General features: G+C 33.2%; 7 protein-coding genes, 1 non-coding gene and 1 pseudogene across 22 annotated transcripts; 6 read left to right on the top strand and 3 right to left on the bottom strand.

The window, feature by feature from the left end:
- The first annotated feature begins 1,954 nt into the window (after window positions 1–1,954).
- On the top strand, window positions 1,955–4,715 carry LOC7467846 (pentatricopeptide repeat-containing protein At3g26540). Its single transcript, XM_002302171.4, has one exon. It carries the CDS (start codon window positions 2,054–2,056, stop codon window positions 4,181–4,183), a length of 2,130 nt encoding a protein of 709 aa, XP_002302207.1. The 5' UTR covers window positions 1,955–2,053; the 3' UTR covers window positions 4,184–4,715.
- Window positions 4,596–9,628, top strand: LOC7467845 (putative pentatricopeptide repeat-containing protein At1g77010, mitochondrial). Of its 5 annotated transcripts, XM_024596125.2 has the most exons (3): window positions 4,596–4,726; window positions 6,567–8,221; window positions 8,437–9,628. In XM_024596125.2, exons 2-3 carry the CDS (start codon window positions 6,587–6,589, stop codon window positions 8,605–8,607), a joined length of 1,806 nt encoding a protein of 601 aa, XP_024451893.2. In that variant the 5' UTR covers window positions 4,596–4,726; window positions 6,567–6,586; the 3' UTR covers window positions 8,608–9,628. The 5 variants fall into 5 exon arrangements, with proteins under 5 accessions (XP_024451893.2, XP_024451888.2, XP_024451889.2 ...); XM_024596120.2 differs by lacking the exon at window positions 4,596–4,726 and having other exon boundaries at window positions 5,811–8,221; XM_024596121.2 differs by lacking the exon at window positions 4,596–4,726 and having other exon boundaries at window positions 5,812–8,221; window positions 8,531–9,628.
- Window positions 9,629–9,998: 370 nt separating this feature from the next.
- Window positions 9,999–12,856, top strand: LOC7467844 (pentatricopeptide repeat-containing protein At1g43980, mitochondrial-like; annotated as a pseudogene).
- Window positions 12,857–16,786: 3,930 nt separating this feature from the next.
- LOC7467843 (2-oxoisovalerate dehydrogenase subunit alpha 1, mitochondrial) lies at window positions 16,787–22,123 on the top strand. Its single transcript, XM_002302168.4, has 9 exons — window positions 16,787–17,303; window positions 19,755–19,892; window positions 20,018–20,200; window positions 20,303–20,460; window positions 20,551–20,650; window positions 20,741–20,852; window positions 21,241–21,380; window positions 21,506–21,691; window positions 21,790–22,123. The coding sequence occupies exons 1-9, from the start codon at window positions 16,995–16,997 to the stop codon at window positions 21,955–21,957; spliced, it is 1,494 nt and encodes a 497-aa protein (XP_002302204.2). The 5' UTR covers window positions 16,787–16,994; the 3' UTR covers window positions 21,958–22,123.
- A 12,070-nt stretch (window positions 22,124–34,193) lies between these two features.
- On the top strand, window positions 34,194–40,810 carry LOC7467842 (ACT domain-containing protein ACR3). 6 transcript variants are annotated; one of them, XM_002302167.4, is made up of 9 exons: window positions 34,429–34,493; window positions 34,710–34,794; window positions 36,557–36,672; window positions 36,787–36,832; window positions 37,376–37,490; window positions 37,778–37,845; window positions 37,987–38,595; window positions 39,119–39,223; window positions 40,319–40,810. In XM_002302167.4, exons 3-9 carry the CDS (start codon window positions 36,602–36,604, stop codon window positions 40,637–40,639), a joined length of 1,335 nt encoding a protein of 444 aa, XP_002302203.1. In that variant the 5' UTR covers window positions 34,429–34,493; window positions 34,710–34,794; window positions 36,557–36,601; the 3' UTR covers window positions 40,640–40,810. The 6 variants fall into 6 exon arrangements, with proteins under 6 accessions (XP_052306620.1, XP_052306619.1, XP_024449864.1 ...); XM_024594093.2 differs by lacking the exon at window positions 34,429–34,493 and adding an exon at window positions 36,204–36,274 and having other exon boundaries at window positions 34,689–34,794; XM_024594096.2 differs by lacking the exon at window positions 34,710–34,794 and having other exon boundaries at window positions 34,196–34,493.
- Window positions 40,811–43,510: 2,700 nt separating this feature from the next.
- Window positions 43,511–46,461, top strand: LOC7466433 (F-box protein SKP2A). 4 transcript variants are annotated; one of them, XM_024596204.2, is made up of 5 exons: window positions 43,511–43,631; window positions 43,918–44,228; window positions 44,880–45,228; window positions 45,318–45,459; window positions 45,876–46,461. In XM_024596204.2, the coding sequence occupies exons 2-5, from the start codon at window positions 43,957–43,959 to the stop codon at window positions 46,244–46,246; spliced, it is 1,134 nt and encodes a 377-aa protein (XP_024451972.1). In that variant the 5' UTR covers window positions 43,511–43,631; window positions 43,918–43,956; the 3' UTR covers window positions 46,247–46,461. The 4 variants fall into 4 exon arrangements, with proteins under 4 accessions (XP_024451972.1, XP_024451973.1, XP_002302202.2 ...); XM_024596205.2 differs by having other exon boundaries at window positions 43,524–43,729; window positions 44,867–45,228; XM_002302166.4 differs by having other exon boundaries at window positions 43,526–43,724.
- Window positions 46,462–47,134: 673 nt separating this feature from the next.
- LOC7466432 (chaperone protein dnaJ 10) lies at window positions 47,135–51,135 on the bottom strand. Of its 3 annotated transcripts, none has more exons than XM_024596201.2 (10): window positions 50,837–51,135; window positions 50,390–50,449; window positions 49,987–50,069; window positions 49,452–49,605; window positions 48,860–48,989; window positions 48,582–48,746; window positions 48,292–48,470; window positions 47,925–48,005; window positions 47,679–47,810; window positions 47,135–47,477 (listed from the first exon to the last, which is right to left on the bottom strand). In XM_024596201.2, the coding sequence occupies exons 1-10, from the start codon at window positions 50,921–50,923 to the stop codon at window positions 47,397–47,399; spliced, it is 1,152 nt and encodes a 383-aa protein (XP_024451969.1). In that variant the 5' UTR covers window positions 50,924–51,135; the 3' UTR covers window positions 47,135–47,396. The 3 variants fall into 3 exon arrangements, with proteins under 3 accessions (XP_024451969.1, XP_024451968.1, XP_024451970.1); XM_024596200.2 differs by having other exon boundaries at window positions 47,679–47,813; window positions 50,837–51,134; XM_024596202.2 differs by having other exon boundaries at window positions 47,679–47,813; window positions 48,582–48,740; window positions 50,837–51,132.
- Window positions 51,136–51,923: 788 nt separating this feature from the next.
- Window positions 51,924–51,995, bottom strand: TRNAQ-UUG (transfer RNA glutamine (anticodon UUG)). The gene has a single exon. It is a non-coding gene; the product is annotated as a tRNA-Gln (tRNA).
- Window positions 51,996–53,804: 1,809 nt separating this feature from the next.
- LOC7466431 (probable protein phosphatase 2C 11) lies at window positions 53,805–65,386 on the bottom strand. The gene is made up of 15 exons (XM_052450908.1): window positions 65,213–65,386; window positions 64,943–65,085; window positions 64,646–64,714; window positions 64,345–64,410; window positions 63,915–64,036; window positions 63,438–63,566; window positions 62,827–62,934; window positions 57,469–57,749; window positions 57,153–57,295; window positions 56,963–57,061; window positions 56,735–56,893; window positions 56,317–56,403; window positions 55,611–55,702; window positions 55,345–55,416; window positions 53,805–54,378 (listed from the first exon to the last, which is right to left on the bottom strand). The coding sequence occupies exons 2-15, from the start codon at window positions 65,079–65,081 to the stop codon at window positions 54,169–54,171; spliced, it is 1,776 nt and encodes a 591-aa protein (XP_052306868.1). The 5' UTR covers window positions 65,082–65,085; window positions 65,213–65,386; the 3' UTR covers window positions 53,805–54,168.
- Between the last annotated feature and the right edge of the window lie 4,451 nt (window positions 65,387–69,837).

Below are 69,837 nucleotides of genomic sequence, written 5' to 3'. Positions count from 1 at the left end.
TATGCATTAATTCTTTTTTAATTTTTATATAAAATATTAAAATTTTAAATATTATTTTTAAAATTTTTCTGGTTTTACCTAAGTCAATTTGTGTAATCCAGGATCCAACCTCTTGGTCAGGTTAATCCTCGAGTCAGGTTTAATAACTATGATTGTTGTCCACAGTGAAAATAATCTATAACTACAATGTCGTCCATAATGTAATAAATATTATTATTTTTCTTATAATTCAAAGTATTCACATAAAAAATATTATTATTTGTGTTATAAATATTCTTTGGTTTCTAAATATAATTATTTGCGTTATAAATATTATTATTTTTATTATAATTCAAAGTATTAAAAATAATTTTTATTATTATTTGTGCTATAACTGTTATTATTTTTCTTATAATTCAAAGTATTCATATAAAAAATATTATTATTTGTGCTATAAATATTATTATTTTTATCACAATTTCAGGTATTAATATAAAAAATATTATAATTTGTGTTATAAATATTATTGGGTTTCTTAATATAATTATTGATGTTATTAATATTATTATTTGTATTATAATTTCAAATATTCATATTCAAAATATAATTATTTGTGTTATAAATATTCTTGTGTTTTTAAATATAATTATTCGTGTTATAAATATTATTATTTGTATTATAATTAATTCTATTAATATTAAAAATATTATTATTTGTATTAAAAATATTATTATTTTTATTATAATTAATATTATTTATAAAATAGTTGATAAATTTGAAAATAAAAATTATTATAAATATTAAAAAACAACCTTACATTTGATTTGAAGGGTAAAATTAAAAATTATTATCATCATTAATAAATTTTTAAAATATTATTATTACTATCAAAGAAAGATCAATTTTTAAAAAAAAATTAAAAAATTAAGAATTTAAACAGAAAAATTAAATAGACTCAAAGTTTTTGAATCTAACGTTGCAGCTAGACCTAACATTTTTTATCTTATATTTTTTATAAAAATAAAAAATTGGTCCGTGATGTAGTGCAGACCACCTAAATAATGATCTAACTAAAAAAAGCTCTCATGCTTAATGCACTAGGAATTTCTACCCTTTTTCATATGAGTATTTTTTAGTTATGATTATTTTTAAATATTTTTATTTAAAATATATATAAATAATTTTTAATTTTTTTAAAATTTATTTTTAATTGTAATATATAAAAACAATCTAAAAAATATTTTTTTTTTTAAAATTAAATTTATAAAATAAGATTTATACTACAAAAACAAACAGTTACTTGGTAGCCCGACTCTCTCAAAGCCCATCACATGACAACAGCTTTAATTATTTTTCAAGTTAAGAAAAGTCTTTGGATGATCTTATTCATAACATATTTTTATTGCTTACATAGAATACGATACCTTCATTATTATTATTATTATATTTTTCACAAATAATAATATTAAAGGTTGATATTACATTTATATCTATGAAATAATCAAGATAATGTTTTTAGCTAGGATATTCAAATTTTTTATTTTTTTTTGCCAAATTTAATTTCTTTGAAAAAGAAAAATTTTCACATGATTTTTTTTTCTTGTTAAAAATATTGTTTTTTGTTTGGATTAACTAAAGTTTGAAAACTTCGTTTCTATATATTTTTTGTTTCTATTTGGATTATTTATTTGAATTTTATATTTCAAAAATAACATTCCTACGAAATTTGATTTTATGAAAAATAAGATACTCCATAATTATATTAAGATAAGGGACATGCAGTTTATTTATAAAACCTGTAATAAATGGCGAGTGAAATTAATAATTTATGGAACGAGAATATCACTACTCAAAGCTTTTGTTATATATATATATATATATATATATATTTCAAATGTGTTTATAAAATAATAAATATTGCCGAAGACATGACGGTTTAGACGACGACCACGCCGAAAACAAGAAGGAAGAAATGCTAACGTTTTATAGGATTCCAAAGGAAATATAGCTTATAAGGGTCAAATATGAATTTCCTACCAAAACCGGCCGTTACTTTTTTATTCTTTTCCTTCCGATGAGTGGCGCTTCTATTCTCAGCTCTCTTCTCTCCAACAAAACCCTCAACCTCCAAACCCGACCTGCAAATGTCAAAGCCTTAACCAAACAAATCCTCTCTCACCTCGAAGCCAATCGCCTTAAACAAGCCGTTTCTATTCTCTTTGCATCTCCTGATTGCTTCGCTTATTCCCTTTATGCCCATCTCTTCCAGGTTTGCTCTTCCAGTCTTGCTATCGTCGAGGCTCGAAAGGTTGAATCGCAGTTACTTGGTGCCTGTCCAACGCCTCCAACCTTCCTCTTAAATAGAGCCATAGATACTTATGGAAAATGCCGGTGTTTGGAGGATGCAAAGGAATTGTTTGATGAGATGCCTCAGAGAGATGGCGGATCTTGGAATGCGATGATTAGGGCTTGCTTGCAATGTGTGCGCCCGGAAAAAGCGTTGAGTTATTTTGGAGATATGCATAAACAAGGGGTTTATGCAAATGAGGTTACCTTTTCTAGTGCTTTGAGAGCATGCGGTGATGTTCTGGAACTTTGTCTTTCGAGGCAAATTCATGGGCTTATTGTGAAATATGGGTTTTGTGGGAATGTCATTGTTGGGAGTTCGCTTGTTGATGTGTATGGTAAGTGTGGAGCTATGAGTGAATCAAGGAGGATTTTTGATGAGATTGAGAATCCTAATAATGTTACTTGGAACATTATTGTTAGGCGGTATCTTGAGGTAGGTGATGAGAATGAGGCAGTGGTCATGTTTTTTAAGATGTTTCGTGCCAAACTTAGACCATTGAGTTATACCTTCTCTAATGCCCTTGTTGCATGTTCAGATATGCGCGCAGTCAAGGAGGGAATGCAGATCCATGGAGTTGCAACTAAGATTAACTTTGAGGAGGAAGAGGTAGTTTTGAGCTCACTTATTGATATGTACGTAAAGTGTGGTGAAATAGAAAGTGCTCGTAGGGTTTTTGACCTGCCTGGTTCGAGAGATTTAATCTCTTGGACTTCTATGGTGTCAGCTTATGCAATGAGTGGCAGAATGAGAGAGGCAAGGGAGCTTTTCGATGAGATGCCTGAACGGAACATGGTCTCATATAATGCATTACTGGCAGGGTACATCCGTTCCCTCCAATGGGAAGAGGCCTTAGATTTTGTTTATCTGATGTGCAGGACAACTGAAAACATTGATCACATCACTTTTCAATTGATGCTTAATGTATGTTCTGGCCTATCAGATGTTGACATGGGGAAGCAGGTACACGGCTTCATTTATCGTCATGGTTGGTTATCCAACACTGTTATTGGAAATGCCCTTCTTGACATGTACTGCAAATGTGGAAACTTGAGAAGTGCTGGAGTTTGGTTTCATCAAATGAAACAGTCACGAGATAGCGTTTCTTGGAATGTTTTGTTGACCAGCTATGCTCGTCGTCAAATGAGTGAACAAGCTATGTCGATTTTCCGGGAGATGCAATGGGAGACAAAACCGCATAAATTTATATTTGCTACTCTTTTGGCAGCTTGTGCAAATACTTTTGCACTTGACCAGGGGAAACAAATTCATGGGTTCATGATCAGAAATGGTTATGACATAGACACTGTGATCGCAGGAGCGTTGCTTGACATGTACTCTAAATGCCGGTGCCTTGAATATGCTCTCATTGTTTTTAGAGAAGCTGATAAACGGGACTTGGTTCTTTGGAACTCCATGATTTTGGGTTGTTGTCACCTCGGAAGGGGTAAATTGGCACTTCGATTATTTGGATTTATGGAGGAGGAAGGAACCAAGCCAGATAATGTCACCTTTCAAGGTATCTTGCTTGCTTGTGTATACGAGGGTCATGTTGATTTGGCTAGGCAGTATTTTAATTCAATGAGCAGTAAATACTGTATCATACCAAGGCTGGAGCACTATGAGTGTATTATTGAACTCTTAAGTCGGTATGGGTGCATGAAGGAGCTTGAGAATTTTATTAAGGATATGCCTTTTGATCCCACTGCTCCGATGTTGACAAGAGTAGTGGATGCATGTAAAGAGCATCAGTGTTGGAGATTGGGAGAATGGGCTGCTAAACGACTCGATGAATTGAGTCCTTCAGTTCCTTTGCCCTTTGAAATTGCGGACAGAACCAAATTCAGCCTGTTGTGATTGCCAAGGTACATATTGAAGGAGCCATGGTCCATATCTGCCCATCCAGGTCGGCAAAAATCTGCATTTGGAAGTCGTGAAGTCGTAACTGGATGAAGCAAAAATAGTAGTATTAGACTTCAGGTTAAGAATTCATCTAGATGTTCATGCCTCACGGTGAGACACCAAGCTTACGCAGGCTCCTCAAAAAGCATCAACGGGTGCGTTACGTTATCATCTGAAGTGATTTGAAGGAGCTCATACAGCGGGGGCTTACTGTTTCCACAGTTAGATGATTCGGGTATTTGATGATATTATAGGCTTGTCAGGTGGTGATTGGATTGGCTTTTGTACGCTGTAAGTGGACTCGGTTAGATAGCAAAGCCTGGTGATCGGTACACCGCCAAAGCTGAGCTGAATAAATCTGAGATATCTAGCATGCTCGCAGCGATTTCTCATGAAATCCAATAAGTAGTTATGTAACGGGGAAATTCCGCAACTGGGAACCATGCTGCCATTCACTCTTCACTCTGCAAAATTTTCATTTCTCTGATTTTTTTCCTGGTACGTACTTTTTTTCCCTCCCCGATCGTGTTTTAAAAACACCTTATTCTAGGAAATAAGTTACACTCTTAATTTGAGAATACTAAGGTTTTTAAAGGACATTAAAAAAACTGTCAAATATGATGATGCCATCGCAGCACACCCGTGAAGCCTGTCAGCATAAATTTAAATTTAAACTTGGCAAGCCAGACCAGTGTCTGATCCATTTTAAAAAGTCTCGTATACGGGCCCTATTTTCAAAAATTAAATTGGGGCATTATTTTTTTAAAAATAAAATTGCAAACAACCGTTGTCTCGTTTCCATTAAATTCTGACTGCTACACTAGCTAAAAAAATTATGTTTTATTGACCTAAAAATTTATTTTTAATTTATTTTATACTCAAAATATTAAGAAAAAAAATCCTTGATAAACCTATAAATTATTTAAAAAAATAAAAAAAACATGTAAAAATCCAAAATCAACCCGAAACAACAAATTTTCTTAAGCTTATATCTGATTTTTTAAGGTAATTTCAAGATGAAAAAATATTTAAGTGGAACTCCACTCAACAAATAAAACTCGTTGACACTAAGATCAATCATTTTAATGATTAAAATTGATGTCAACGCTGATTTTATCTCTTTACTATCAAAATCTAACAATCATCTTTCTCTTCTCTCAAATCAAGAACTAAAAGCAATAAAAATAAATTTTTGTATTGAAATTAATTTTTTAAAATTTAAAAGAATCTAAATTATATAAATTGTATTACTTTTAAAGATAGAGTATCTAAGTATATTTTTCACCAAAAATATGAAATGCCACCAATTTTTTATGTTATTTTTATTTCAGTCATTTTTGTTTTAATTCTACTACCATTACTTAAGAAATAGAAAGTACTTAACTTTTAAATAGGATTAAATTGTCCAAAATAAAACTCTAAAAATTAAAACAAATTAATAAAAAAAAATTGTGAATCCACAGTAATTCATGAGTACGTAAACAATGTTAATCTACAATAATAACGTCACACCTTTTGGTATTTTCTACAATGTAGTAGTATATTATAGTATTCAACAAGTAATTATCAAGATTCCAATAGCATAATAGAGAGAGAGATATTAGCTACACCTACACCTACATGTTTCATTTTATGTTAAAAAACTTTTGATTTGATCTATAGTGGAGCGCAGATGAAAGAACTAATGACGTCCTAAGCAGGTTATTAGTTTAAAATAAATAAATAAATCCCGAATTGTGAGCTTTCGAACAGATTAACAACCCCCGATGGAAACATCCTCTCAACCGGCATTTGGCTACCGGTTCAGGGTAGTTATGTTAGGTCTTCATATTTGCCGCCGCAAATAAATCTTACCATATGCCTGAAAAACCTTATTCTGCATCATCTTCAACTGTAAAACGCAACATAAAAAACCATACAAAATCCCGTTCTCCTTCATTCTTAACAAAATAAGATTACTGTTTTTATATACAAAAACCGAAAAATCATTCTCTATCAATAACCATGGATCTAGATCTCCAAAATTTGGCTCGCTTTCTCCAATCTCTTAACACTCCTCATTCAATACACCAAGGAAAGCAGCTCCATATTCTCTTCTTCAAAAAGGGTCTCATACAATCTACTCTTTCACTAGCAAACCGCCTTCTACAAATGTACACTAGATGTGGCAGCATGACCAATGCACACAAACTGTTCGACGAAATGCCTCACAGAAACTGTTTTTCATGGAATACCATGATAGAGGGCTACATGAAGTCCGGGAATAAAGAAAGATCAATTCGCTTGTTTGATATGATGTCAAATAAGAATGATTATTCATGGAACGTGGTCTTTTCAGGGTTTGCAAAAGCTGGTGAAATGGAAATTGCTCGGAGGTTATTTAACGAGATGCCTAACAGAAACGGGGTTGTATGGAATTCGATGATCCACAGTTATGCTCGAAATGGGTCACCAAGAGAAGCTGTTAGGCTATTCAAGGAATTGAATTTGGACCCTTTGGATAAATCATGTTGTGATACGTTTGTGTTGGCTACAGTTATTGGGGCCTGCACTGATTTGGGTGAAATTCAATGTGGCAAGCAAATACATGCCCGGATTTTGATTGATAATATGGAACTTGATTCGGTGTTAACTAGCTCGTTAATTAATTTGTATGGAAAGTGTGGTGATTTGGATAGTGCACATTGTGTTTTGAATACGATGGAGGAGCCAGATGACTTTTCCTTATCAGCATTGATCACAGGTTATGCGAATCATGGTAGAATGAATGATGCTCGAAGAGCATTTTATAGGAAAAGTAATTCGTGTGTTGTGGTATGGAATTCAATGATTTCAGGATATGTTACCAATAATGAGGAAATTGAAGCATTTTTACTCTTCAATGACATGCAGAAAAAGGGACTCAAAGTAGACTTCTCTACACTTGCAACCATTTTGAGTGCCTGCAGCAGCTTATGCAATTCTCAACATGGCAAACAAATGCATGCTTATGCTTGTAAAGTTGGATTGATTTGTGACAATGTTGTTGCTAGTGCTTTCATTGACGCATACTCCAAGTGTGGAAGCCTGAATGATGCTTGTAAATTATTTAGTGAGCTCAAAACCTATGACACGATTTTGCTCAACTCCATGATCACAGTGTATAGCAATTCTGGTAAAATTGAAGATGCTAAACAGATCTTCAATACAATGCCTAGTAAAAGCTTGATATCCTGGAATTCAATGATAGTGGGTCTTAGTCAAAACGGTTGTCCAGTTGACGCATTGGATCTTTTTTGCATGATGAATAAACTGGATTTGAGGATGAACAGGTTTAACCTTACTAGTGTCATCAGTGCTTGTGCTAGTATCTCTTCACTTGAACTTGGTGAACAGATTTTTGCTAGAGCAACAGTTGTTGGCCTTGATTCTGATGAGGTCATCTCTACTTCCCTAGTTGATTTTTATTGCAAGTGTGGATTTATTGAAATAGGAAGAAAACTATTTGACACAATGATGAAATCTGATGAGATTTCATGGAATTCAATGCTGATGGGGTATGCTACAAATGGTCATGGATTGGAAGCGCTAACATTGTTTAATGAAATGAGGCATGCTGGTGTCAGGCCAACTGAAATTACATTTACAGGGGTTCTATCTGCCTGTGATCATTGTGGATTGGTTGAAGAGGGATGGAGATGGTTTAATATAATGCAATATGACTACCATATTGATCCAGGGATTGAGCACTATTCTTGCATGGTCGATCTTTTTGCTCGTGCTGGTTACTTGGAAGAAGCAATGAATTTAATAAAACGTATGCCTTTTGAGGCAGATGCTAGCATGTGGTCATCAGTTCTGAGAGGTTGTATGGCTCATGGAGAAAAGGATCTTGGAGAAAAGGTGGCACAGCAGATCATTGAGCTCGATCCTGAGAACTCTGGTGCTTATGTGCAGCTATCTAGCATATTTGCCACTTCTGGAGACTGGGAAAGCTCAGCACTGGTTAGAAAGGTAATGCAGGAGAGGCAAGTACAAAAATATCCTGGTTACAGTTGGGCTAATTGTTGAATACATTATTCAGATGGTGGTACATAATCATAGGACTTTCATCTTCATGAGGTGAAACAACCTATCTTTTTTGCATGATCAACCACACTGATTTGGTGGTTTCTTTCTTTTTTCTTCTTTACTCATTTTGACAGCTCACTGAATATTATAAATTTTAGGGAAATTTTGTCGTTGTGGAGATGCCATGGTTTCACAATTACTACACATCAAGATTCTTCATTTGTATTGACAGGAGAATTGTTCATAAATCAGGTTTATCTATTGATGCTACAGTCTCTAAGGTTATTCAGAGTGGCGAATGGATTTGTCCTAGTGCAAGGACTGCTTAAATTGTTGAAGTGCAGAGTGCTACTTGTGTATTGTTCTCCCTAAAGCTGAACAGGAAGGTAAAGTTACTTGGAGGCCCTCTGCTAAAGGCATTTTCTCATCAAGAAGTGCTTGGTATCGTGTCAGGCTTCAAGAAGCAAGAGTTGATTGGCACAAGCTCATATAAGGGTCTTGGCATGTACCAAGATTTAGTATCATAACTTAGCTTGCAGTTCCTAAAAAAACAGCCTGCCTAGTGTAAGCGAGTTAGGATGGGGAGAGCTGTGAACACAGATTGTCTCCTGTGTTTTGGTATCGCTTTTGAAGACTGAGATCAATCGTTTTTGCTTGCGCCTTCTCTTAGACAATTTGGAAGTCTATTCTGCAGTTATGCTGCATCAATCAGAATGCTCAAGACTGGAGTAGTGAGTTTCAATGGGCTAGAGCAAATGTGCAGAAAAGAGCTTTTTAGCAATTTTGTTAAGACTGGCTTGGTGCTCCACAATTTATGGAGTTCGGAAGGAAAGGACCGGTAAGTTTCATAATGCTCCTCATAACTCTTGAGGATGACATCATGTGGATTGTACATATTGTCAAAAGCAGTTGAAGGCTGTAATAATTGGCAACTCTCGTAGGAGACTCTTAGTTTTAGACATGTTTGGTCTACAAGGAGAATTTTCCTTTTGGTTTGGTTACCTGCATTGGGCTCTGCCGTTTAGTTTTCTTCGATCAATGGAGCTTTCATTAAAAAAAAAGAACAAAAAAAAAAGATTCTTCATCTTTGAGGGAGGGTGACTTTCATGAAGCCACACAATGGATTCCTCACCGACAAGCGCCATTCTGAAAGGGAGCTTTCGGAAGTTGATTCCAATGACACCAACAAAGATTAAAGCTTGAAGAAAGCCACCATGTGCTACCCCAATGTTACAGGCTTCCTCACTTGCTAGTGCGTTGATTGCACAAACCAAACATTTTTAATTTGGTTCCTCATCATACTTTCTGATAACTCTTCAATTATTTAATTTGACTTATTAGTATTTGATAGCTTTTCAATTTAATTCTATATTTCATTCCACCAGAGCCAATTAAAAAGAAAAGAAAAGAAATTTAAAAGATATATAACCAAACCGAATAACCTTGTAGTCATGTTATAACCTAAAATACGAGTTTGAAATTGGAATGTTAACTTGAGTTAATTAAGATTTATCTAATATAATATTGTTTTTTGTTTTGGTCTCTAAATATTTTTTATATATATCTTTTAACAATTTATTTTTTATATTTAAAATGAAAAGGAAAAAAATTTATACACAATAAAATGAAAAGAAAAAAAATTCTCGCCGACTCTTTTAGATTTTTTTTAAATAGAAAAAAAAAGGACTTGAACCTCCGATAAGGTGACAAATTGAGATCCCGCACCAGCTTGCAGAGAAAATTAAAAATTCCCAAATACTTAGCACAACAATTCCGAGATTGACATGGCGAGTATGTATTGGTTAATTTGCCGAACCGAAGCCCATACAGGCATACACCGTAGACAAAAAAAAAAAAAAAATGCTTGCTTTGCTTGCAGTTAAATCGCGCAAAGCCTCATCATTATACCCATACTTCTCGAGGAGGAGTAGGAGAGAAGCAGTGCCATATAAGTTGATCTTTATACTTTCTCCAGTAGATTACATAACAGTAGAAAGAAACAAAGTGCACACTTGATGTTTCACTACAGCACCTGTATGTGCACTTTAATAAAGCAAAATCATAGAATTTCAAGAACCTCACTTTCTTATTACTCATACCTTATGGACCACTGTTTCTCATTAAACTCATTGAGCTTTGCAAGAATTACCCATGCCCATTTATTAAAAGTTGGGTTTGATAATTCTGGGTAATCGGTGCCTTGATTTATACTCTCGCACTTTGGCAATGTTAATGATGCTTTGAAATTGCCTGATGATATAAGTAGCAAGAAAATTGTATCTTGGAATATTTGCTTGCGGTGGTTGTCGAAACTTGGTCATTTGGGTCTGGCATGTTCGGTGTTTGATGAAATGCCTGAACGAGATGTTGTTGGTCAGAATTCGATGATTCCAGGCCATGCTTCATGTGGGTATTTTGATCATGCATTGGAAACTTTTCGGGAAATGCAAAATTTGGGTGTGAGACCAAGTGGGTTCACTTACTCAATTCTAATGTCTGTGGTGTTTGGTGTTCTGCATGGAAAGTAAACTCATGGTAGCATTATACGGGGTTTGGGTGCTTCGAGTGTGGTGCCTGGGAATTCTTTAATTGACGTGTATGGGAAGCTTGGCTTTTTAGATTACGCTCTAGGGTCTCTCAGAGGCAGAGTGAATGAATGATATGGGTTTATTAACAGCAAGATTCTTTAAATAATTAATTTTTTTATATATATTTTTCTTTATCAAAAGGTAAAAAAAATATATATACTAAAAATAGAAAACATAAAATAAAAAAAAAAACATCTATTTTTTTTTTAAGAGCTATTGCATCAATCTCACTATATTAAAATAAATTCATCCTCAATTTCAGTTTTTTGTTAAGGCTTCTCTACATCAAAAACATTTTTTTGTGTGTAGATCATCTCATTACAGATCTTTAATATCTTTATGTTGACTATCTCATCATGAATTCCTAACATAATATCTTTGTGTTGGAAGCTCCATTGTGTATCCCTAATACAACATTTTTATGTGAGTTGTCCCGTCATGGATTTCACTACCAAAATTTCGAATGACAATAACTGAAGTAGACGAAAACTACATACTAGTTTTTGAAAGATTTTTTATTGAGGGGAAACCTCCTCATCTCCTCCTATACAAGGACGCTCTATTATGTAACATTTTCTAGTTATGATTGTTCTCCAGCACACAACAAAGCAAAATAACCAACAAGAAGGATAAGAGGTTTGTTACAAGTCAAAACCTATAAAAACCAAGAACATTATAAATATAAGTTTTCCCTTCAAATACAAAAAAAATAAAATAGAAAAGCATCATAATAAAGAGTAAATAAAATAAAATAAGAAGGAAAAAAATATTTTTCTAAAAAAGCTCACGCATGAGTGTGTTCTTGACAATGGAAGAGCTGGATGTTATCTCTTGGATTTCATTGATTTCAGCATGCTGTAAATCGGGATATCCATAGAGTTGGCATTGGGTAAGTTTTGTTTGATGAGATCCTTGGGGGCATTCACCTAATGTTTTTTCAGTTTCTGTAGTGATTACTTCCTGTTCAAATTTGCGAAATTCGGAGAAGGGTGAGGGGATTTTTGCTCTGTGTCGAAGTGTGATTTCTTTATAATAGCATTATATCAAATGCCACTATTGACCTGTTTTCCAAATGCAACAGATTGGAGGATTCAGTTCGACTTTTTGAAGAGCAGGGTCGATGGGATTCTGCACCATGCAATTCCATGATTTCAAGCTATGTGTACTGCGGCTTGAGGGAGGATGGTCTCCGACTTTTTGTGCTCACCTTGAGGGAGGATATTAGGCCTACCGAGTTCACGTTAAGCAGTGTTCTACACTCTATTTCCTTTCTTCAGTTGGAGCAGGGAACACAAGTCCATTCCTTGGCAGTCAAATCAGGTTTGGAGTTGAATGCTATTGTTACCAGCTAGTTGGTGGAGAAGTACAGTAAATTTGGTTTCATTGACTGTGCTATGAGAATCTTTAATGAGATGATTCTAAGAGATTTGTTAGTTTGAGACTTGGGTTTGACTCACAATGGTAGGGTGTATGAGGTCCGGCAAACCTTTAAGGAACTACTCAGGAGAGGTCTGCCACCAGATCAAATAGCACTAGCTGAGATTCTGTTAGCCTGCAACTTTGGGGTTTCTATCAATGAAGGAATGTCCATATTCTTGTCCATGGAAGGAAGGTATGGGGTTACACCAAGCAATGAGCATTATGGTTGCCTTATGGACTCGTTGTGTCGAGATGGTAGACTCGATCAAGCATTGAATGTTGCAGAATCAATGCCTTGTGAGCCTGGTTCTTTAATCTGGGAATCAATACTTCATTCTTGTTTGATTCATGGAGACCTGAAACTCTCTGTAAGAGTAGCAGAGAGGTTGATGGAATCAGAACCAGAGTCATCCCTACCGTATTTGGTATTGGCTCGGATAAACGAAGGGGTCAATGGGAGGCTGTGGTTCGAATTATGAAAGCCGTGAAAAGGGAAAGGATGTATAAGGTGATTGGATGCAGATGGATTGGAGCAAAAACCATTCATTTAAAAGTATATTCTTTCTTTTAAAAATTAAAGTTTTAGCATAAAGTAAGTAATTTTATAGTGATTATGAAGTAAATATCTTATTTGTTATTTTATATATCCACTTAAAAAAATAAAAAGATATAATTAGAAAAGAAAAATTCTAGATGGAAATATTTTTTTCAATTACTTATATATATATATATATATTTTTTTTTTTGAAATAACTAACAGTAAAATTTTCTTTTATTAAAGTCTTTCTCATATCTCGTGTACTTAAAGCTAGAGTTTAGGCTTTGTACTACAGCACGTTGGGCTGTATCGAATTACCCTTCCTAGTGGACTCAAGTTGGGCCTGTGCCTGTAAAATGGGCTAAGGCCTTTTAATGAATCAAAACTCAAATGCGAAAAAAGAGAGCATCCCTTCAAATAGCTTTTGAGTTTTTCAGCGTATCTCAAAATCTTTTGTTTTTCTTTTCTCTAAAAGGTTGGGGAACTCCTTGAATTATTGAAAAAAATATCATTATTTTTTAAGGAAAATGATCTATTTTTTCCTTATGACTTTTTAGTCTATTCTTATATTTTTTAATTGTGCTTATTTAATTTTTAAATAACAAATCATATATTCTTTTATTCATAATTTCCATTTAAATTAACAGAATAATCGCACATGTTATATTTTGATGTAAAAAATATCCTTAACTCTAAATATAGTAAGTAGCTCATATGCTTTTATATCTTAAATAATGTCTCCAATAAATCTTTAGATGTATAGTTGTATCTTCTTTTTAGTTAGATCCCAAATAGGTCTTTTTGCCATAATTTACTATTCAAATTAATATATTTATGCATGTTAATTATACTTATATTATTATTATAATTTTTAAATTCAAACAATTCTTCTCTTAATAACTTAAAACAAAATATGAGACAAATATTTAATTTGTTCTTTTTGTATGTTTAATAAATATATGACAAATAAACATATTTAGAATACATCTTAAATCCTAATAAAACATATTTGTTTCATATTTTAAAGATATTGTAGGTAGTATTTTTTTATAAAAAATAATAATTGAAATTGTGATACATCATTTAAATTAACTGGGAATTTTCAAGTGAATTAATTGGATATGACTTGTAAGTCTAATTTTTATATGAATTACCCTCTCATGGATACTTTAACTAAAAATATATGATTTATTTATCTTCTCAAGAGTAAGGGGTATTTTTATATCAAGATACAAGTGTACGTGACGTGATGTTAGTTTGGATGAAAAATATTAATGAAAAAATATATTAGAAAAGGGATTTAAAAAAGTATGATTAGAGATTGGAAACTCACCTCATTACATAAAACCATTTCCCCTAGTTTTTAGACCAAAATTGCATGTTACTAAACTCTAAACAGATTATTAAATTTGATTTAGTCGATCATCAAATCAAATTAGTTTTTCATCCGATTACCCATCAAAGTATATCATATACAAATCAATTTTAATCTTAATAATTTATCCATCCAAACATAATTTAATAAATAAACTAGTTTATTTTCTACGTATAAAAAATCATCAAGAGTGTGGAGAATTTTTTGCAATGCTACAAACCTAAAAATAAATCTTTAAATCTCTTATCTTAGGATATGAGTTTCCAATAAAATATATAAGAGCTAACTCGTGAATTGATTTATTCAATATATTTAAAGGAAATTGGATGATTATTTTTTAATTTAAAAAATTAATATTGAACGGTAAAATCAGGAATAAAAAAGGATGTTGAGCCACGTAAACTTTTTAGACCAATAATCTAGGATATTAGATCGAAAACATCATACATGAAAAAAATAATAAAACTTAATTCTCAACAAGTCTAATATCTAATAATGGATTGTCATTACTACCACTACTACTATTCTTATTATTATTGCTATTATTATTACACTATCACTATCACAATTACTAATTAATAAAATATAAATGTAAATATAAAAAAATCCCAATTCCTACTCATAAATGGTTATGTCAATTTTAAATGGCAATTGAGCTCATATCACCTTGTGTGTGCAAAAAGAACCAAATTAACCTTACCGGTAAAATAACGGGGCATTAATTATATTTTCTTAAAATCATAAAATTTATAAGAACTACCCTTTTGGGCCCAAACACAACTGATGTGATAAAAAGGAGCACTAACGGGTGAAGAGAACGCTGCGTGGCTCACGCTCAGCCACGTGGTGCCCACCACATGCCGACGAATTCACCCTGACTTGGCGTCGGTTTGGAATCTGACTATCCTGACTCTGGTTATATATATATATATAGTTGGAAATATATTGCTATTAATTTCTCCTATATAATTAATTGAAGATTTTCTCAAGTAATATCAGGTATTAATTATGATTTTTAATAGTATTTGATAGTGTGTGTATGATATTAATATCATAACACACTAAAAAAATTCACGAAAGCTTCCTTTACAAATTAATAACTTTTGATATCTAAAGTGATATTGTGATAATTTTTATGATTGTACTCAAGAAAGATAATTTTTTAAAAAAATAGATTGAAAAAAAAAAGAATTTTGCATATAAAATAATAGTAAAAAATTTTATAAATAAAGAATATTTTATTTTATTTTCTATAAAATACGGTAAAAAAGAGTGAAGGAGTACTCCAAACTCAGTTTGTTTTTGTGTTTCAAAAGCGTTTTTGAAAAAAATTGAAATTTTTTTATTTTCTTTAAATTAATATTTTTTTAGTGTTTTTATTATCCAAAAAAAATATAAACTTATTTATATTTTATTCTGAAGGTCGAGAAAAATGTGAAAATATAAAATGATTTTAGAATTACCACTGAGATGTTATTACACTCAAATAACTGAAATTCTGATTTACTGTGCATACATGAAAAAGACTCCATCACATAAATACTCAACTTAAACCTCAGCAACCTCAGTAAATGGATATATCAACAACCTCGAGCTTCATGAAGCTCGAGGTTGTTGATATATCCATTTAATGAGGTTGTTGAGGTTTAAATTCAGCATTGATGTGGCATCAACAACCTTAAACCTCAACAACCTCACTCAATATATATATATATATATATATATATATATATATATATATATTTGGAAATATATTGCTATTTCTCCTATATAATTAATTAAAGATTTTCTCAAGTAATATCAGGTTTTAATTATGAGTTTTCAGCTGTTATTTAAAAATAAATATAGCCACGCAAACATTATTAACACTTCAAATCCATACACAACTGAACCGCTGTCTCTATTATAGTTGTAAGAAGATATTTGATAGTGCATGTATGATATTAATGTCATAATATACTAAAACAATTCATGAAAACTTCCTTTTAAAATTGATAACTTTTGATATCTTTATGACTAAAGTGATATTGTGAAATTTTTTATGGTTGTAGTTAAGAAAGATAAATTTTTAAAAAATATTTTTAACTGTAATTTAAAAAATAAGATTGAAAAAAGATGAATTTTGCATATAAAATAATAGTAAATAAGTTTATAAATAAAGAATATATTATTTTATTTTCTATAAAATACAATAAGAATAAGTGAAAGAATACTCCAAACTCAGCTCGAACCACATAATTCAAGATAAATTCGCTTGTTTGAAAATGTGGTTGTGGTTACTTTTTAAAGTGTTTTTTACTTGGAAATATATTAAAATAATATTTTTTTATTTTTTAAAAATTATTTTTGATATTAGTGTATCAAAATAATTTAAAAATATTAAAAAATTATTATTTTAAAGTAAAGAAAAAAATAAAAAAAATTTAAAAGTTTTTAAAATGTAAAATGAGAATAGGGAAAAAAGTACGATAGAGATGGCAGGGTACCACGACTTCACGTGGGATTGTAACAGGTGATCTGTCACATGCAGCGAATCATAAACGTTCACATCTTCCCATCCTAAAGGACTGACGATTATTAATCTCAGGGCAAATTCAAGTGACAGAGGCACACAAACACCTACTTCTCCACCCCCAGCATGATGATATATGTATCTCTCCAAATCATTATTCATTGCATTCCCTTCTTCAGTCCCTGTTCTTCTTACCAGCATTTTAATTAACCAGTAAAGAAACCGAAATAAATGAGAATAAATTGAACATACAGATTTCATCGGCCTGTCCGTTACGTTACAATATGGCTGTTTGGCTCGCAAAATCAAGAACCATCACCCATCACTTAAAGAGAAAGGTGGGGTTCATGGGGATTTTTCACCAAGATCTTTGGACTTCTTCTTCTTCTTCTTCTTGCATGCAACCAAGCCCTTTATCGTCAATATTTATCCCAGGGTTTCACGAGCATCAGTACTCAAGTACTCCACGTTTGTTTCCTTTCAACTCATCAATTTCCACCCGTTTCTCCCTTCATCGATTCAAATCCACCAAAGCTGCAAGCCAACTTGAACATCTGTACTCTACTGATGATGATGATCATGATAATAGTCAGGTAAATATTCTAATATTCAACTCTGCCTTTCTAGTGGATATTTTGTTTTGCTTTGTTTTCTTCTCTTTTGATCATGAATTGGTTCATTTTACCCACTTATGGAGTGTTGAGTACATAATACACTTCCGATTCACAAAAAGATGATGGCTCAATTGCTTGTGACTATATATGGCAAAAAAAATTGTCAGAGGGCATCTCTTACCATAATATTATGTTTTTTCCTTGTCATGAACCGAAGTGTTAACCTTAGATTCTAGCAGTTTACAAACATTGACTTGTTCTTTGCACACCTATTTAAAAAACCAAAATAACTTACGATTTGGGAAGATATCATTTTTGTTTATTTTCTCTTGTAGAGAGAATTCGACGACCCTCTCTCATGTAAAACATCTCCATATGCTTCTATCAATGGAATTCAATGATCTTCGAGGAATTACGATCATCATGTTTTTCAAATTTTTACACACCACGTGCTTCTTTATTTTAAACTGATCTCTGGCGAGTGTATACTGCCAAGGTGTTACCCTTTTTTATATGAGATCGATGTCCTTTTTCATAAGTAATCATGCGCAAATACATTTTACGGTAGTTTTGAAAAGAAAAGAAAGGTTTCTGTTATTATTTTTTATAAGATGAACAACAATCAAGCACAATGTGTTTTGTCACATTTTCGAGATTAGCTGCTTAGTAGGTGGCTACTTCCTTCTACCTTTCTGTTTTTCTGGAAGGAAAAGAAAAGGGAAGAAAGAAAAGTACCTAATCTCCGATTATCAAAGAATTAAGACAAAAACGATCTACCCTCTTCTGATTAGAAAACAAATCTATTCATCATCCTTCTTTTGGATAAGAGAAATGATAAAATAACATTTTCCTAATAAAGCAGAATAAGGATATATATGGACACGGATTTCGTATTTTTGATAAATGGGAATTTTCTCATTCATGGAAAAAAAAAAAACCCACTAATAAGTAAATTAAATGATGGGGACGACGACCTAGCTACTGCGGTATTGGCAGTCCAAGATTATCCCATAGCTTCATAAAAAGGGGTCATTGAAGGTATTACCTTTCCTAATAATTTTTACTCCAAAATATCTGTCTCGAGTAGGAAGGTATTACCTATCCTCCTTTATTAGAGGAGAAGGCAGCGGTACCATTCCTTTCCTTTTTGGACAATCGTCCGTTCCGGTTTTTACCTAATCCTTATCCTTCAAGCTTGTCCAATTATCATCATCAAGATATAACCTTGAGCTCTTCTACTATCTGAGTTCCAATAATCCCTATATTTCGGCTATCAAATTCACTGTCAGAATAGTGTTGTGCCGTATTTTCCAGAATACCCAGTGCTCATATACATATAAGGTGATGATGTTGCATTTTCTCGATGTAATGAGCACTGGCCAAGACATGATTTTCTGTCGTCGTAGTCGTCTTCATTTCAATTGAAGAGAATCACATGTTATATAAGGTCTTCTAATAAGAGATTATTCCTACATAGAACTAGTGCTATATTAAATTATAAAAACCTAGTTCTCTGCCTGATCACCTACAAGGTAGCAACCACCCCCATCTGTCTAGTTGTTGTAGTATTTAAGATAGCAGATCGGCCTTACACATCCAGTTGGCATAACGTCTGCAATTCTATATATTTTCACCAAACAAGGTGAGACAAGGAAGACCGGAAGAGTCCTTATGTTGCCAAAAAGAAGATATACCCCTTCTTTTTACATGTATTAGAAAACTAGCACTTTCTATAACTCGGACTGAGATAGATTCTAAGCTGTCATGGGTCCCCAAAGTGCTTCTCTTTCAAAAAAAATCTTGGTACCTTGTAGAGAAACTACGGCATAGTTCAGTTCGACTCTCCTATCGTTTTCCATCAGTCCATCACTTGATCCGAGCCTAGATGGCAGTACCCCTGTGTTGATTTCCGCTTCCTTTGACATTAACTGATCGGGACTTGACCTCTTAAGAGATTATTCCCTGGCTGAGCTCATTTCTAAGGTAACATCCACATATCGTTGTCAATAAATAAAGCCATCCTTTTGTAATTGGTAATCCTATTTGCTTGGACAAGTAGAAGAGAAACCAAAAGAGAACAAAAAATAGTGGTGCTGATTGTTGAAATTGGAGATCGAGTTCGAGCTTAAAATGGGAATTGAGTTCCAGCAAAATTAGGCCTGGGGCTTGTGGGAAGGGTCCCTAATAGAAGTTCATTTTCATCGTGTTGACCCTTTTAAGTCGTAATAACTTTGACCCTTCCAAGTCGTAATAGCTTTGATCCATTAATCAAAATTGTACTGAGGAATTACAGCTAGTAAACTCCTTACACTATAACCAAAACAAACTTGCAAAACTCTTCTTTTAGTCCATGTAGAACCACAATGGATTTTGAAAACTGAACTCGTGTTTCAATTATTACAAAATTGAATAGATATCTTGCTGTTTTAGGACCTGGATTTTCCTGGAGGGAAGGTCGCTTGCATATCTGAAATGAGATTCTTACCAGAGTCCGCTGGGAAGAGAATACCCTGTTACCGTGTTCTTGATGACAATGGAGAAATAATCGTGGGCAGCGATTATAAACAGGTATCTCTTTCCATCTAATGAAAGCAATCCACAGCCGTTGAATCTGGCCAAAAACTACATCATCTTGGTCGTAACAGCATAACGAGTTGTTTAATGTAGTTGCTTGTGTATGAAAATTTTGTCAGTTATGCGAGGAAATTGCAGTGAAGATGTATACGAACATGGTGTCCCTTCAAATGATGGATACCATGTTCTACGAGGCTCAGCGCCAAGGAAGAATTTCCTTCTACATGACCTCAACTGGTGAAGAAGCAATAAACATTGCATCAGCAGCTGCACTAAGTGCAGATGATATCATCTTGCCTCAGGTATAGCATTTGCACATTGGATGCTTAAATTTGCGGTTCCGGGCCAAATTGTCATGTCACTCGTATTAAAGCAAGAGTTTGATCCATCTGATGCAATTTCAGTACCGAGAGCCCGGGATTCTATTATGGCGTGGTTTCACAATTGAAGAATTTGCCAGCCAATGCTTTGGAAACAAGGATGATTGTGGGAAAGGGAGGCAGATGCCCATGCATTATGGGTCTAAGAAGCACAATTTTGTCACTATTTCATCACCTATAGCGTAATATATCCGTGTATTTCTTATTGTTAATCAATGTTACGTTTGTAATGTCATCAAATGTTCTTGATTACTATTTATGCTGCTTGTCAGAACTCAACTTTCTCAAGCAGTAGGCGTTGCTTATTCTCTTAAGATGGACAAAAAGGATGCTTGTGTTGTCACATATACTGGAGATGGTGGTACCAGTGAGGTAACAGTACAAAAAGCTCTCAAGCGTTTTTCCTTCTTTCTCTCGGATTTGTTTTTGTTTTTGTTATCTAATAGTTAACTAATTTTTCAGGGAGATTTTCATGCTGCTTTAAACTTTGCAGCAGTGACAGAAGCTCCTGTGGTCTTTATCTGTCGCAACAATGGCTGGGCCATTAGTACTAATATATCAGAGCAATTTCGAAGTGCTATTCTGATCACTTATCTTCTTACGCTTCCATTTTTATTCTCAAGTACAAGGTCACCGTATGTTGCAACTTACTAGCTAGTAACTGCTAGAGACTCAGTCCTCGTCCACGTGCACCTAACTAATCACATTATTTGGACCCGAGTACACTAACCATTCAATGTTTTATGGTATTTGTAATCTTGAGTTTGGGTAAAAGAGTCTTCTTTGTTTAAGTAGTTTACCTCTAATATCAACTGGAAATAGGTGTATAGTCATGGTCATGTCTTCCAATTGTTCTGAAAGGGAAAGTTGGAGCATCTTCTGATATTGTATTGTAAGCAGTAGATATGCTATATATCTGGTAAATGATTTTCATGCTTTTTTATATAGAATATGTTCCGCAGGCGATGGCATTGTTGTCAGGGGTCAAGCTTATGGAATCCGAAGCATACGAGTAGATGGAAATGATGCTCTTGCTGTTTACAGTGCAATTCACACAGCTCGCGAAATGGCCATAAGTGAGCAAAGGCCTGTATTAGTTGAGGTGAGATTGAACTTCCTCGTAGGATTTTCTTGCCAGCATCTGAGGCATTGATCCTTTCTAAACTTCACAGCAGCCAGAATACCTTTAATATCACCCTTGTAAATTAACAAGCAACAAATCTTCAGGCTCTTTCATATAGAGTAGGCCACCACTCCACATCTGATGACTCCACAAAGTATCGGTCAGTTGATGAAATTGAATACTGGAAAATGGTACGGAATCCTGTAAATAGATTCAGAAAATGGGTCGAAAGAAATGGCTGGTGGAGCGAGGAGGAAGAATCAGAGCTCAGAAGCAGCATGAAGAAGCAGGTAAAAGTTGACAGAACTTCCCGTATAAGCTTCTTCATTGTTCAACATGTTTTACTTGGCCAAAGTTTATATCAAGTTTTGTTTATTTCTTCTCGCAGCTTCTGCAAGTGATTCAAGTGGCAGAGAAAAAAGAAAAACCTCCACTCAAGGAGTTGTTCTCTGATGTCTATGATATTACACCACCAAATCTTCGAGAGCAAGAGAAACAACTCAGAGAAACCATCATTAGACATCCTCAGGACTATCCCTCTGATGTTCCATTGTAGAATATCTGAGATATGCTGAGAAGATAAGAGATAGTTTCGTCAACACTGACAGCAAAGAAGCTTTAAGCCCGTGAGAAGCAACATGTAATCAATAAAGGGATCCGAATACCACATCTGTAAAGATTCCAACTGTTATGCTCGTATAATAATGCAAATAATTTCTCTATTTTAACTCGTGTTTTTTCACAAGACAGAAATAAGAAGAATCTGACCACATTACAAGAAACGTAGTCTGATGGGTTGCTTAACTCGAAGTTGTACACGGAAGTCCTCCAATGACCTCGCAATGAAATTAAAAAATAATAATAATTAAAATGGTAGTAAAAATTTAGGCAAATCCTGAACGTTTTGTCAAACTTAAATTAATTACTGAATTTTAAAAAAACCAAATTATCGTTCTGAACCTCCCAAAATCTCTCAATTAGTATTTATGTGAAAAACATCTAACATATCATTGAAACATCTGAAGTATTATTTGACTTTCTAATTTAGCATGCACCTGAAGATGTTTTTAGCATCAATATCTAAACTTGAAAGAAAGGTGAATTTGAGTCAGATTTTGATTTTTAAAGCAACTTCCTTAGACTTTTAAGGGAATTTTAAGTTTTGAAGGAAACTTTTTGTGTTTTTGGAATGATCTTAACCTATTTTTGGCGGGGTTAGGAAGCATTAATAGGCTCATGGTCCTACCATTAAGGATGTGAATGCCATGGTCTCCTAACAAAAGGGCTAATTGAGAAATCTTTTACTTCAGGATAGCAAATTGAGAAATATTTTAGTTTCACCAATAGTTACTTCAGGTTTTAATTTAAAAATCTCATATCATGTTGATTTCACTTTATTAAAATAATGAGGAATTTGAGGAAAAACTAGCAAGGGTGTCCCATGCTTCTCTTGGCGCTGTAGCATCCTGAATATGCTCTAGCATATCTTCTTCAATTATGGTCTTCAAGACAAACATTGCTTTGCCAACTTTAATCTTTCACTTGCGCAAGATTCCATTTCGGCTGGTTATGTGTCTTCACTACCATTGACTACCTCCCCCGTGCCTTGCATGTAAGACATCATACATGTTAACCATATACTGTAATTTTAATTGTTAAGTTTCTTGATCCCTCCAACAATGTGAAGATCTCTCATGTCTGCTTCTATAAAATCAATTTAAAATACTGTTGTTGAACCTGTGATTGACAAGTGTTGTCACTTTTTTAAGCTGCTGCTGCTGGCACTTCTGCTTTCTAGTGAGGCTGCTCTTGCATAGAAGGATGCTGCTACTGGAACAATCTGGGAGGTCTGCTACTGACTCGTCCTGGAATTGATCAAAAACTTGTTGTCATGGAAAGGGTGGTATCTGCTATGCTGGTGTTGAAAAGGGGCGTCGTTGCTTTTGTTTTCTTTTTCCAAAAAACAAATTGTTGTTGCGTTTGTTTTACTGATGCTACGAGTTTTTGTTGCTGCAAAGGAGGATGATAATGCGTGGGGTTCTACTACAAGCTGCTGCTACTGCTCTTGTTTTTTTTTTTTTACTTCATTGGTCTTTTAATCAACCTAGGATACCAATTATTGAACAAAAACTTGAACAAAACTCACGTAAGTTTTTACTCTGAGAAAAAAAAAAAAAAAGTAGCTAATGTTTTTCTTTTGTTCTCGCTCTCATTGATCTGAATATTCAAGGTGGTTTTAAATAGCCTTACAAATCCTACTAAGCTAAGACTTCTATTTTTATTTAACTAAGAAAAATTAATCAACTATCTCTTAACTACACTAAAACTCTAATATACCATTGATCTTTTAGAATTTTAAAAATATTAGAATTCTTGTAAACTCTAAATTTCTATGAAGCTAAATTCTAGCTGATGCTAAATTCTAACAAAAGCAGACCTCGATCTAGATGTACTTCAATAATTATCATAGATTCAGGCTAAATTCAAGGTGAAAGTGGACAATTGCTCTGGAAAGAAAGAATATAATTCAACGGCTAATGGAATTCCAATGAAAATTTTGTTCTACTTTCTAAAAGCAGGTGCCTTGTATAATCATTTGTCAACTCTATGTTCATCTTTTTTTCTTGCTCCCCACTTCTTGGGTGCCTTTTGGTTCTTAGTCCACTAGCGTGTTTCTAGCAATTTCAAAGGTGATATTATGCTAACAAGAAAATGTGAAGAGCATATAAAGCCCGGAGACATAAATCAGCGTTGACTACACGGAAAAAGCTTGATAATCTGATTGTAATCAATACCCTTACTTGAGAAGATCTTCTTTCTTGGCGAGTATAGCGTAACAATCACATCCAATATCAATTTGTAATGAACTTTGAAAGAGAGACAGACATCAAATATCAATGCGGGAGAAGACACTTTAAATGGTTCCTGGGATGGATCCTTCCAAAACGAATTAAAAAAAAACCAGGGATTCCCTCAACAATCGACAGTCCATATACACCAACATTGTGGTAGGTACTGTTGTATAGTCTACCTTATAGTAGGTTTATCTTGACTGCTACCATGCATTGAGCTGGCGCCTAGCTTGGTAACTTGTTAAGGTTCGCAGTCAGGAGACATAACAGATATGCTTTGAGCAACTATTGGGATTGCATTGCCTGGCTGGAATCTTGATATTTTCGTAGTTGTCCGACCCTTATCCATTTATACCAAAGTGAGTACTTATGCCATGATATTCTCTGCAATATCCTCATAAAGGTTGGTGGACTTCTAAATGCGCTGGAAAAATGGAATGATTATTGTATGGGGATAGAGCAGGTTGTGCGCAACATCAAGATGAGAAACTAGCGTATGCTCGAGTTATGCAAATTATCATTTTAGCAGACAAATCAATTATGAATAGCTGTAATTAAAAAATAATCTCGGCATATAATATGTTTACACCATGATAAATGGTATCTCTCAAGTTAACATATCTGTATGACGAGCAGATTTTCAGTTCACTAGTTCCATTGGATAGGGTACACGAATATTGCATACTATATGAACCATATCAATCTTAATGTTGACATTTATTTGTGATGCAGGGTGGAAACCGAAAGTTTTGAATATTTGAGCAAGCATATAACACTATTAAATAGTGACATGATCCAAATAGATTATGTTAAATTACCTATTAGATATTTTTATGAACAAATGAGATAGATATAAATTCAAGAAGAAATCTAGTTAGACTAGATTAACATTTTAAAATTGAAATAACAAGAGATTTAATTATTGAATCGGACTCAAAAACACTGGAATTAGATCTAAAAGTTGTTGTTTGAATCAATTTTGTTGTTTTTCTAAGATTTTTTAGATTTATTATTTTTATTTTAAATTCTATTTTAATCTCCTTAATATTTTCAAACTTTAGATTATTTTCTAGTAGAGGTAGATTTTACTAACCTATTTAAAGGTGTTATAAACCTCTCGAAGAGAACAACTATTATATACTTAAATTTCAAAGAATAAAATTATGAATTTAAATCTACAATATTTTTTATTTATTAAAATTAATGTATTTTATGTGCTATTTTCTTCGTATTAGGTTTTGTTTGCATCAATCTGTATACCAAAACACCCATACAGGAGATACTGAATCATAGATAGTGAAAATAAGTGAACCATCATCATGCTTTATCGCTTTGCATAATGACTTGCAAATCGCTCCCCAAAGGCTGGACGTAGTAATCTCTTGCTTCAAGCAGGCGCACCACTTGTGGTAGGAGCGTCCATTCACAAATTAATTACTTGAATGCATTAATTAGAAAAATCGAGCAAGCTGTTTTAGCCATGAGGTCCAATTTATATGCAATAATATTATTTTTTTCCTTATTTTCAAAGATCCCATTTGCAAGCATATATGTCCTTCAATATTTATGTTCTTTTTCTCAAAGATTTATCACAAAAACATATCAGTACATAAATGATATGGATTTCTCTTCTCCTTTCTTACCACATCCAACATGTCATCAATCCAAGCGAAACATCTTCTGATACAGATATGGGTGAAGTCGCGTAGAGCTGCTTCTATCAATATATTTCTTGAAGCTGAGCATGCAGTTATGCAACCTATACTATTATATTTGGAGCCACATTTGTGATGCCAATCACGCCAAGCATGAACTGAGGGCGCCACACCAGTAACAAAGAAATCCATCCGTAATATCCAGGAAAAGTCATGGAGGATGAATTAAGCTTGTAAAACCAACAGAGTGGCATGCCCAGTTGAACCATCAACCTCATTAGCATCCTCTCCACTAGAATCAACATCCTGGGAGCAGCCACTCATGCTCAGACTAGATAAATCATCATCATTTTTATTTTCATCCTCAACATAAACATAATTAATTGTCAGAGAATAATATAAATTATATCCTGAAATTTCATCTAAAAGTTTAAGCTATTGCATTGAGAAGGTTCTTTAACTTGGTATCAGAGCCTTGATGATTAAGGGATCACGAGTTCGAATCTCACCATCCTTATTTATTTGATAAAAATTAAGTACGATATAAATTTTAAATTTAAAGAATTTTTAGAATAATATAAATTATATTTTAAAATATTATTTAAAAATTTAATATTTTTTTTACATCAATCAAAGTTATGACATCTTCACAGGTACCTACTGCTGTCAAATATTTTGTGACAAGCAAATCTTTATTATTTTTGGACTCGAGATTTCTTAGAAAAAGGAAGGATATTAATAGCAACTGTACTGTCGTGATGAATGAATTAGTTGCAGTCGCACGTATGACGTATACACAATTAAAGTGTAGCTATTTTCTGATTAAAAAAGTGGAGTACTGATTCCGGATTAATTTGAAATTATTGTGGCAAAATACCTAAACAACAAAACAAAATGCTGCGCGTGCGTTTAATATAATCTTCTTGGTGTTCTTCGTGGGGTTGATATCAAAGTTGTCAATTTTGTTTTGATAAGTATTTTATTTTTTTAATTGAAATTAAATGTTTTAATTTTGGAGTGTTTCGGTATGTCATTTCAGGGTTTTATTATATTTATATATATATTCAACAAACATAATTTAAATTCAAAATAAATTAGTTATAAATTATCCAATATAAACACAATGTCAAACAAATATAATTTTAAAATTTAAAATATTTTTAAATAGTCAAGATTAAATGAATCTTTAACTTAAAGCAATTCAACTTAAACAAAATATCAAAATATTATGAAAGTAAAATATTTTAACACAAATATTTTAAATATAAAGTTAAGTCAACGTTGTCAAGGCTAATAAAATCTAAAACATCTCTTCTTTTGCTCAAATTCCTACAAAGTATAAACATGAAAAAACAACAACATGAATATAAACCATATATATTAGTGATAAATCTAATTTTAAAAAATTAATATCATTGTTAATAAAAATAGTAATAATATTTTTCAATATTATTATTAATATCATTGTTATTGAAAATAGTAATAAAAAAAAGATTTTTATACTTGGATGGTTTAATTAATTAAATTGAATAAGGTTTAATTTGATTCAATGGCTTTTCAAGAGCGGAACGGAACATATATAATGGAACCGGAACGTTTCAGCTAAAATTTAGCCAAAAAATCCAGAACGGATCGAGATTTAAAATAAAATAAAAATTATTTCAATTTATTTCGTTTTTTAAATTAATATGAAATATTTTAAACGTTCCGAACAAAACATAACAGAATTAATAACGTTGGATGATACTTACAGATTTTGTGTCAGCTGAAATAATATTCCATGTGCCCATTTTTCCTTCAGTGGGATCGACTATCGAGGACAAGGACCTGAGAGAACGCGTTAAAATCTAGGTAAAGTCTAGAATGACGTTGCAGAATGTTTTGAAAATTTTATTTTTTATTTTAATATTAGTAACTAATAAAAAAATATTAATTTTAAATTTTTTAAAAATACAGTAGAACTGCCACTACATCGATTTATTTTATAATACTTGTCAAGACGCTAAATAGTAATATGTACATTCCTTCTTGGAATCATGTTGTCTCTGTAATTAAACATAACTTGTTGCGGGAAGATATTCTAAAACTAAAAAAAGAAATATATAAGAAAAAACAAGATGTATATTAAATTTAAATTCTTAGTTATTTTATATTTTTTAAGAGAAATATTTTTATGCCACTTCATTTTTTTATTAACAAAAAGATTTAATTAAAAAACAAGAAAGAATAAAAAAAATAAGCAATTGAACTCTTATACTATCAAAAAGCTTTGAACAACTTAAAGTGCTTTTATATTGATTGATCTAGCATAAAAGATTATCTTTTTACTTATTTTATTTTTGCATATTACTGTAAGATATTCAGCATACATATTAAATTATAGATTATAATATAAATTCCAACTGGTTTAAGTAAAAACAGTTTATGATAAATTTATCTTAAGAAATTATGATTCAAAAATATTTTTCTTATATTTTTTTCCACTCAATATCAATGTTTTATTTTTTTTTAATCTAAAGAAGGATCAAATGTGTATTTAATTCTTAAAATCTTATATTTTTTCTTATATTTGCTTTACCTAATCAAGCACTTTGGGAAAACCGAATTTTTTCTCCATTATCCCATTAATATATTTTTACTTAAAATATTTAAAAAGTAAAATTAATTAATTAATTAAATTTTGAAGTAAGAAAAATTTTGATTAGCCAAAAATAGGTATAAGAAAAACTAGTTACTCTTAAAAAAATACAAATAAAAAGGTAAAACAATATTATTTGAATAATTTGAATCATCCAAATTATTTTCTATATAATCTAAAAATTTTCCTAAAGAATGACCAGAATGATCCATCATAATATTTGATATCGAAATTGATTGAGTTTTTTGGTGTTCACTCTCGGAAGTAGTACCTCACGGCCAATGGAGAAAAATAAAAACATGAGGCTTAAGGGGATGGCAGGCAGGCAGTCACTGCATGCAGATGGTGAGCCTTGTTGTTATTATTATTATTACTACTGTGATAGTAATTATTTTTTAAAAAAATATATTAAAAATATTTTTTATTTATTTATAAAAATTAATTTTTAATATTAAAATAATCTAAAAACATTAAAAAAAAATTAAAACTGTCCCATGTTTGCATAAAACTGTGGTGAACGGTAATTGATTTTTAAAATATTTTTGAAATACAAAAAGGTAACATACTAGTGGTCCCATGTTCGCATAAAGTTGTGGTGGACGGCTAAGATCCAATAAATAGAGAAGGTCCAGAAGGATACGGAATCCTAGCAACTTGAGTACTTGACCCTTCTGTCTCGAGCCGTCGCTGTACCATACGGTCCCCACTCCTCCCTGTAACAAATTGAAGTAGCTAGTTCGCTAGCTGTCATCAGATTATTATTTTTTTAATCTAATTATATTAAATTATATGCTAATAAAAAATGTATATTATATAAGAAATAATGAATAAAATTAAAAAATATATTTTTTATTAAAACTATATACTTTTATTAGTTTATTTTTGTTACGCGAAAAAATTATGGAAACACAAAGAAAAAGAGATATTATATATATATTTTTTAAAAAAATAAATTTGAATATGGTAAAAATCAAACTGCGCATCAAGCAATTTATTATACACACGTCAACATCTTTGAACAACATCTGATAATGATTTATTTATTCTAGTTTGACTTTATAAATATTAAAAACCAATATTATCCAACAAACTCCCATGAAACAAAGAGATGCCATTGAAAATATACTGAAAATAATTATTGAATAAATACTGGTATACTGATTTTAAATAATGATCAGATTTTAAAACTGATTTTATATTAATTACAAAACAAGGAGATGCGAGATTTGTTAGGACCTGGTAGAAGAAGAAAAAAAGGCCGATTATATTCTTAAAATTATTTAGAAAGAAAATTGCATCAGTTAACATTAATAATTACTGAGGTGCAAGGAATCATAACAACGGCCGAGCTCCATTAACGAGATCTAAAGAATAGAATAGCCTCATGAGATCCCGAGAAGGATACGGGAAACAGACTGTAATGGACGTCACCGAGAATAAACATGCTTGGAATCCTCTTAGGTCAGCTGAAGGGCAAATTTCAAGAGGCCGCGGATGCTGAGAGACCGGATTCCGTATACCAGCGGATTCGAAAGCAGCGGAGCGGCCTTCTCCTACTCCTCGCCTTCCTTCTTCCCCACGTTGATTCCAATACCAATTCTCGTTGCCGGGGGGGAATGAATCAACAAACGCCACGATAAAACAAAGGAATGAAAGGCCGCTTTGCGTCGTCATTATTCTCTCAGACAAACGTGAGGCCATTAACCCGGATTCTTGCCTATAGTAAGATTCTGGTGGATTGTGATTTCATCAGGCCACAGTACCGAGCGAAATATATATTAATAGTTCTCTAGCTGCTTGATTCCATCTTTAAGAAATCTGATTCCCATCATGGATGGTTAACCACTGATTTATTAAATGCTGCTTTCGGTTAATAACGAGAGAGATCTCATTTGCTTTTCAGTTCAACCAAACAAGTGTTTGCTGGACTGTTGATTAACTATGCAAAGCACCACAGCAAACGCAGATTATTGATCAGGAGTAGAGCATGTGATCCGGAATCCTTTGAAAAGACGAAAGCTGACTTTGGAAACCTATAAAATCCACTAGCGTTTATATCTAATGGATTGCAAGCTTGGAATTTGAACCCACCTCTCTTTATATCTAATTATTTCTCCATTTCCTTTTGGTTTGATGTAATGGCACTCTTTTATAATGGTTTTAATTATATGTTAATTGAATATATCTCAATCATGGCATTACCTTCGCGACCAAAGGAATTGACATTTTTTTATGGTGATTCATTGTTTAATTATATGTTCAATGGTGAAGCGCCTTTCTCTCTCTTTTTTTCTTTCTCAGTTCCATCCCTATACTTTCTCTCCTTTTGATTTGATCCCTTTTTAGCCTAATTCCATTAAATAAAACTTTTAATTGAAATATTGGAATGACAAAATTTCCCTCCTTAAGTTTAATCTTTTATTTCCATGATATATATATTTATAAAAATAAATGTTATTTGTTCTTAGTTAAAGAAAAAAACCTTCAAGATAAGATAAATAAAAACATTAAGATTAAAAACCTTCAACACGTATACGTTTTTTTAATTAAAAAATATGATATTTAAAATAATCCATAATATCAATATATTCTCTTATATATTAACTTCTATCCACGTTGTAGACTTTAACGATTCACTTGATCTACCACTAAAATCATTACTTGTATCTATGTTTTTTTTCTTTATCGGTGAACCATCGCTTCTCTAACCCATCATATATAGCACTAATAAGTGCATTCCCGTCGAAACATTGTTTGCTGAAAATTTATTATTTTTATATTTTTTGAATTGTTTTGATATATTAATTAATAATCTAATATTTTTTCAAATAAAAAACAATTTAAAAAAATTACTACCACAGTATCACATCCTTAACTTTTAATATCTGAGCAACTTTGTGGACTAGTCATTCGATGTACTATTTAAAATCCTTAAACACGTGTTATATATTATAAGAATTCTTCCATTAAGATCGGGTTCATTGCAGCACCCACATTCGCATTTTCCTTCTTTTTTTTATATAAAAGAATTACTACCACAGTATATAAACATGAAAAAAATTAAGCAAATGAAAAAACAAAAGAAAGAAAATCCGATCCATGATTCTTGATCACACTCAAAGAAAATCTGATCCATGATTCTTGATCACACTCGGCGCATCCCACACTAACACAAAATGATAAAAAAAAACGAGCTATTGCCTAAGAAATATTCCAACTTGGTTTTGGCAAGGGATCATCATGTGATCTCCTGCCTAGTTATTTAGGTTAAGTTTGTAGTCCAACAAGTACCGTATCAAGGCTGTTAAAAATATTTTTTTAACACGATACAAAAAATATAATAAAAACTTGGATTGTAAAATTATAACTAATTTTTTAAAAACTAATTATATATTGATAATTCTAGTCAAGAAATTAAATTACATTAAAATTTGATAAAATGAGTCAACAATATTATAATCAATGAGTGATTTAAATAAAATGAGAGAGATAAATAGTATGAATCAATAAATTAATGACATGGAGAAATAAAAAGTCTCAAAATAAAATTTCTCAATACAGGAAAATCACTGAAAGGTAGGAAGCACACATAAACTTAGTGACAACCTGATTGTTCTCATCACAATAAGTCTTGATAGACCCTTTTTAGGCTGCAAGCTAATGAGTTTAAATTAGTAATTAACTAACATAAATTCAATAATGAAATAAACCCCTAAACAATGTCTAATGCGCTAGAAAAAAATAAAATTAAAAATAATTATTTAAAATTAAATAAATAACATAGAATAATAATAAAAAGTCTTCATGTTAAAATTCATTCATGTAGCCTGAATCTCCAATTTTTGCATATTCTTGGCAGATTTCAAACATGTCGTTCTCTCCTGATTTCAAACATGTTGTTCTCTCTCGTTTGGATGAATTATTGGGCCTATGATATATAGCTGGAAAATTTCAGATATCTAGTTTCTATCTCAACTTTAATCGAAGTAAAATTACACCGCTAACTCTAGATATGTCCCAAACAGTACACAATGGTCTTGCTTGACATATTTGACAATATTAGGTTACTAACTTTGACCCTCTAAAATATTATGTTCCCTAACTTTATTTGACCTGAAAATTTACCACAATATATGTTTATATATCTAATATCTCTCTGTAAAATTTTAGCTTTATCCAATATACAGTTTGAAAGATATGTTCAATCTCGCAAAACTAGTCAGCAAATATTTTAAAGCCAGATTTGGACATGACTTGGTTCGTATCACAAATTTAGTAAACTCGTAAAATCAGACTGCATTTACCGATTTTACCAATTTTGCAAGTCAGTAGACATTTTAAGGCCAGATTTGAACATGACTTGGTTCGTATCACAAATTTAGTAAACTAGTAAAATCGGACCGAGTTTAGCGATTTTACTGATTTTGCACGAGTTAAATTTGATTTTACTGGTTTCGAGTTTTTAGTCCAATTAACATCTTAGAAATATATTAACTCATAAAATCTTATAATTTTACAGGTTAACTCATGATTTTAACGAACTTAAAACATACATCTCTTATTATTATTTTATTTATTTTTAAGGAAATCCCACACCCACAATTATAAAACGCCCCAAGTTCTTATGCCGGATCGCCCAGTTATTTTGAAGCATATGTATTTGCTCATAACGGTCCCATCAGCTTTATCTGTACGTAGGTGTATTAAAAATACAAATCAAGGGCTCAACGGTGGATATTGAACCATGTTGCTTTCGGCAATAAAGAAGAGTATCAGTCAGCTCATTAAATTCACTTGTACTTGCTTGTAATCTCCTAACAATATGGTACGAAAGGTTAGTATTTATAAGTAGCTAAGTCTAACCATTTAAACTGTTACATCTAAGATACAAAAACAATGTGATTTTAAAAAATTCTTGCAATTTTTCTTTCTATTTATTCTAAAAAAAATTATAAGGAGAGTTTTCTTCTTCTTCTATATTATGGCATGATTGATGACTTTCCACCTCAAGCATGTTTAATTGGCTAATTAATAACTCGTAAATTTTTTTATCTTATAAACGTGTATTTGTTTTTTTAAAATATCAAATTAATATATTTTTTAATGTTTTCAATAATCTTAATTTGTTAATATTAAAAATAAAAAATTATTTTAATATATTTTTAAATAAAAAATACTTTTGAAAAGAAAGATCTCAATCACACCAAATATTTAAAATCCAAAATTATGTTATACTTTATTATATATATATATACACACACACACATACCCTACGGACCTTTACAGGAGGGAGTTGAGTGCAAGTTGAGGAATAACTAGTTCAGGAAAATAAAACTAAGTATGTGTTTGATTTTGAGATATTGAGATACGTACGGGTAAGATTAAGTTCTTTTTAAAGTACAATCTTTTTAAACCACAAGCAACACTTGACACTAGAAACTAAAAATACTTGTTTTTATTAGTTTTTTTAAATCCCAAAAAAAAACCTTCACCACACATCAATAACAAACAAACCCGACCAGATCTTGATTTCACGCTCATGGTAAGATTGTGACAAATATTTGGTCTAAGGCGTTTGGTCGCCGCGTCATGTATGAAACATCAAATGATTGTTAATTGAAATAAATTAATATTTAAAGGGTTAAGGCCCTCAAATGCCACGCCATATCTCAAGTTTCTGATTCAGTTCCTTCTCAGTTCTCAGAAAGAATTCCACTGCCCACTTCCATTTTTTAGAGGTAGAGGAGGGTTTGCAAGTGCTATTCCAACGTAGAAAGCAGGGAGTTGAGAATACAAAAGAACCCTATTTTAGGCCCACTCACTCCCTCTGTTTCTTTAATACCCCCCTCTCTTCCTCTTCCTTTTTGGGTTTTAAGGATGTGAAGTGGCTCTGCTTTTTTCTTTTCTTTTCTTGTGTTGGAATTTTGGAAGGAAGGAACCATCAAAGGTTAGTAAATAACGACTTGGAAATTCTTCCCTTTAATTCTCCAGTTCTGTCTTTGCGTCTTTGATAAATTATTTCTCTGCTTAGGCTTCGAAATCCCCAGAACTGCAGAAATCTTTAAGTTTTCTTGAATGAATGGTCAATCATTTTGGCCGCAGATTTCTTGCAAATCATTTAAGCACTTTCCTTGTTAAGTGGATTCCGCATGAAAATTGTCAGGTTTCCCTTCCAAATTTTCTCACCATTTCTTTCATCCGGATTCTGGGCACCACTCATCAAGTTTCGAAAAATCTTCTCCTCTTCGGTAAGTTCTCATACAAATCTTCCTTCCAGCTCTATAGAATTCTAATGAATCTTGCTTCAAATGGTCTGTGGTGGCAGAGTCAGTCCACAATCATATTTAAAAAAAAAATGGTTTGCTTGCGTAATTGAGGCCATTTGAAAGCGTGGAACTTTTAACTTCATTAACCGCCGCAATTTTCCGTTTGACTTTTTGTTTTAAGGTAGAATTAATTTAAAACAGATGCTAATTTCTCTTTCAACAGCTAGTATACTATTGTTCATGTGGACAATAAGATCTATGCTTTAAATCGATATGTAAAGTGGAGGACAGTGATGGTGGGGGGTTTTGGGTGGTCAAATGGAGTATAAGGATACTGACGACGGTAGTTAAAGTTGGGGAATCTAATTCTTCTCTTTTTTCCCACCTCTCCTCTGAAGAGATTTTTGCTCTGCTGAATCTACTTGGCTGGTTCACAAACCCCTAAACTCGATTCATAATGGCAACAATTCTTTTGTTCTGCTGCCGTTACCTACCTCTGTCTCAACCACGATGGCATACACTGCTGTGGGTCGGATTTTTTTTGTTTTACAATTTTTTTTGTGTGTTTTAAAGGTATTTCCTGAAAATTATTATTATTATTTATTTTAAATTATTTTTTTATACTTTTAGATATTTTAATGTATTTCAAAGTAAAATCATACTTTAAAAAATATTATTATCACACACCTAATCATCTATTTTTTTCTGTCTCTCTCGGCAATCCTTGCTTTGCTTGAACAGAAACTTTCATGAGTAACTTGAAAAAAGAAATGTAGGTAGATTAAAGTATTAAAGTTTAAGATTTCAAGAGTGTAATGATAGAGTTTGATTGTGTCTTTTCCTTGTAACACACACAAAAAAAAAAAAAAAATAGAGAGAGAATAGGCTGATTGAAAACTCATTGGATGGGCTAGGCTTGGGTGGACTGAAGAGGAAAAACTTAGCCCATCATGGAAAAAGAAAAGAAAAGAACCTCTTTCTTGAGCAGAACCTTGGGCTAGTTTAGGCCTTGCCTGAATGAAATTTCTCAGCATTCAGTTTGAAACAAAAGAGAATAATGACCTGAAAATTTAACATCTCAAAAAGAGAACAAAATGGGAAAAAGAAAAACTAGAGAACAGTGCAATTGTAGTTTGTTGGGTTGGGTTTCCTGTACTGCATGTCCACATTCTTACATGTTAGTAGCTTTTTATAGTACAGTAACAGCAACCTCCACCAACATGTCGTGCCTTAATTCAGTGGAAGACTGGCTTCTTAAATCTCAAATGGTCACTTGAGATCAAGAGGTCAAGATTAGATGTTGACAGGGTTGAAATCGTACGTGTAAGGCATGTCATAAAGTTGTTGTTTTGTAAATCGTAACCAGGAAATTGAGCATGTTTTGTCAACAGAAAGGGATTGTTGAATGTCCTGGCCTGAGCGCTTAGCTAGCGAAGAGTAATTGGTGTCAGTCTCGGACAGGGTATTGCTCTTAAATATTTCCTGGTAATGGTTTGGTGGGAAGTCCTTTGCATGTAGCTCCTTTATAAGTGGCTTGTCTTCCAACAAAATTACAGTAGAAACATCAAATCATTCTGGTTCTCGTTCCATTCATTCACAAAGTCCTACCTATTGAGTCCTATATGTCGATGTTAACTGTTAATGAAATTAGTGCTGTCTGTTGAAAAAGGCATGACATGGCTATTGATAATAGGATGTTGTCTTTTAACATATCAAATGTTAATAGTTAATGCTGCTGTGACAGGAGAAGAGACTTTTTTGTTGATTGGAGAAAGTAATTGCTGCTTAAATGGCTAGCGTTTGTTGGCCATACTTTGATCCTGAGTATGAGAACTTGAGCACTAGGATTAATCCTCCAAGGTACTTCACATGATTAATTAAATTAAGTACTCCAAGACCCTGCTTCATTTTTTTCTTTTCTTTTTGCGTCCCTCTCATGTTTTCTTTTCTTTTGATTTTCTTTTTGGGGGGCAGGGTATCTGTAGACAACACTAGTTGCAATGACAGTACTCTTGTTAAGGTAATCTTTTTTATTGTTATTGCATGGCCATCAAGATCAGTGATACTTGAGTTAGAGCCAAGTCCTACTGGACCCTTCTAGAGTGTTGGTCACATAATACAACTGATTGAAGTTTGCATACTAGTTCGAGCTTCAGGCGTTGTAGCAGACTAGCACCAATCATTGATAGAAATGAAAACAGGCCCTATAATGTATGGGTGGCTAAAGCCACACCATAGGCTATTGGCAGTCATTTTGATGTATGAATGACCCGAGCCAGCCAAATTGCTGAATATCAGACTTTCAGAACGTATCTCTTCCTTTCTAGTACTTTACTGCACGAGGGGCCTCTACTGAAATGATTTTTGTTCTTAAATTTTCCTCCATCCAATTACACTGCAGAATTGGGAGAATACAGAGACAGGATCTTATCTTTAACCAGATTCCTTACACGTGTGCTCTAATTTATTAATTGGAAAGCAAATTATTATGCTTGCTATGAATTTGTTTTTTAGATAATGTCACGGCAATGACAAACTAAAATTCATGAATGTGATGTATTAGGTTGACAGCATGAACAAACCAGGAATTCTCCTGGAAGTTGTGCAAGTCCTAACCGATCTTGACCTCATTATCACCAAAGCTTACATCTCCTCGGATGGTGGTTGGTTCATGGATGGTATGAGTATGCTTCTATTGACTTCCCCTGTTTTCTTCTTCCTTAATGGTTATGCAAGGGCAGTGCTCTTCATATGCTTCCTAAGATCCTTTCTGTAATTAGTACATGTTTCACCTGATTATGAATTTATTATACCCAATCTTTTGATTTTAAGTCTAAAGAATATACTTTAAACCAAGTGATCAAAACAAGGCGCCATCTTACTATATCCTTCTGTTAAGTTTTCTCTTTCACTTTCTCACACGGAACAAGTTGGTATTGATTATATAGTTATTTCTGATCCACAGTATTTCATGTCACTGACCAACAAGGAAAGAAGATTACAGATATTAAAACCATTGACTACATAGAGAAGGTATGCAATTCTTATGTTTTTTTCGCTTATCTGCTTTCATGTGCTATAAATTCAAACCAATATAGGATGTTCAGTGCTGATTGGAAAAGAGTTGACCCATTTTAGCACCAGTGTTAACTGAAAGTATCTTCAATGCAACAGGCTCTAGGACCTAAAAGCCAAGAAGAAGTAACTACTTGGGCAGACAAACGGGTTGGAGTGCACTCTGTTGGTGGGCACACTGCCATTGAACTCATTGGCAAGGATCGCCCTGGTCTTTTATCTGAAATCTCAGCCGTCCTTGCCAACCTTCACTTCAATGTGGTTGCTGCTGAAGTTTGGACCCATAATAGTCGGATAGCATGTGTTGTCTATGTCAATGATGACACCACATCTCGTGCTGTAGCTGACCCAACCAGATTGTCTATAATGGAGGACCAGCTCAAGAACATTCTACGTGGGTGTGAGAATGATGAGGCGGGTCGTACTAGTTTCTCCATGGGGTTTACTCATGTTGACCGTAGGCTGCACCAAATGTTGTTTGCCGACAGGGATTATGAAGGTGGAATAGTGGCTACTGAGGTTGATTATCCTCCCTCCATCAAGCCAAAGATCACAGTTGAGCGTTGTGAGGATAAAGGATACTCTGTGGTCACTGTTAGATGCAAAGACCGTGCGAAGTTAATGTTTGACATAGTGTGCACTCTCACAGATATGCAATATGTTGTTTTTCATGCTACAATCTCGTCTGATGGGCCCCATGCATCACAGGTACCTCTTACCCCACTGAAGTATATGTACACCGATAACTAGAAGAAAAATTAAGAAACATTTCTCGTTTAAAGGCATTTCTAGTTTTGTTGATGTGAGGCATGCATTATGAAGCTCAATGCTTCCATCTTTTCACATTGACACTAGATTGTCTGTTTGTGTGTGTGAGCTCATGCCGAAGATTAGTTAAGCTCGTAATTTTTTTACCGGAACAGCTCCAATCAGTAGAGGCGAGTAGCAACTAGAAACAGAATGTTTTAAGATTTTTAGTCTCTGCAAATCAATTTGTCAAATTTACAAAGATTTCTACTTCATTCCATCTTCCTTTATCTTTTTCAATACAGCATCATGCTTGTGTGTTGCAGATTTTTAATTTAAGAAGTAAAAAATGTTCATTTGTTATTAGCCCATTTGTTCAATGAAATGATTGAAATGACTCCACTATTTTTGTTACAGTTATAATAAATTTCATAGCCTCTGTAGGATTTTATTGAAGCAACTGACCCAGTATACGAACTTTTAGGAGTACTATATTCGTCACATGGATGGTTGCGTGCTTGATACCGAAGGAGAGAAGGAAAGAGTTATCAAATGCCTTGAAGCTGCAATTAGAAGAAGAGTGAGCGAGGTGAGTAAACTGTCTACGTTACTGTTTCCTGCTGGTGCTGTATGAAATTGTAGATAAGGACATCGCTGTGCTTTGTCGTCTAACATTGCTGTTTGTCTTTCATGGTTCAGCTAAAAGTAGTGATTTTAAATTCTATTTCTGTTATTCCCTTTATATTAGTGTAGAACAGCTCAGGTTTTACATTCTGAGTTATGCTGTAGTCTATCTTTGATGCCCAGCTGAAATGACAGAATCTTTGAGCTGTTGGCCTTGAAACAGTTTCATGATAGAATCCTTTATAATAGCATAAAAAAGAGAGCATTTTTCAGCTATAGGCCTTTGGCAGAATATATGTAACCGAGACAACAGTAAGAAGATATAGCTTTAGTTTATGTTTAATTTAATGCTTCTGAAAGTCTATAACTGGGATTCTCACATGTATTGTATTGATACTTCACTTCATGGTTAATTTAACGATTCTCTATAACCAATGCTGAAAATTGTAATCACTTTTGCTGGCTAACCATGTCAGTTAGGTTCACTAAGCCGGGAATGAAAACAGTATGAAGATGGCATCTAATAATTTGTAGCAACAGTACAGCATCAATAACAGACACCAGCCTTGTCTTTCATCTTCTGCAACCTCACATCTATCACTTCACAAAATACTTACAGCATGCCAAAGTCTTGTCAGCCTTTCGTTTTCGTTTTCCTTTTCTTTCTTCTTTTTGATGAATGAGAAATCAGTATTGTTAGCCTACAAAGATACTCACAAGAGTTGAGAGATGCTAATTGCTATGGATATTAGGTCAACTCTAAGGAGGAAGTAAGAGAATAAAAGAGATTGAAATTATGTTCAATATTCAGAACTGTATAGCGTGCATCATAGGACGTTAGACTGGTTGTTAACACGGCATTTGATAAATTGTTTGCTTTCAGAAGCATGAGGGTTAAGAGAGAGTGATTAATTAAAATGAAGAGAACCTGTTTTCTGAATTGATTAATTATTGTACTTGCAGTGATACACATTTCACATAATTTTTTTCTTTCAGGGGTGAAGTCCTTAGATTACCAATATTTATTTTGTGCCGTCTGAATTTTTCACTGTGATCTCAGGGTCTGAGCCTTGAGCTCTGTGCAAAGGATAGAGTAGGCTTACTATCTGAAGTTACAAGGATTCTGCGAGAGAATGGATTAGCCGTATCAAGAGCAGGTGTCATGACAATAGGAGAGCAAGCAACGAATGTTTTCTATGTAAGAGATGCTTCTGGGAATCCGGTGGATACGAAGATTATCGAAGCACTTCGTAAAGAAATCGGGCACACCATGATGCTTAATGTGAAGAAAACACCTGCTAGTTCCAGAGAACCTGAAGCTAGAGGATGGGCCAAAACAAGTTTCTTTTTCGGGAACTTGCTGGAAAGGTTCTTGGCATGAGAACATTTCTGTATTGCTGTCACAGAAATAATGAACTGTACAGGACAATAAACCTCTTCATTACCAAAGCATGAACTATGGACAGGGCTTGCACTAGACTTTGTTCAATATTCAAAGAATAAATATTGCAAGCTAATGAAGTTCGAACCTTCGGTTGGAAAAGGACAGAAATTTCGAAATATATATATATGTATATAAAGTATCAAAATAAGCTGATGTTTCTAAAGGGCGAAGGAATGTTTAGTATGGAATATTGCATACCCTTCAAAAATACATATAATTATTTTTGTATTAGAAAACATCATAAATTAAAATTTCATATTTAGCTTTACAAGAATGCCCGGGGCAATTTTCACAGAAGCATGGTGAGGTCTCTCTCTAGGGTAAGTTCATGGTTTTATAATCGGTCTATCTGAAAAAAGTAACTGTAAGTAATATTGATATATTTTTTAAATTGTATTTTGGTGCGATTTAAAAAAATATTTTATTTAAAAATATATTAAATTAATATTTTTTATAATTTTAATATGTTAATATCAAAAATAAAAAAATATTTTAATATATTTTTAAATAAAAAACATTTTTAAAAAACACTACACATCAAAGTAACTATTAGTTGGATCAAAAGCTGTTCAAATAAGAAATGTAGAGCATAGATTAAAAAAAAAATAGGTAACTGCACCTATTTCATTACCATTTCACACTCATTTTTTATTCAATTTATCTGCAGGTATGGAAACACAATAGGTAACATAGATTACCGGAATGCAGTTCGATTGTATTTTTAAAAATTTTAATTTTAAAAAAAATTAAATTAATTTTTTTATTTTTTTTATATGTTAATATAAAAAATTAAAAATATTATTTTAATATATTTAAAAAAAAATACTTCAAAAAACATTTTTCATCAGAATAACAAAAAATTGCAACCGTCAAAATTCAAGTGTCAATTTGACGTAATATAAAGGATAGCACACGCTGGAAGAGACAACCATAACCATCCATCGACGCTGCCTACGAAACAGAGGCAATCAATTATGTGAAAGTTTAAGGGTATGTTTTACAGTGTGGTAATGGTTGTTTCTTAAATAACTTTTTGTGCCGAAATGCATGTTAATAATATTTTTTTATTTTTAAAAAATTATTTTTGACATCAGCACATCAAAACAATTCAAAATGTACAAACCGTATTAAATTTTAGCAAAAAACAAAATAAAAATTGAATTTTATAGAAACGTTATTTCAACCGCGTTTCCAAACACTTTCAGCCCTGGCTGAACGGCTCACCGTTGATCCACCACCCATCCTGGTCCTAAAGTAAAAGGAAGGGGAATATTTAGTCAAGGATTCATGAAAATGGAATTGCAAATTAAAAGTTTTAGAATTTGTCCGATCAACACAAAATCAAATTGGAATATTATCCAGCCCAGAAGTAAGCTTTACCTCAACCAACATGTTATTGTCCATATTCGTAATAAAGGGAGTATTTCTATCCTGGAAAAATAAGATTTAAGATAGAGGGAAAGCTTTTATTTAAAGCTCCGTTTCATTATGTTTTTTAATTTTTTTTAGTTTTAAATTAATTTTTTAATATTTTAAAGTTATTTTAATACGCTAATATAAAAATAAAATTAAAAAAATAAAAATAAATATTATTTTAATATATTTTTTAATAAAAAATATTTTAAAATATAAATCGTTTTAAACACTCAACCATAAATAAAAAAAAAAAAAGGACGCACAATGCGACTTTCCACACAATTTCGCACCCATCAATTCTCTCTCAAACTTTTCTTTCTTGTTTTCTTTCTCCACTTTATTTTACAGTTATTTAAAAACAAAATTTATTTCCCTTCAAAAATTGTCTTCTATTCTTTTGCGACTGATAAATAATTTCATCAAGATCAACATGTTTCTCCACTAGGAGTGGTGACTTTTTTTTTTAATTAAAAAATATTTTGAATATTTAATTTAAAAAAAGTCACATTTTACGGAATGATCATAATAGCTCATTAATTTTTTTAGTGGATTCACTATATATTTGATAATACAGCTCCATTCCTCGGTCAATCTGAATTGTCTAATGCTTATCCTGGACTAGACTGGTACTGGAATTGTCTACGGTAAAAATAATAAAAAAAAAAACTCAAGGCTTTAAACATTGGAGTATTGACGGGGATATTTCTTTCAAACTAGCATAATTTAAATAATCACACTATTAAAAATAGTACAAGCAATAAAAATTTAATAGGCTGGATTATTCTTAGTAGAGCAACCAATTATATTGTGTTATTAATATTTAAAAATATAAAAAAGAATAAGAAAAAAGTATCACAACCCTTACATTTTCTCGTAAGCATTTGTTCCAAGATGTGGCACAAATGAATATTTGTTTGTTTGTTTATTGTATTTTGAAGGCTTTTATTATTTCATCAGCGAAATTTTTTTATTAATCATGCTATTAAAAATGATGCCATTTCTTAAAGTTTTATTATATGCTGTGTTGTTTTCTCAGGTCGACTGGTTAAACTATATTATTTTTTAAATTATGTTAATTTATAAAAAAAAAGTTTATTTATAATATTAAAAAAATAAATTTAAGGTATGATTATAACTTGAATTCACTTTATAATGATTATGAATTCAAATCTTTTCAGGTTTCGGAAAACTTATGAGATTATTAATTTCAGGCCGTGAAATACGTGCAGACATTAAAATAATAATAATAAAAAAAAACCTCTAAGAATTGCCGTCCCATAAAAATTAGAAAGCAATCAAAGGGCCACTTTTGAGCGGGGCCGTCATCACACCATTGATTAACATCAAACACATGGCACCACACGGGCCGCTTAACCTCTTCCCGTACGTTTCTCCTTCTTTCTTTAGAATCCTTTTGTCTCGATAAATGCACCTCCCCTCCAAAGCTTCAGCTGTTAGCACTTAGCAGTTAGCAGAGCTCACAGAAAGAAAAAGAAAATCACAGCTAAAAAACGTATATCACTGACACCCTTCAAAATTTCTTTAATTTGTGTCCCTCTTGACTTTTGGTACTGAAAGACTCTATTTTCTCTCATAGAATCTGCTGGTAATGTGAGTTAAAGATTGTTTTTAAATGATCATTTAGTTGTGTCTTGTTAATGATTCTTAATCAATGTTTCTTTTGTTATGCCTTCATGATTTTAATAAGGTTTTTGACATGGGTTTTTTTTTTTTTTCTGGTCGTCTTACTAAAATTTACTTCTTTTCTCTCGTAACCTCTTCAACTGTATTGATGACAGAAAACACAAACAAGAAACAAACAAACTTTTCCACGTGAAATGGCAGGGGAAGCAAAAGGGAGGAGGGAAGACTTGAACTTGTATTCTGAGAAGCCGATGATGCTTGCTTTTGATGGTGGAAAGAGTGGGATTGGTGCGGGAGGTGTGGAAATCGAAGGCTTGGTGATCACTGAGTGGAAAGATATCCCTATGAAGCTGTTGTTAAGGATTGTTTCTCTTGTTGATGATAGGACCTTGATTATGGCTTCTGGGGTTTGCAGTGGATGGAGGGATGCTATTTGCTCGGGACTCACCCATCTGTGTCTCTCTTGGTATAACCTTTCTTCCTCTGTCTTTATAATCAAAATGTTGTTCAAGCTGATTGTAATACTTTTGGGATTTTTGTTTTATTTAAGCTGTATCGATTGTATATAAAATTGTTCGTATCTCTTAATCCGACCCAGGTGATCATGCCTTTTGAGTTATTGAAGTGTTTCTTACTTAAGAGTTTGTATGTGGTTTTTTAACAGAGCAATTTGTCCCGGATTGCCATCTTCTCCTAGGCCATGATCGAAAACATTGCTGATTGGTTACAGGAAGTAACATGGAAACATGCTATCTTTGCAAACTTGTAACCCTAATTCAGTGTTAATGTCACGTGCTGTAATCTGTTCTCATCATGGTAGCTTTTGAATTTTTTACGGGTAAATGAGTGCTATACATAGACAATCAGAAATTCACTTGCTTGTTTGCGAGGGGAATGTTAAAAGATTTGGTTGAGTTTGCTCTGCATCAAGATTTTAGATTTGTTGTGTATAATTCCTAAAGAATTTCTAATCAACATTCAAGACCTTTTGAAAAGTAACCTTTTAGAAATTGTTCCGGCTTATTATCAGGTCTTATTTTGTTGACCAATCTGTTCCTGAATTTATTCTTCTTCATCATTGACAACGATAACATCTTGCATCAGTTCTTTTCTTCAGGTGCAAAAACAACATGAACAACTTGGTTCTATCTCTTGCTCCTAAATTTACAAAACTGCAAACTCTTGTGCTGCGCCAAGATAAACCACAACTCGAGGATAATGCTGTTGAGACTATTGCAAGTTACTGTCATGATCTGCAGGACCTGGATCTCAGCAAAAGCTTTAAGCTTAGTGATCTCTCCTTGTATGCATTAGCTCACGGTTTTCCCAATCTTACCAAACTCAACATCAGTGGTTGTACGGCATTCAGCGATGTTTCTCTAGAGTATCTGACAGAATTTTGCCGAAAATTAAAAATTTTAAATCTCTGTGGATGTGTGAATGGTGCAACTGACCGTGCCTTGCAGGTTTATGCTTGTAACTATTATATATATTTTTTTTTCCATCTGCCACTGAAGGAGTTATATGGCTTACAAGTTTGGTAAACAATCTGCAGGCAATTGGACGCAACTGCAGTCAGTTGCAATCTTTGAATCTGGGATGGTGTGAGAATGTGAGTGATGTCGGAGTAATGAGTCTAGCATACGGATGTCCTGATATCAGAACCCTTGACTTGTGTGGTTGTGTCTGTATAACAGGTATTTTCAAATTTGGGGATGCTTTTGCATCATTTCACAAGATGTTCATACATTATTACTTCACCAAAATGTATTTGTTAATTGGCTATAAGGCGCAAAATTTCACTGAACTATCGAATGGGCAAGAGACTTAGAAACAATGCAATCCCAAGAATTCTCATGGCCTGATCTATTATATTTGCAATCCTATGACTTTTTCCATAGTACTGGACGGTGTCCCTTTTTGGTAAGAGTATGAAATTGAGAAAGGTGATTCATTTAGTGTTAACAATATTAAACTGAACCTGCAACCTGTTAATTTGACGTGAAAGGTATACTGCCAATTTGAATTTGAGAGCAGATGTTATTTTCATGCTAAGTTTTTTGGTATTTTGATTATGATTATAACTGATGGAATATTCACAATTTTTCTTCAGATGACAGCGTGATTGCTTTGGCAAATAGGTGTCCCCATCTTAGATCCCTCTGTCTGTACTACTGCCGGAACATCACAGATAGAGCAATGTATTCCCTTGTCCACAACCGAGTGAAGAACAAGCCTGCAATGTGGGAATCAATGAAAGGCAGGTATGATGAGGAAGGATTGAAGAGTCTCAACATCAGTCAGTGCACGGCAATCACACCTCCTGCTGTTCAGGCTCTATGTGACTCGTTCCCTGCACTTCATACCTGCTCAGGGAGGCATTCCCTCGTTATGAGTGGCTGTTGGAACTTAACTTCCGTGCATTGTGCCTGTGCTGTCCAAGCACACCACACCGCAAGTTCTATTCCTCATCCGGCACATTGAGCCGCACATGCAGTTCTGAATTTAAAGCAACAGTGCATGTGAACCTGTAAAGGTAGAACCGTGCCCTTGTAAATGTGGTTGTGTTTTAGAGTTGACAATGTGGATGCACATGGGCAGCCCATTCATTGTTGCGAAATATGGTCTGTAAGTAAAGCTATGGACTTTTATCTGCTCTTGGTTGAGCAAGTATGCTGGCTCCAAGTTTATTGGTCAAATGTGTGTGTTGGTTGCTTATGATTTATTATGACAATTATAAACCTACCTTCATGTGATAATCAATCAAAATCATTGGCTATATGCCCAAGTGCTTCATATGATCTACCAAGGGGCACGCTTTCTTGAGAATTTTAAAGGTTGTATCCGTTTCCTCGAATATGTAATGTACTTCGGATTTTTTTAGCAGAAAATATTTTGTCACGCGAAAACTCCGTAAAAGATCACAAATAAAAAGAACAAGAATTTGACTGATCATCCCATGTATTCTCTTTTTATTAGCGTTTGAGGATGTTTAAGTGGCTCGGAAGCCATTCGGCATTTAGGTTTTTTCTTGCTGGTGGTGGTGCTCCCTGCGTTTCATTAGACCTGCTTCGACCCAAATCAAGAACCTTCCAGCCCAAGCTGTCATGTTCAGCTTTTAGAACTGCCTCCTAATGCCAGCGAGTTATTGTAGGTATTGCTTCATTTCGCTCTCAAAACGACTTGGGGAAAAATCAATCAATAAACCCTAGTTATTTCTTTTGTCGTTTACCTGTCACATTGGAGGACACTTGGAGCCATGTCACCTCATCTTTTCCTTTTCTGATGGGCTGCTAGTGCGATGAATGCAAAGCACATAAAATGCCCCACCTCGCAGCATTGTTGGACTCATCATTCGAAGACGGCTTGAACTAGGAAAAAGTGCTCAATGCATTTCTGAAAAGTGCCCTTCCTATTCTATCAGAAAACAACCTCGACTTGACAAATATAGTTCCAGTCAAATGGATAGTCAGTTCTATATGAGAGATTACGATCAATGTGATTTGTTCTCTCTTTAAACAAATACGCACACAATATAAAATATAAATATAGCTTGTCCCAATCTATGATTAAAAGGAGGAAAACACTGTGTTACAGCCTCAGAGTCAGCCTTTGGCATATACATTCTTGTGCATCATTTGCTTTTGTACACGATCTCTTCATCATCCACATCAAATGCTGGATTGCACAGGCATCTGAATAGTCTGCCAATACCCTGCCAAAGCAAAAGATTACACTAATGACATTTTTCTCCTGGAATCAATTTACTATTAAATTCAGAATGATTTTCCTGGAATGCAGGTCATAACAATTATGCTCTCATCGGGCATAAATTTAGAGCTAAGAAGAGAAAAGAAGATGCAGTCGAAACACGAATGCAACTGATGTATTAGCTCTAAATGGTATTACAACATGCCTGAGTAAGTAGAGGAGTTCGATAGGATAATGCCCTTGGTGAATCTTCTTCACTACTGCTATCATCATCATCGTCATCAGTTTCAACAGAACTTTTTCCCTTTGATGTTGCACCATTTCTTGATTGCCTTTCCTGCTGAATATTTTTTATAAAGCAACATCAAGTCCAAAATTATCAATTTTTCCGAAAAAATGTTCATGGAATTACGAAGACAATATTGTGTAGTGATTATAATAAACAATCCACCTGAAAGATCCTCCCAAGATTTTTCAATGCCAGAGCACGGGCTTTAAGCTCTTCTTTTCTAACATTATTTTCTTTTAGGACCTGCAAAAAAAAAAAATACGAGAAGAATATTATGGAAGACCTTTTTTTTTTCAAGCAGTTGAAAAAAAAGGTAGCTACTAGGGAGGAAATGCATTCCCAATTCATCTCTGTTTTTCTCCAACAAAAACTTAAACAACTCAAAATAAACTAGATTTCCTAAATTCTACCCTGAAATGGAAGGTTAAACAAGAGTTAGAATATAAAAAGAAATAGTTCGTGAATAACTCCTACTTGTGAAACAGAGAAGATAACCAAGGTTTTCTTGAGTTGAAATGGAGAGCCTCACCATTTGGCACACATGTATCACGGTAATTTCAATGTCCACTACATTCAGTTTCCATAACGAGTTCATCAATGTGTCTTTGTTTGAAAGTAAATGTGATTCAACATCATTTCCAGGGCCGCTTCCATCCATTTTAAATTGGCGGCGCATATCTTCTTGAAGCTGTAGTAACTGAAAGGCACCTGGATTTGCTTTCCATATTTAGTTAGGTAAGCTTACTTGTACGCAGACACCCACAAACAATGCTATTACTGGAGGCAGAGATGTGGGTATGGGGTGCTGATGTCTCATACCTTTTGCTGCTGTAATCTGTGACTTCCAGAAATGTCCTTTATTGCGAACCCACTCTGCCAAAAATGGCACCCCAAGATAAATTGCTTTCTTCCCGAGCTCTTGTGCCGCTTGTCTTGAATATATGTAGCCAATAGTATGTAATATATCCACTCCAAAAGCTGTATCTTTCAGTCAAACGAAATATTAAGCTACGCTGCGGAGTTTTCTAACCATAGAAAACAATCAAATTGCAGATGTATCAAGAAAAGGAAGGGTGGGAGAGTTCAGTTTAATTTACCTGCATCAGAAAGCCTCTTGGCTTCTGATTCTGCACGCCTTAAGAATCCAACTCTGTCACCTTGAGCATATTGGTTAAGAAAATCTTTCAGAAATCTTGCTAGCTTTTCTTCTCTTTCTTTTTGGACAGCCTTCAATGAATAATCACAAACCGGAAACAAAAGGTGCAGGTTAGTCTAAATAATCAATACATCATAGCTTATCAAAAACAGAAACGAAAAAAAGAGAATAGGGTTATGTAGGGATAGACATGTTAGAACAAGCTACACACTGCATACTTGCAGCATGTGTGATAACAGGGACAGAAATTCTAGAACTTCAAAGCTGAAACATTTAGTAGGATAAGGGTAAAAAACACAGGTAGACGTCGAAGCCAAAATACATGGTACTCTGCTATTCGTGAAATTACAGAGGAAAATACAATGGGAACGGCCAAACCAACTGGAATTTCCTTGGTGGAGTGAAATACTACAGTGTAAGCTCTATATGAGTGTGATGATTTTACCTGCTATTGCATAATTGAGTTTAAATGTACTTACAGGACTGCTTACTTCTTAAACACAAGACTTCATGAACTTGGTGAAATTCCATACCTTCAATTTCTCATGTACTTTATCAGGATTCCCACTTTCACTAGCTAATTCAGAAGAAGCCATTGATGTCACAGACAGATGTCCTACGTAGTCCTCAAATAGTTCACTCCCAAACAGAAGAGCGAATACAGCAGTGGGGTCAAGCATGGTTTCCCTGAGAAGTAGGATATCAAATTATTTGAAGGAGAAGATAACATACTGGGAAGACGAAGACAGCTATATTCAAATGGAAATCTACATCTTAATGACGCATCAAATCCATTATGCAAGTAAAAATAGATATTTACATGCCCAAATTGATGATCAAACTGCACTCGCTAAAAAGTATTCAGTGAAAAATGAACGAGCCATTATTCGGAAAGGGTTTTGCTACAGTGAGTAATATATTAGTACTGACGAGAAAACTGTCTCAGTTGATCATTCTGCATTTTTCAAGCCAAGACATCTATGGTATATATTTTCAAGCAAACCTCAGGGACTAGAATCATCTTTAAACAGGATTAGAGCAAATTACAAAAGAAAAATAAAAAAAAACCTTGATATGCAATACTTTCCATTTCGATCATATGCGTCTCTTTGCACTGGATCACTCAGAACTTGATAAGCTTCACCTAAAACCTGCCAAAGTTAAAATGGTTTAAACCCTTTGTAGTTTCCAATCAATAATTTGTGACTAGATTCTCTATGCTTGTTATGTGAAATTGTGTTCTGGAATATTAGACACTCCACATTTACTAGGTGTACACGAGAAACACACTACCAATGTAATAATGGATATAGCAATAGAAAGACGACTCCTGACACCCTCATCCCTAATTGCATTTTCCTTGCACTTGCCTAATTATTTTAAGAAACGAATCGGACATTTGATAAGGAAAAAGATGTGGTCTATGTCTGTGCTGAAGGGATAAATAACCATCATAACCGGGTGGACTTGCCTGAAATCTCTCTGCGGCCTGTGGATCATCTGGATTTTTGTCTGGATGAACTTGCCTGGCCTGTAAAATATAATATCTCTCTCTCTTATAGTTAGCCATGGTGAAAAGAACAAAAACTCTTACAGAGTTACAATATAAAATCCTGAGGAAAAACAATTTGGACGCAAAGAAGCTCAGCATTTTTTACTTTTTGAAAGGCACCAGGTTCCATTAAAAAGAAATCAAAATTTTCGTTACTTTTTAAACTCAATTTAGATTATAATTCACTCTTTACCAGTCTAAGTAAAAGCAACCTGGATATGTTTCTTAACTCAAATTCACCACAGAGAAACCAAAACTAAAACACTAAATTTTGTATTTCAGGCATCACTAGTAGCCATATACCCCTGCTAACTACATTCGGTAACACAGCGTCAAACAATATAGGTCCTCTCTAAGTGATCAAACCTTAAGATAATAAGCTTTGCGAATCTCCTCCTCTGAAGCAGATGGGCTGACACCAAGAACATCATAGTACTCACTTTCCTTCACCATCGCTGATTGTGTCTATAGAGTAAGAAAGTGAAATGATGAACTGGAGCTTCTTCTCCAAGGAGTTGGAGAGTCAGAAATGTTTTGGGAAATGAAAAGATGATAGGAAAAGAGATGAGAATATAGGAAAAGTGACTTGAGTGTGAGAGAGATGTCCATATTAAGGAGAGCCCCACTAGCTTCTATCGCCTTTCCAGTTCTTCACTGCAATAAACAAATACCTGGAACTGCCTTTTCGCGGGAGCAAAACAGTATTTTAACTGTCACCAAGGTGGCGCATATGATTTTCATTGATTTCAGGTCAGAGAGCTGTCGTTGGGCTTGGGCTAGTGTTTAGAGAGCTCGTCCATGGGTGGGCTTGATGAAGGTGGTCCCTCTTTTGGGTAGTGGGGTTCACTGTTAGGTTTAGTTTCGATCCAAGTTGTTAAAGGTGGGCTCTATGATCTAGCCCCAGAAGGAGATTGGGTGGACCTACTCGAAAGGGAAGGTCTCCTGAATTATCTTCCCTCGTTCTTTTTCGTAAGATTGTTATATACAATGAATAAAGGAAAGATTTCTTCAAAAATAAAATAATGATGATAAAGGAAGGTTGCTTTTGGGGATTGAGCATCATGAGAAGGAACGTGGTATGTGGTGGCTCCACGACACAAAAGAAAAGCACTAGTCAAGCTACAGCATCTGCATTTTTATGGGGTTGCCGTCAAACTGCTTTTTTATTAAATTTTATTTTTAAAAAAATTAATTTTTATATTGTTTTGATGTCTTAATATCAAAAATTAATTTAAAAAAACAAAAAAAAATATTATTTTAATATATTTTTAAATAAAAAATACTTTAAAAATCAACTTTTATCATACTCATAAATAAATACAGCAAAAGCAGCGGTCCATTGAGAATTTGAGATAGGGCTGGCAGGGCCTTTACTCCGACTAGATGTTTGTGTCTGAGTGCGGTGCCGTTTAGAAGGAAAACTGGTTGGCAAAAACCGAAAATACAAAAGGAAAGGTCCTACCGGGAGTCGAACCCAGGTCGCTGGATTCAAAGTCCAGAGTGCTAACCACTACACCATAGAACCATTGATGTCTAGATTATTACACTTTATAAATTTATAACATCATTCTCTGTAAGGGAACCAAATATGTAAATCTTTAATTTCGAGCCACTGTATCAAACTATCAATCCCTCTTTTCAGGGGATAGTATGCAACCAAGAAAGGGTTGTGGCAATCAGCACAAAGGCAGCTGGAGCAGGAAATATTTTTGGTGTTTTGCCAATGTGATCAAATTCTTTCACAGGCGTCCTATTCAAATTTTCCAGATGCCACTTTCAAGGTATTCTTCGCTGGATTATACCTGCACAAAAATTTGTTTTCGCACATGTAGTGGAGAAAATTTTGTTGGGCTTTTTTCTCTTTATTGTACTTCACCGCAAAAGACACTCTCTAGTTACTGTACCCAAGGCATATTGCTTTTCCTTTTTGCGAAATATACTGGTTTTGTAGGAGATTTGTGGTTGCAGACATAATCATTCCTTTCCCCAACTGCACATCTTCTTTCGTTGTATTATTATTATACCTTCTTAAAGCGATTTCGATGTATTGCAGGATCTACGAAGAAAACCTCCAGTTACTTGCACCCTATTCTCATGGCATAATGCTCTACAATTCAGCCTAACAAGAGATATCCATGAAGAACTTGGAATTGATAAGTGACTAATACCATGCCAAAAGTGTACACCAGCATCACTTGATCTGTAAAGCCGAGATAGTGAGATCCCAATAAACCACTCCAAAATGTTCTAGAGTCCCTTAAGAGGTCAAGATGTTTGTTTTGTGAACAACATGTGGAAGATTTAGGTCACACCATCTCATCAAATGGTATTGTTACTGATCCTAAGAAGACAGAGGCTATTGGAAAATAGTCAATTCCACAATCAGTCAAAGAATTGAGAGGGTTTCTAGGGTTGGTAGGATACTATTGTAAATTCTTTAAAGGACTTGGAATTATAAGCAAACCTCTAATATATTTGCTAAAGAAGGAAAATTGAAGTTGGGGCCAGAAATCTTAAGAGACTTTTAATCATTTGAAGATTGCCTTGTGTCAAGCTCCTGTTTTTGCATTGCTAAATTTCAAATATGCCATTATAAAGGGGTATTGTTACTGATAACATGTTGGTAAAGCGAAAGGAGCAGAATCAGTGGTAAGAAGCAGTGTGGGAATCAAGTGCTTATTAGTCTGTTAATTAGTTGTAATCAGTTGGCCATCTTAATGAGAATGACTGTCATAGAAAAGACTGCACATTTAGATGCGAGCATTTGCCCCGCGCACATTTAGACTAGCTTTATGATTCTGTGCCCAAAAGCATCACCATCTACCCCTTAGCTCATCTGTTAGCAGGAATTCAAGTGTAGGTATTTGTTGCTTCACTACTGCTGACTGCTGTGCATTGTTTTCTACAGTCACCATGACCGGATTAACCAACCATGTTCACCATTGAATTATCCGGGCTTTCATTCTCCACCTGAAAAGTTGGTGTGAATAAAATTCGTCTTTTGAACACTCATTTTTCATACAAACTCCACGACGGAGGAGTTTTGTGTTTTTGGATTATTAAATTTGAAGTGAAAGAAGCAGAGGTCACCTAGTAGGATTCAGATCTTAAGGCGTGCCAACAAATTTCATTGATGATTTGACTTCTGCTCCTTTTCCTTATCTCTTTTCTCAATTTCTTTTTGTATACGTTTCATAATTTCGTGAGAAACTGTGTTTGTAGTTTTATTTTGCTAATTTCATGGCTATTTTGGTAATTAATTGGCCAGCTGTTTCATACGATTGAAATAATTTTCTAGAGTATTGATTCAGCTTTAAAAAAATACCCAACTATAAAAAAAGATGCTAGAATAGCCCCCGTCACTATATTGCATTCGGCCCTGCTAAGCGCGAAGTCCTCTTGGAATAATTAAGAACTCCCTGACAAGGTCAATTTCTGACGTTAAGGTAGCTTACAGCAAGAAACCCGCAACAGAGCCAGACGTGTACTAATACATCAATAAAGATAATCAACTAGAAAATTCAGCCGCTAGCCTGTAACAGTGTTCGACTAATCTCTATCCAAACGAACGGCTAAAAAATGCGCTGGTAGAAACTTTTTTCTTTCTGTCTGCGATGCTACTTAATGGCTATTAAATCAACAAAATAAACAAAGACGGGCTAAACTATTTGATCATGGGTATAAATATAAGGTTGTCATCACTGTGATAACTTTGGATCTTGATGTGCCTGCTCATGAGTTCTGGAATCGGACGACGATGACAAATCAGATGACGACACAGGTGACCAATCAAATCGGACGACAACGCAGGTAATGTTGTCAGTGCTCCCACGTGCATAAGCTTCTTGTATTAGTTTTCTTGAAGCTGCTTCTGCATCTGTTATATCTTGCACTAGTGCTACTGCATCCTGGAAGCACGTAAAAAGCTAGCACGTTAACATGCTACATTCAACTAAAAATGGACTTGTAATTTTGCAGGGTAGTTATCTCGATCCAGCCAGTACTAAACCAGAAAACATGTTTTCAAGCTTCCATGACAGTAAATATAGATTTACTACTAATTTAAACATCCTACTGCCAGAATTCGTGATTTTCACAAATCCCAACTGAATTTCCCATAATAAGAGGCTATTCTAAAAGGGAGGCAACCCTTTTGACTGACAGAAAGCATCCTCGCCAACACAATCACAAGCTTACCAGTCTATACCTAGTTTCAAACTTCGATGGTTTGGGCAGATGTAATCCTCCAGAAATACAATCCTAGAGTAACTTTCTCTAGAATGGCAGACTGTATCATACATTAAGTGCATGCCTCTTGAATAAAGATCTAGCAGGTGCTACATCATCCATAACACTCAGATGAATTAAAATGCCAGTTTTATTGATTTCAAACTTCAAAATCATCATTCGATCTATGAATTTTCAATGATAAAAAATTCTGTAGTTACTATTAACAGTTCAGCCAAATTTCCACCGTCAATAAGAGAATGATTTGGGGTCCAACTCTGAGTCTAATGGTTCCTTGGGTACCATAAATTAGGACAAAGGAGGCAAGAAAGAGTGGGCAAGTGGGAACAAATAGAAAGGGCACATTTTTCCTTTACTCAGGACATCCAGGAGGAGGAAAAGAACCAATTACTGCCAAGATTCACACTCATCAACTGGAGACAAAGGATATCTCGTCCCAGCCATTCAACACTAGTAACCCTCTGTGCATGTGCCTAGCCCCACCCACTGCCCCAACGCCCCCCCTCCTGAGCTTTTGGATACAAATAATATTATTCTTCATGCATAGTACTGACATCAACAATTTTCAATGCTAGGAAAGACTTCAGAACATTTTGCACAATCCTTTAAGAGCAGAAAAGCCTGACCTTATTTGTTAGGACATTCCATAGCCCATCGCTTGCAACAATTATAAATTCTACACCATCAATTTCTTCTTCCTAAACATTGGAACAGGAATGATCATGAGTGATGTGGAATTAAACAAGAAAAGCAAACAGACATGTGATAATAGTGAAGTCCAATTTCCTGCTATATTTCCCTTCCATATTTCCACAGTGAATAAAATGGCAACAAGATCACACATAAAAACAGTATGAACCAGCATATGATTATTTTTGCTCCCCAAAACTACCTGAATTTCTGGCTCAGCAACAACATATGGCTTAAGTAGCTTATCCCCAAATGCGCGAGAAACAGCAAGCACGCCACCCACCCGCCATGTTCCTAGAAATTTTAGCAACATGTTAGAGATATTTATCATAATACTTTTGGCCAGTACTTCATCAAACCTGTATCATAATATCGAGCATAAAAATAAATTAGTGGCATATAATAGAATCATTTTCCTTCCCTACAACTAAACGCCAGCACCAGCAAAGCTCTCCCAACTTGCACCCATAATGGAAAATGGTTCCAAAATATCATTTTGAAAAATTAAATCAAGAAAAGGCCTACTGTACCCACATTCAAGATAAATAAATGAACAAGGCCAGCACATTAAAAGAGCTTGAAATTATGTTTCAACATGTAAAAGCAAGAGCAGACACAGCCAAAACCTACAAGTCAACTTAATACTAAACCTTTGTTAAAAGACTCTGGAAAGTTTTCGAGTTAATTTATAGAAGAAATTAATCAAGCAAAGCAGAGTTTTGGCAGTTCATCTCCAGTCTCCGAGAAATTAATGAGATTGTTAGAAATCTAAGTTTGCTTAGCTGAAAAAGCATCCACAGCCTGAAAAGGCAATATCCATGGTGAAATTCATTCTGCACAAGTATACAACAAATGCAGATGAAGGAACAATAAAGGAATACATATTTCTCAAGATGATCAAGTTTCACCTGCCCACACAACAAAACCTCCAGCCTCTTCGATCCTTTGGCGTTCATCAGATCTATCAGGTTTATGATCAATAGACAATGGAATAGCTACAAATAAAATATAATAAAAGTCATACAATATACAAATACAATTCATAAATGTAATTCTTGACTACCCTTTATCTAATAAAACTCTTGAAATTACAAGGAAACTTTGGAACTCTTTCCTTAAAGAGACCTCGTAAAAGCATTTTTCTGAACTGGTATCATTATTCATCAACCTATGTTTACTCGTGTATAAATAACCAGTTTCCGTAATTCTTAATTCTATTTCATGCCATTTTATACTACATCCCTTTTTCACTAAGAATTTACGATGCCATAAGAATACTTAGACTATCACCACTAATAATTCAGTCTTGACAGAGAAATGAGCCACCTGAACCAGCTCTACAGGCAACAACCCGAGAATCGCCAACATTAGCAACAAGCAACCGGTCCCCTAGAAGAACAGCAGTTGACGCAGTTGACCCAGCATCTTTTTGATGGGCCTTTTCTTCATGGAGGTATTCTGCATCAGTCTGCCTAAATGCTTCAACTGCAACAAAATACTAGGTATCAACATCAGTCAACATTGCACTCATTCAATACAAACACAATTCCATACCAATTGCTGTCTTTGTGTCTCTGATAAAATCAGGGTGGCTGCTTAAATTCTTGAAAAGGTTATTTTTCAGATATTCTGCAGTTCTAGCACCTCCATGGCCTAAATAAGACACCACGAGTGAGTACCCGTTAAGTTTAAAACACACTCTTAATTTGATGAATTTAAGGAAATGAAGAGCTGAGGCAAATACCATCAAAAACACCGAAGAAGGCAACCATTTGACCATCAACTTCAGAAATACTTGTCTCATAGAAATCCTCCATGGAAGCTCTTTTACCCTTAAAACTCGAATATCCATAACTAAATTGAGCACCACCGCTTCCATTAAGAAAGCTGCAAACCACAACAGTAACTGACTTGTAAAAATATTTACTTCAATTTTGATAATCTAATACTTAATATTTCGGATCGAACCAAAAACAAGTTCAAAATCCAAAACTATAAGAGCAAAATAGAAAAAGCAACATAAAAATAAATTTTTTGAAGAAAAAAAAAAACAAATAAACCTGATGCCACCGCCGCTGAAAAGGGCATCGGGATCTCTACCAGAGATCATAATAGTATTTGAGCTTAGAGAAGTTGATTCTGATTGTGATTGGTGATGTGGTGGTGGAGAAGGTAGTGGAGGCTGGGCGTCGACGTCATCCCCGACTGGGGAAGGAGGAGAAGTGGAGTCCGTCAGGTTGATTGGTTGGAAACTTGGAATAGTTGACTTATAAGAAAAGTAAAGGCAGATGATGGACTGTGGGTAGAGTGGCGTATGGATGATTTTAAGTTGAAGAAGAATATTTTATTCTATTTATTAGTAATTAAAGAAAATGCTTCTTCTTCGTTCCACCAGGTATTTTATTAAATTGTTTCCTTGGATAGTGAGTGTAACAGTTGTGGTGGTGGTTTGTTAAAGTATTTATAAATATATTAAAAAATTTAAAAAAAATATATTTTTTATTTTAATGTATTAAAATAATTTGAAAATATAAAAAATTCATTTGAACTGTAAAAAAATAAAAGTTTCCAAAAATATTTTTTAACAACAAAAACAAACACTTATTAATTGATTGCATTGACCAAAAACTAAGGCCATGTTTGTTTCCCGGAATTCACTTTCCGGGAAACCACTTTCCAAACTTTCCTGTGTTTGTTTGCCATTAGGAAAGTTGGTCAACTGAAAACACTTTTCGGTCAACGAAAAACATTTTCCAGTCAACGGAAACACTTTTCGGTCAACGGAAAACATTTTCCAGTCAACGAAAACACTTTTCGAATTTGGTTTGGTTTTCAGGAAAGTGTTTTCCCTTTTGGCTGTGTTTGTTTTCCGGAAAGTGATTTCCGGGAAACCACTTTCCAAACTTTCCTGTGTTTGTTTGCCATTAGAAAAGTTGGTCAACGGAAAACACTTTCCAGTCAAAGGAAAATTTGGTTTGGTTTTCAGGAAAGTGTTTTCCTGGAAAATTTGGGCGGAAAACACTTTCCAGAAGTTGTGAAAAATTTAGAAATGTCATTATTTGCTGATTATATCAAATTTGATCATCAAACTTTTGATTGCTATATATAATTTGTTTTGAATATTTATTTTTCAATTTCATCTCTTAAAATTTAATTTTTATATTAATTTTGATCCTTATTTTTATAATTGCTATTTGCTTTTTCCTTATCATTTTTTATTGAAATTTTTTATCTATCAAATTTGGTCCTCATTCTTTTGATTGTTACTTATTTTATTTGAAATAATTTATGAAATGTTAATTATTATTATTTTAATTTCTTCACCTTTTATTTTTTTTTAATTTTTTAGATTTGATCTCTATTATTTTGATTATTATTTATTTTATTTGAGATAATTTATGAAATTATATTTTTTTTCAATTTCATTCTCATTCAATTTTTTAATTTGTAAGATTTGTTCCTCATTATTTTAATAAACTTGAGAAAAATAAAACATTAATAAGTTATTTTCCAGCTCATTTTCCATGACATAACCAAACACTGGAAAGTGTTTTCCAACTTACTTTCCATTACACTACCAAACATCGGAAAATACTTTCCCGGAATTCACTTTCCCGGAATTCACTTTCCCCGGAATTCACTTTCTAAAAGGAAACTACTTTCCAGCAAACAAACGGGGCCGACTAATGGAGGAAGGGAAGATGTTGTACTCTTAAACTCAAAATACTATTTTTTGACAAATTTGTTCCATATTCAAAAAATTATTGGGCTAGGATTAGAGGGCAAGATGGTCTTTAATTATTATTCAATGTTATTTTCAAATTGTTTGGGATAGATTAGTTTTTTTAATTTTTTTTAGAACAGTCAAATTACTTAAATAATGGCTTAAATCTAGGGGCTTTTACATCTTTTTCATTTTTTTTTATTAAATTCATATTTAAAATTAACAACACTATTTTCAAAGGATGTTTTGGTGTTTTCATCGTGGTTTTTCAACATGTAGACAGCCTCCACACCCTTCGAGCGATGCTTGCAAGGTTGTCCGATCATCAAATGTCTCTTTTCATGGCAATGTTTAAAAGGTCTTGATATAATCTCCATAATGAAGTGGCACATGCACCAAACACGTCTTTTTTCTTAACATTTATCATTTCTTTCTTTTCATTCTTTTTTCTATCCACTTCGAATTATGTGCCAGCCCCTTTAAAATTTTAGATTAGTCCCTTTAATTTTTTTTCCTTAACATTGGTTCATATCATTTTGATTACTATTTATTTTATTTTGAACAATCTATAAAAAAAAATCATTTTTTCAATTTCACCCCCTTTATTTTTTTTTATCTTTCAAATTTGGTTTTTATTTTTTTTATTGCTATTTATTTTGTTTAAGATCATTTTTCATATATTTTTTTTACAATTTCATCTTCCTTGGATTGTTTTTCCTATCAAATTTAATCATCGTTCTTTTTATTGTGTTTTTTTTATTTTGATATGTTTTTTAAATTGATATTTTTTTTATGATTTAATTCTTTAACATTAAATTAGTTGGGAGTTAAACTTCTTGATTGAACCCGAATTCAGGATTTCACGAGTTATAAGTTTTAGATATTCGACCGGATTTAGGAGGTTCGCGTCTAGTTTGTTTGGTTTTTTTATTTTCCTTCATTTAAGCTTTTTTTATTTATTTTTATCCTTCAATATTTATTAAATTAGAGATCAAGTTCCATTCTTTTTATTTATTTGCTTTCTGAAAAAACATTTGTTGGTATTGAAAATGACCCTGACTATCTCGGGTCTTTTTATTTGTCTTTCTTTATTGAGTTTTTTTGGCCAATTCTTTAAACTGATATTTAAAAAAAAAAATTATGAAATTAATATTATTTTTTAATTTCATCCACCTTTAATTTTTTTTAATCTTTCAAATTCAGTTTCTGTTTTTTTATTGCTATTTGTTTTATGTGAGATAATTTTTTTTTGTTTTTTACAATTCCATCATTCTTAAGTTTTTTTTTCTTGTCAAATTTGATCTCTGTTCTTTTTATTATTATTTTATTTTATTTTACAGATTTTTTAAATTGATATTTTTTTTAAATTCTATCATTTGATATCAGATTGATTACAAATCGAGTTTTATAGACTAATCCATGGTTGAGAGGTTCGCCCAGATTTGCTTGTTTTTTTTTCTTTTTTTAAAATCATTTTTTTTTAAGTTTCATCTTACAATATTTATTCAATTAAATATTGGGCTCAGTTATTTTTATTTATTTGCTTTCTGTTGGATTTTTTACTAATTTTGAAAATGACCCGGGTTTTCTCGGGTTTTTTTTTTTATTTATTTTTCTTTGTTGGGTTTACTTTGACTAACCAACATTAAATTGATTAGGAATTGAACTTCTTAATTCAGTCTTGGTCTAAGATTTAATGGGTTGTGAGTTCGAGATTTTAACTCAGATTTAGAAAATTCACCCGAGTTTGCTTCGTTTATTTTTTTTCCTTTTTTAAAGTTTATGTTTTTCAATTTTATCATTAATCATTTATATCGTTGGCAATCACACTTATCTTTTCTTTATCTTTCTTTTATGCGATGTTTTTATGAATTTCCATGAATTAATTATTTCAATTAATTTTGTGTTGCGTTAAATTGATGTTAGGTTGTCGAATTAGAGATTTTTTATGTATTGTTGGAATCAGATAATAATATAATTAACTACGCTTGATGATTTAATACAAGAGAGTATGAAAGTTGTATTTGCGTGATGAATTACACGTTCTATTAAATTATTTATAAGTTCATGAATTTGGTATTTACTTTGAATTATATTAATTTGCTATGAATTTGGATTTGATTTAATGCAATTGAGCTTCATGAATTATGTTTAATTATTGGTAAATTTTCTTTAACGTTAAATTTTGAGAATTTGATATGAATTTTGCCAATTAGGGTTAGAGTAATGTAATTTAATTAAAATTACATCTAATTGACCAGAATTCAAATTGTTTCTTTTTACAGAATGTCTTATGTATAATTCTTGTATAGGAGAGATTCTGCCCAAATCTTATTAAAATTATAAAAATTTTAACTCTTTAAAATCATTAACTAAATTAAAAGTAAGATTAACAAAGTAAATAATAAATCTAAAAAATATATTTTTTTTGTTGTATTTAGATGTTGGGAAAATTTTTTATTAGGAGGGGTAGTAGCCTCATTACTAATTTTCTAGTTCAATCAATCAACCGGTTTATCTAATGATTGGAACCGGTCGACCAGTTCACAACAAAACTATGATTTTTATGAATCCTTTTGTTCCAATATGTTTTATGAATCAAAATATACATGTTTATTCAACTTGTAAACTAAAAAACAAACTACAATTAAGATCTCCAAAATTTATTATTCACACATAAGGTTACCTCTGTTTTTCAGTTTCAACTAATCCGCTAGTTTAACAAACTACTATGAAATGCTAGACCAATTTGTAAGAATTTGACTAAATGACATTAATTATAATCTTATCATGATTGTGAACCACAATAAAATTAATTGATATCATGGTTCCAACCATGATATTTAGAGTCTGTTTAGGATTATAGTAGTGACGGTTCAAAATGCTTTTCGCTTAGAAATGCATCAAAGTTTTTTCATTTTTTAAAAATAATTTTTGACATTTATGAGAACATTAAAAAAAATATTCATTTTAAACAGCATTCCCAAACACATCCTTAGTCAAATATTATATCTTTAAACCACAACATCCTAAAAATGTTTATTTCACCAAAACTTTTTACTCCTGTCCATTTATTTGCATTTTATATACTAATTGCCCAATTTATCCCTGATAATTTGCACCCCGCTAGAGGCTTAACTGAAGTTGAAACAAAATTATAGAAAATAGCCAGTGGCTCAAAATAAAAATAAAATAAAATAAGGAGCATATTCACATTCAACTGATAACTATTTGCAGGCGGCCGAACTGGGAGAAAAAAAAAGCCAAATTTTCTATTGAAGGGTATATTCATGAAGTTTATATCACTGGATGATATGCTCAAGTTCTGCGAGTCTTGTTTCTTCCTTGGAGAATTGTGCACCGACGAATCAGCTCATGCATTTCTAATATAACCCCATTTTCTTTCTCCTTTATGCTCACAAAATTCTAGCCCTGATTTTCTTCCTTTTAGCTTATTATACTTTGTCCCCAATAGAAGGGGAGCAGGGAATAAAAGAAATTCATGAGAAGGAAAATAAATCTGGTCAAATAATGGAAAGAACATAGATTCAACCAAATAACGTCATTTTTTTTATATAACTAATGTACAGCTTAATGTTGAAGGTTGACGTAAAACACAATATTATATCGAAGAGGACAGGAAAACCAGAGGCTACTCGATAAAGACAGTAGCAAGAGTTCAACTCTGCAATTACCATGAGCAACAACTACTGGTTGTAACATCCTCTGGAGGCTTCTGTTTAAAGACGTTCTTTTTCACACCACTAGAGCCTTCAGCCAACAGACTAGGCGTTTCCAAAATCTGCATATCAACAAAAAACCATCATCACCATTCATGATTAGCATCACGATGGAAGAAAATGCATGCACTGTGCTAAAATATGAAAACACAGGTTGTTTTACCATCCGAAGTTCTACACATAAGTTCCATTTTGAAAGCATGAAATTCTGCCTTCCAATGCTAAGCAAAGCGTGATGGAAAACTCAAAACTTTAAAGCATCATTTTAAAAGAATTAGACAATAATCTATATAAATTTGTACCAGAAGAAAAAAGGATCAAATTCACTCAAATGCAACAAACATGTTTCGTAGATTCTCAATTGAAACAGATAAAAAGTACTTCAAAGTTAAATTAGTAGCAACTGATTGATCAGAAAAGGGAACACACGGGGCAGCAAATGTAATCTTCAAAGTTTCAAATTAAGAAAAGATACAGAACAAACCTAAACTTGTCCCAACCAAAGTAAGTGCTTTAACGGATTACAAAACAAAGAACTACGGGGCAGGTGCTAGATTTCATCTACCTTTAAAACAAGTTCCTCGAAGCATTGCTCCACATTGACTCTAGTTTTTGCACTACATTCAAGGAAGAGGCATCCATATTCCCTAGCAAAGTCAATACCCTCTTTTTTGGTGACAACCCTTTCGCTCTCCTGTGAAATAAAGAAAATGGATTAAATGTTGGTAAAAACATTGAAATGTAAAACCTTTTGATATGCTACCTATAAAAAAGACACGTGCTTGATGTTGTTGTATCTAAGAAGCCTTTGACAAATTATAAGAGAAATTCAGAACCATACATATAGATGCATGCACGGACAAATGCTTATTACATATATAAATGTGTGTTGTGTGTGTATGTGAACACTTGAAATGATATTGAAACAGTGAAAAGGCTGTGTAAATCCATCCTCATCTAGAAAGAGAAAAGAAAAGAAAAGGGCAAATTCTTATCACACCCTCCATAGTACAAATAATTTGCAGTGCAATTTTATACATACCTTATCGACTTTGTTTCCAACAAGCATCTTGATGCAATCCTGATTTGTTGAGTACAAATCAATTTCCTTTGCCCATATTTCAGATAGATTTGTAAATGTTTCTCGTCGTGTTACATCATACACTGTACTTATTCCAAAGACAACAGCATTAAGCAAGAGGAGCGAGATAAGAACAACTGAAACCAAAGCAACAATCTGTCCCATCCAACAATTTGTAGATAGTTCTTTCACAACTATAAGTAAATTATTTATAATCAGTCCCCAAGTCAATGTGATGAATAGATCCAATTACATAGAGAGAATATCAACCATACATTACAGTAGAGTGAAATATCAACTTTTCCCGGACAAGCTTCAAAGAACATTTAAGGGCTGGGCAAGAAAACAAGACAAAACACAAGGGAGGGATAAACAAGATGAAAACACATACCCATAATTATCCCTTGAGCTCCTCTGTAATAAGAACTAGTTAGAGTTCTAAACCTCTCTTGTCCAGCTGCAATATGAAAAAATAGAAAAAATAAACCTTTATCAACCCAATCAACCAAGCAAAACTAAAGCATTCCCTTCTAACAGAGGAACTGTTATTCCCTGATCAGAAATTCCTCCAGACCTCGATGCATCAACCAATCACGGCCAATCTCTCTATTCTAATGACAACATTATGTAAAAACAAATTCTAACTTAATTGAACATTTAAGTAAACAAACCATTATCAGACAGACAGTTACCTGTGTCCCAGATAGCAAGCTTCAACTTTTTCCCACCTATGGTGACATGCTTTACTTTAAAATCCACACCTACAAATTTACGGGAATAAATAAATAAATCTTAGAGCTACACTAAAACTAATTTTACAAACAATTGGTCTATATTCCAAAACCCAAAAAGATAACATCGATACAAAGACAAGTCGCTGCAAATATAAAAGCAAGAGAGGTTGCCCATTAACTCTGCACATACTCAAAACATAAAAAAAATATAAAACAATACTCAAATTAATGAGAGAAAGAAAAATATAAGCTGACCAATGGTAGGAGAAAGATCCTCAAAATTCTTGGACGTGAAACTCAAAAGCAGAGTACTCTTTCCCACACCAGAATCCCCAATTAACAACAACTTGAACAGGTACTCAAACTCCTGTTGACTCGTCGACGGTACTTCCATTATTCTACAATCCAATCCCCAGACAACATAAGCAAAAAAAAACATCAATGCATAACGTCAAATGAACATTAACAAAATAATTAGACGAAAACATGTGTATATATTTTATAGAATAGACAGAGAGTCGGTACCTGGGAATTGGTGAGGGGAGAAGGTTAGGGTTAGATCTAAGGTGGTTGTTTTATTATAAAAGAGAGAGAGAGAGAGAAAGGGGAAGGTTGCAGAGAGGCAAAGAAAGCTCTAAAGTCTTCTTCTTCTTCTCCTTCTTTTTTTTTCTTTTATTATTCAAGTTGTGTGTTGTAATGGCTATTCCCCCCTTTCTTTTTACACCGATTGCTTGCTTACTCTTGCAAGTCAAGGGTAGTGTATTTTATGGTGCTACCAGGAATATGTTCTTACGTTGCACTTAGATTTATAGCCGTTCGATAGATACGATTGTCTTTACGAAGGCATATCTGATTTCTCGAGCCGCTAACCTTCCTTTTCTTCTCTTTTCTTTTACTGCTATTAATAATAAAAAATTAATTATGTAACCAGTGAGTAGCCTGAGAAATAAAAACCCATGATTATAATTTTGATCCTGCCATATCTGACTTGGGTTTGATTCTCTTGGTTCTAGAATCCACCAGGCTCAGTTTCTACCATGTTTTTTTTAGTGTTTGATTTTTTTAAAAAATATTTTTTATTTTAAAATATATTAAAATAAAATGTTTTTAATTTTTTGTATTAAAAAATATTATTTTCAAATTAAAAAAAAAACACACTTGAAGGCAAGTGGAACAGGCACTTTGCACATGTGTATACAGGGTTACTTAAGGCAATATTTGTTTTTATGTTTTAAAAATATTTTTGAAATTTTTTTTTAAAATTAATATATTTTTAATATTTTTAAATCATTTTAATACGCTGATATTAAAAATGATATTTAAAAAATAAAAAAAATATTATTTAAATATATTTCTGAATAAAAAAACTTTTTGAAAAGCAAACGCAACTACACTCTTAAACATACTTGTTTTTTTTAAAAAAAAACATTTATGATCTTTTATACAGTAATAAAGCTTTTGATTTTTGGATGAACGACACTCACTTTTAAAGAAAAGCATCTTTCACATAAAACAATTATGTAAATGTAATTGTAAATTTAAAATCAAATTACTCAAAAACACCTATTAACTTGACTTTATTTATATATAAAGATCAAATCGTAGTGACTCATTTTAAGAATTAATTAGAGCTGCGGGCACAACTAATTTCCAAGCAAAACTTGGAATTCATGTGATGTCATTCCCCAGATCTGCATCCTTTTCTTTTCAATGACATATAATTATTTTAAAATAACCGTTGTAATATTTTCAGTTAAAAATGTGTTTAAAAGTATAATTAGAATTGTTTTTCAAAATACTTTTTACTCGAAAATATATTAAAACAATATATTTTTTATTTTTTATATCAGCGCATGATTAAAAAACACTAAAAAAATATTAATTTCAAACAAAAAAAATAAAAAAAAATTTAATTTTTTTTTTTAAATATTTTTAAAACACAAAAACAAACAGAAACTTAATCGATAAATATTCCCTCAAACTTCGACACAATGAATGGCGACTAAATAGATACAATATTGCTATTTGTGCTGTTTGTAATTCTATGACTATTTTTGAACAAATCCAACTGAAAACTTTATCGATGCAAACTTTGGGATTAATCATCTGATATCAACAAATATTTACTTGTTTTTGTATTCTGATATGAACTATCGTTCTTTTTTAATGTTCAAAACACCTTTTTTTTATTTCATTTTCTTTGCTCCAATTTTTTCCTACCATTTATTGAAACTCATTAGCTAATCTGACTGAAATTTGGATGGAAACATCGGAACTGTAAGCAGATAGTGTAGATGATAAAATTGGTTAAATATATTGGTAAATCCAACATTGAAAATGACAGATTGATGATATTTTCGTAGTTAATCCTATCTGTTAGAACTTGGAATTAATCTTGAGATTAATGTTTTGGATTGGATCATCAAAAATCCCTTCTTGATCGAGCTTGATGCGAGCTGGTCAAATTGATGATGCTTCCTATGTGATGGCTTTTGGTCGGATTGCTCATACTGATTCAATACCCATTTTTTAAAAGAAGAAGAAGAAGAAGAAAGAAATATATCTAGATAAATAAGTAACTGGGAATTTAAGTTGCCAGCCATGAGTATACCAAGCGTTGATTATAGGCTAAACTTATTATTTCCACCCCAGTGATTCGTCGTCGAGCTCTCCATCGATTGGATTTAATGGGTTAGGAACCAACACAACCGTGGCTGGAAAAAGAAAGAAAAAGCAGTCCAGACAGGGCCAGTCTGCCTTAGCATTGTATTGTCCTCGAGCTCTCGGTTGCATTTTCTGAGCCCATCTAAGCTTTTCCTTGTTTATGTGGTGGGAAATTTATTAAAATATGGTTAATAGGTATATTTGAGGTTAAATTAAAAGTGTAATTTATTTACTTTATAGGTTAAAAATTTATTGAAATTTAATTTCGAACATATATATATTAACATAGAACATCAACATTGTCGCACTCTCGTGGCGGAGCCCGGCGTCGCGGCGACCCTTGATTGATTTCGGGGTCTTTTGTTTTTGGATAAATGAGTCGCCACCTAGTATTTTGGCCACTAGTAACCCTAACTGATCTTTCAGAAATTCTAAGGCAAGGAACTGATTGCGTAAAGGGAATGTATTAGCACCATAGTTTTAAAACCCAACCCGGTCATCGACCCGGTCCAGTGATCGGGTCACGGGTCAGATGGGTTGACCAGGGTCAACCAAAAAAAAAACACCTATATAAAACACCTAACTAGTTACAAATTTACAATGCAACACTTACATAAACCAAATTTAAATTTTAAACCAACAACATAAATTTAATTCAATATCCAAAACACAAACCAAATATAAATTCTAAAATATTTTAAACAAAACATCCAACAACATAAATTCTAAAATATTTTAAACAAAACATCCAACAACATAAATTCTAAATCAACAACACATTCACTTTTATTGAATGAACACATTAAGTTCTTCTGTGTCCATGGGAGCAAAATTTGGATCAAATGTCGATGGAAATGAGCCAATTTCGTCAACACCTAATAAATCATCAGCATGCTCCTTTGAAACTTCATCATCACAATCATCTTCAATCTCATTAACATTTATGACATCTACATTTCAAACATAATTAACAAATAAATATTATGTGTTAAACAATAATTTATTTTAACTTGTAGTTGATTGTTTTACAATGCTGGTGCTTTGAATCTTTTTCTTTTTTGCAACCTTCGGTGGTAACATATGTTTTTTAGTATTGACATCCTCATCATCATCCTCATCATCATCTTCTAATTCCCTAATCATCATCTCTTCATGCTCCCTTTGTTGTGCATTAAATGGATTGAAATCTGCTTGCATTTCTCTAACTCTTTTTTTTGTTTCAACATTTCCTTTAAGGTTCAAAAGCATTTGATGTCGAACATCAGGAGGACATTTGCGACATTGTTCAACTTCTCCTTTAGCTCCAGCTAAATGTTGCTTAAATCGATTAATGTCACCACTCGCAAATACTTTAGCACAATATAAACATACTAATTTAGTTTTTTTACATCCAACACTAAGTTCAGGAGCTTCGCTACAATGACCCCATGCCAAATCTGTTCTTCCTCTACTACCACTTGACATGAAAATTGAAGGTTGAGATGATTGGGCCGTTGAAGGATCACTACTTGGAGTACTACCATCATGTGAAGACATTTTAAGGACCTGATATAATTTATAAGATATCACTGGAAAATTCTTTCAACCAGATTACTAATTACTACCATAATTAAAGTTTCAATTCATTTCTATAACAAAATTCTGATTTCATGCTACTGCACACAATACTTCATCTTGTCTTATCTTAGAACTCAACAAGTTCAATAACTTCAGTTCACAGACACTTTCAGTTCAACAATAACTTATAACTAATTCTCACAAATTCAGTTAAACGGCCAACCCACCCAAATTCTCACAACTACAGTTCAACAATAACTAATCCATTATATCAACATCACAGAAAACTGAAATGGCCAACACCATCCATAAAATAAAAAATAAAAGTGCCAGTTCTTTTTCAGTGAGAAGATTAACATGGGGATAGTCTCAAATTCTGATTCAACTTAAGCATTAACAGAAGCAGAAGCAAACAAACAGGGACAACCAATATCAACTTAAGCAAAAGTAAACGAACAGGGACAACCAAAAATTAACAACAATATTCACAGCTACTTGCAGAATATTCACAGTCACAAAAATTAACGAACGAAATATTCACATTTCACAGCAATATTCACAACAATATTCACAGTAAACGAACATGTATTTGACCATTTAAAGTCGCAGAAAAATAAAAGAACAGAGAAAACGAGATACATACCTGTGGGAAGAATCGATGGGTCAATCGATGGGAAGAACCGATGGGTCAACAGAGGGAAGAATCGATGCCACTATTATACTTTCCTGCAAGTTCAACAGAGGGAAGAAGATGAAACAGAGGATAACGAAAGGCGAAAGAAGAAAGAAACAAGTAAAAACTCATCTAACCTTATGCTCAGAATTGAAACGGCGATCAAGAATTCAAGAGTCTTCTGCTCATCTGCTCTTCTTCGCGACTGAGAGTGAAATGGGTTTGACAATTTCTTGAAATTAATTAGGTCTTCTTC

Source organism: Populus trichocarpa, chromosome 2, assembly GCF_000002775.5.
Source record: "Populus trichocarpa isolate Nisqually-1 chromosome 2, P.trichocarpa_v4.1, whole genome shotgun sequence".
Lineage (NCBI taxonomy): Eukaryota > Viridiplantae > Streptophyta > Magnoliopsida > Malpighiales > Salicaceae > Populus > Populus trichocarpa.
This window is presented reverse-complemented; position numbering and strand designations above follow the sequence as displayed.

Excerpts from the sequence above, each read along its gene's own strand:
- LOC7467846 (XM_002302171.4), top strand. The coding sequence starts at position 2,054 with ATGAGTGGCGCTTCTATTCTCAGCTCTCTTCTCTCCAACAAAACCCTC.
- LOC7467845 (XM_024596120.2), top strand. The coding sequence starts at position 6,233 with ATGGATCTAGATCTCCAAAATTTGGCTCGCTTTCTCCAATCTCTTAAC. Across the intron at positions 8,222-8,436 it reads GCTCAGCACTGGTTAGAAAG|GGAAATTTTGTCGTTGTGGA; the intron begins GTAATGCAGGAG and ends TATAAATTTTAG.
- LOC7467843 (XM_002302168.4), top strand. The coding sequence starts at position 16,995 with ATGGCTGTTTGGCTCGCAAAATCAAGAACCATCACCCATCACTTAAAG. Across the intron at positions 20,201-20,302 it reads ATGATATCATCTTGCCTCAG|TACCGAGAGCCCGGGATTCT; the intron begins GTATAGCATTTG and ends ATGCAATTTCAG. Across the intron at positions 21,692-21,789 it reads GAAGCAGCATGAAGAAGCAG|CTTCTGCAAGTGATTCAAGT; the intron begins GTAAAAGTTGAC and ends TTCTTCTCGCAG.
- LOC7467842 (XM_024594096.2), top strand. The coding sequence starts at position 36,602 with ATGGCTAGCGTTTGTTGGCCATACTTTGATCCTGAGTATGAGAACTTG. Across the intron at positions 36,673-36,786 it reads ACTAGGATTAATCCTCCAAG|GGTATCTGTAGACAACACTA; the intron begins GTACTTCACATG and ends TTTGGGGGGCAG. Across the intron at positions 37,846-37,986 it reads CCATTGACTACATAGAGAAG|GCTCTAGGACCTAAAAGCCA; the intron begins GTATGCAATTCT and ends TCAATGCAACAG.
- LOC7466433 (XM_024596204.2), top strand. The coding sequence starts at position 43,957 with ATGGCAGGGGAAGCAAAAGGGAGGAGGGAAGACTTGAACTTGTATTCT. Across the intron at positions 44,229-44,879 it reads ACCCATCTGTGTCTCTCTTG|GTGCAAAAACAACATGAACA; the intron begins GTATAACCTTTC and ends TCTTTTCTTCAG. Across the intron at positions 45,229-45,317 it reads CAACTGACCGTGCCTTGCAG|GCAATTGGACGCAACTGCAG; the intron begins GTTTATGCTTGT and ends AACAATCTGCAG.
- LOC7466432 (XM_024596200.2), bottom strand. The coding sequence starts at position 50,923 with ATGGTGAAGGAAAGTGAGTACTATGATGTTCTTGGTGTCAGCCCATCT. Across the intron at positions 50,070-50,389 it reads AGGCCGCAGAGAGATTTCAG|GTTTTAGGTGAAGCTTATCA; the intron begins GCAAGTCCACCC and ends TAACTTTGGCAG. Across the intron at positions 49,606-49,986 it reads GGAAAGTATTGCATATCAAG|GGAAACCATGCTTGACCCCA; the intron begins GTTTTTTTTTAT and ends CCTACTTCTCAG.
- LOC7466431 (XM_052450908.1), bottom strand. The coding sequence starts at position 65,081 with ATGGAAGTACCGTCGACGAGTCAACAGGAGTTTGAGTACCTGTTCAAG. Across the intron at positions 56,404-56,734 it reads TGCCTGTAGAGCTGGTTCAG|CTATTCCATTGTCTATTGAT; the intron begins GTGGCTCATTTC and ends TTTTATTTGTAG. Across the intron at positions 55,417-55,610 it reads TTGCTGAGCCAGAAATTCAG|GAAGAAGAAATTGATGGTGT; the intron begins GTAGTTTTGGGG and ends TCCAATGTTTAG.